The following is a 72,089-nucleotide window of genomic DNA, read 5'->3' on the forward strand; positions in this document are numbered from 1 at the left end:
TGAGTGGAGGGGGCGGGACGGAGCCGGCGGCGTTAGCAGGCAGGGAGAGGACCTGCTCTCTATTAAGCGTGAGGGGCAGCCGCTGGAGCAGCGGTGCGTCCACAGGGCCGCCCCAATCCACCGCTCGCTTCCCGTGCCGGGCTGCCCAGACGGTGACGCTAAGCCAGTCCAGGACAGCTTGTCCTGGACTGGCTTAGGTCAGCAAAAACCTACTGCTGAATTTCCATGACAAAAATTCTGCAGCTGTGTCATTCTATGTAGTGTTACCCTATCAATGGGTTCTACCTTTGCAGTAGCCACATGCAGAAGAAACCCTATTCATGGCCACATGAACATGCAGGGAAAAAAGGTTTTTCTCTAAAAATCATACAGTCATTGGCTACCACAACATTAAAACACAGCCTTAGGCCTCAAGCACATGACTGGGTGCACAGTCACTGTGCTAGCTGTATTCATTTATATGGCTCCATACACACGTCCATGTATTTTCACAGTCTTGTGTATGGGGCCGTGAGACAGGAACAAAGCTAAGTCCTATTCCTATCTGTTTTGTGGTCACTGCTGACTGACCTCAATGAATGGGGCTGTGGAGGTACGGGTAACGTATGGATGTGCCATTCAATCACGGCCCGGTGACATGCATACGGTCATATGCATGTCGCCTTATGCTGTATTCACATGCCTGCATTTGCAACTGTGTGATGTATGTGCTATTTATAGACAGCACCCCACCTTGTTTATTTGTGGGTGGCGTGCTGTCCATGGTTGGACAGATTCCACAAGGATGCCATCCGATTTGATTCATGGACCAGTAGATATGCATTGATGTTTAAAAATTAACCTGCTTCAGTTTTTATTTATTTATTTAATACTCTTGGTCTGTACATAAAAAATGGATGTCTTAATGAAACAAGACGTTAATATGAATGGTTACATATATCATCTACAAACAATGCAGATAGTATACATACTGTACGTGAATTGAGGATATGTGAATATATAGTGAGCAAGTGTTCCTACAAATGCTTGTTCCTGAAGATTCATCACATGTAATGGACCAGAACATATTTTTTTCTTCTTTGGTGTGTTCCTGTATGCTAGGGTTACATGATCATGCAATGGCCTGCTACAACACTGCAAATAATAAATGTGAATGTGGTTGTGTTGTGACATATAATGCAACATTACAGTCTTCAGTCAGTGAGGCCAGAGTTAGCGTGCATGCACACTACGTAACGCCGGGCGTGTATGAGAGCCGTACACGCCGGCATTACGGCAGACTGCCGAACACTTCCCATTCACTTCAATGGGAGCGCTCGTAAACGCCGCTGTTACAAGCGCTCCCATTGAAGTGAATGGGAAGTGTTCGGCAGTCTGCCGTAATGCCGGCGTGTACGGCTCTCATACACGCCCGGCGTTACGTAGTGTGCATGCACCCTTATTGTGTAGCTCCTAGCCTTCGCCTAAGGCCATACTGGACAGGTCTGCTGTGGGATGTCCATAGTATATACCCTGCAGCAGACCTGCTCTTGGCAGAAAGTAGCTATAGTTGTCAGGTTTCCACGGCATAGCGCCCTCTTTCCTGGCCCCCACACAGTGTAACACCCCATTTACAAACACTATAATATCCAATAGCGGCTCCTCATCCTATTTGGCTGACTTGTGCATTGTATAAAGGTGAAAAGCTGAGTCCAAACCTGCAGCATTTATTTACATGCAGTGGGTTCAGTTTTCACAGTACAAGACACTTTGCACTGCTTTTTATTTTTACGCAGTGGAGAAATGTATCAAGACTGGTATTTCCAACTTCATTCTTAATAAAGGCTCGACTAGCGCAGGGCATGCCTGAATTGTCAAGAGGCTCCAACCTCTCAATAAATCAGGAGCATGTCCATTCATCAGAACGAAAATCTATGCCAGTTTGGAAGTGGCATAGATTTCCTATACAACTCAAGCCAGTTTTCAGGTCTCAGGCCGAGGCATGCCAAACACGTTTGCAGAAAGTGGCGAGTACAGCCCTTTCATACACCACATCCACTATTTTGTGTCTCGTTGATCACTTTAAAAAAAAACAAACTGGCATAGATGGGTTGATTTCTTTAATTCTCATCCACTACACTGGTACTGTACACCGCAGCAGGTGTCCCTGGCCTATCTATCTATTGGATACAGGGGTCTAACTAGCAAACCCTGGGCCCCCCAGCAAACTTTTGACTCGGGACCCCTCCCCCACCTGGGCATAGCAACCCCCTTTCCTGGCCCCCCACACAGTATAACGCCTCATTTACAAACACTATAATGTCCCATAGCAGCCCCTCTTTACAGTATTATGAAGCACAGTGGCCTCTGCACACGATATTATGCACCCCACAAACTATTATTTTACTCTGGGGTCTTTTCAGAGTATAAATGATCAGAGGAGCCGATACACATAAAAACCAATGTTACTCATCTTTCCTGCGTACTCCCTGCTGCTTTTGGCCTTCTTTCGGCATAGACATCACTCGGGCCAGGACGGCGTTGCGCCGCATAATGACGCTGGCCTGGGCCACGTGACGTCTAGTACGTCACCAATGAGGTCCAAAGACTACTGGCAGTCATGATGGATCCCAGGAGAGGTGAGTAATACTGGTTTTTATGACTCTCACCTCCTATGGGCCTCTGAACATTATACTTTGTGGTCTTGACCCCAGAATATAATAACAGCAGTATTTGTAGGAGCTGACAGGCCTGCGGCCTCACTTACTGATCCCCACTCCTGCTCATAGCTGACTCCACTTCCCTTTCTGTCCTCCAGCAGGGTCCCAGTGACATGATATAAGACACAGAAGGGGAAACGGAGGCGGCCATGAGCAAGAGCGTGGATCAGTAAGCAAATAGGTCCCGTCACCTGCTTACTCCAGCAGGCAATGGCCAATTTACAAAAAAAAAAAAAGCATCAGGAGCCCGACGGCCCCGCTAAGGTCCCAGGCCCTGTGGCAGACGCTGCCGCTGTTCCCCCGATATTTACGCCACTGATGCTATTATACAAATCCTGACATGTGGCTTGACGTATAATCAAAAAATAACTGAAAGCGAACGTAACTCATGATTACCATGTTGATTTTGTTCACGTCATTTATTTTCGGTTATTACAATATTTGCAAAGTTCCATCTGCAGTTTATTTGAACCGAACACGTGTGAACCAAAACTGCTATCATACTCTGAAGTCTCTTCGGAACCCAGAGTATTATAAGAGGAGGTGAGCAAACAAAAACAGTATCTCCCCTGGTCTCCGACGCAACTCCCTTCTGTCTTTAGGTCTTCTGGGTGTCGTAAAGCATAGACACAAGTGTCATAATGCTGTAGATCTATGTGATGGCCGAGGTCCAATCATAAGTTTCAACGGTCCCTGATGTCAGTCAGAAGACCCCAAGAGGACAGGAAGTTGCACTGGAGCCCAGGAGAGGTGAGTATCACTTTTTTTTTTTTTTTTTTTTTTTTTATGAATGATTACCTCCCAATTATATTGTGTGGACTGAAGAGACCCCAGAATATAATAGCAGATCTGGTTCAGCCTTATTTGGTCTGAACAAAACTGCTGGGCAAATCTTGCAAGATTCCCCCAAAATATACTTCTATTGTAAAAAAGGAATGGTGTAGAAGAGGCATGAAGTAAATAATCTCCATTAATCATAATCAAGGTAATATAACCAATTAATTGAGATTTTTTTTAGGTCATAACGGCCCAGCCCTAAGATGACACCATCAAATTGTCAACAAATTGTACACTTATTTTTCCCACAAATGTGTAAACTAGTCAGCATCTAGTCCTAGCCTTAAAAACTAGCTCTGCAATTTTCTCCATCTCCTTGATCTTAGTTGGGTGTCATTTTATTAAAGCTCTGCTTTATACTGGAATTCACCTTCAATGTGGGTGCGAATCAAAACAGGATATAAGCAGTCATGACATTTAGAAAACCTCTGCACCAGGTTCTTAGAAGCAAGTGACTGCAAGAGGTGTCGCGGTGGATGATTAACTATTCTGGTTCTATTCTTGTCATATTTCATAGATTCCAGAAGTCTCTTACTATATGGCAGTGATGTAATGGTAGAAGGGAATGTGAATGGTTACAGAAAAATCACCTTGGTGAGTCATGAAAAGATGACAGCTTTCAAAGTGTAAATCCAGTTTTAACAATCTTCTGGAGACTCAGAAATGTCACCTCCTGACTTTACTAGGGAGAGACAAAGACAGCAAAATATTGGCCACATAATGTATTCTAAAAATGTTATTTCCATAACTCCTATTGACATAAAAAAGAGAGAATAAGTGATCAGCGTTCCCCATAGTGGATTGCCTAAGAGTGTAGAGTTGGGGGTCCCTATTCTAGATGTAGAACCCCCACCCATTAAACATACCTTGCAGAAATGTATTTCTCCCACCAAGATGTCAGTATGTGCTACAGAAGCAGATAGTTTCCTGGTGATAGAAATCGGGGACAAGACTGGAGGAAACATCTGCTTTGTGGCCACTCTTCTCTCTATTTAAAATATTCACTGGTATTGACACAGGTTATGGGACGGGTTCCTATTGGGGGCATTGTTAATCTGACCATACATTTTAGATAGTTGTCGGCTGAATTCTAATTTGGCCAACAATTATCCATTCTAACTCCCCCATACACATTCATGCTCTTACCTTTCCCCACTGCTTGTTTATCCAGGGAGAGCCAGGTGTTCACCATATACATTGGATGGGTTTGTTCCGAGCAGAATTGATGGAATTGGATAACTTTTACCTAAGCACCTTTGGTGAGGTACGGTCTGGGAATATTAACATGGTACATCTGAGGCATAAAAATCAGACACATAGTTTCCAACATATTTGTATCTGATTTCCATTCACTTCAGTGGGAACTGTCAGAGCAATTCCTTTCCAAGATAGGGCAAGGTGCCTGGAATCAGAGTGGAAGTGTACCCTAAAATTGGACAGTCTAACCATGTTTAAAGGGCTCTGTTTTAGGGTACATACACGCCACATTTGTTGCCATCTGTTTAGCGGGTCTTTTTAATAAACAGATACAAAGAAAGTTTTGTTGTAGTTTTGCAATAGACAAACATTGAACCCAATGCAAATGGATGCCATTCCTTTGGTTTTTAGAGGACCCATTACACGGATGTGCTGAATGGATGCAAATGCATGATATGAAAGTGCCCTTAAAGGGGTTGTCCCATGAAAAGCGTCCTATCTGTACTGCTAGTTTATGTGGATTTAAGACTTTTCCTAAACACATTGCTTTATCAAAACTGCTTTGTTTGGCCGCTATCTTAATTTATTCACTTCATTGATGACACTGCGTTTCTATGGCCACTGGGCTTATCTGCTCATTTCCCAAGTGATGTAGCTGCCTGCTCTCAGGGTTGGGAGGGAGGGGCTGACCAGCAACTGAGCTCCTCAGCTAGGGGAGGGGGGGAGGCGAGAGCTCCGGGATTACTGTGCTGTCTATTTTCAGCTTTTCCACTTATCAGCTGGTTTAATTGAATTTGGCTGATAAGGGCTGAGAAGTAATCCTTACCTCCGTATGTAATGACTCAAATCCAGCACGGCTACATCAGTTTCCACATCAGTTTCATTCATCAGTCGTAATGCATAGCAGATAGAGCAAGTGAAACCCCGCCCACCAATGTGCCCAGAAATCCAGGAAGTGAAGAGAGCACAGCGCCTTCAGGCTGCAGAACAAGAGTTATGGGAATACCCCTTTAATAGGGAACCTGTCACTCTTTATGGTGGTGGTGGTGGTGGGGGGGGGGGACTCCTGCCTTTAGGGAGAAAAAAAAATGAAGTCTCCTGGCAACCATCAGTCTAAATTTATAGTGAAAACATCAAATCCGCAGTGATAAAGAGATTTAACACTACATATACAAGTTAAACTTGCTTACCCTGAAAGTAGTCGCTTGCGATCTCCATAGTAACCACAAACAAAACCATAGACAATCTCAATTGTAATGTAAATGGTGAACAAAAGGCCAGCGCAAAATTCGGCTGTAGGCAAAACGGACAGACAGCAAGGAGGCATTGACACTGAGTGGAAAACTCGCTTTATAGGGGTTGTCCCTGCAGGACACAAGGACTTGCTTCAGGTATAACACACAGGTCACTTTAATTCTTATCTGCTGGTGACATATATCATATATCCTTAGTGCACGACACAGACTTGTTTCCAGGATATTATAAGTAGCGCCTGTCACATAAGTTACATGTTATCTGTAAGATTCCTTCACATAGTTCTGTTTTGAGTGTATACAAAACTCCTGACCACATATTAATGCATGACATGTCATATTTCTGTTAGCAATGTGTTCTCCACAAAAAAGGTCAACTGAACTTGAACAAATCTGGATCCCTTTTATTTTAAATTCCTTTGCAGGTCTGTATCTGAAACCAGGCCGAGTGTTTGCACCATCCCTTTAAAAGAGCTGTATGAGAGTATAAGCAGCACTGTTCTTGTTGCAGATCAGTGTAAATCACATCAATACTGTAATACCAGATACAGGCCAGAAGGAAGAGTGGCACTGTTTCTAGAAAAGAAGAGGACTACTTAAAGGCTAACACAAAAAAAATGTTTTATCAAAGTCTATGTAGACTGTATGTGATAAAATCGGGCTCATCAAGCAAACCGGGGAGACCTAATACAGTCACATTATGTTTTAGACAAGCAGCGTGGATCAGATAAAAATGTGGCTAAAATTGGAGTCTAAGGCTGCATTCACACTGAGTTACGTTGGCGTTTTTTGTGCTGTTTTTGTGCTGATTTTGCACATAACGCCGCGTATACGCCGCGTTTGCGCCGGTCAACGCGACCGCAAAATAGCGCGGCGCAAACGGAGCATATACGCGGCGCTATGTGCAAAATCAGCACAAAAACAGCACAAAAAACGCCAACGTAACTCAGTGTGAATGCAGCCTAAGGGGGAATTCACACGGAGTAATCTGGCGCGCGATCTGGCACGTATACGGCATGTCAGAGTTTGCACGCTCAAAAAGATCCCATTGATTTCAATGGAAGTTCCGATCGTATACGCCGCGTAATTCTGCGGCCGCAAAATTACGGGCGCAAAATTACGCAGCATATACGATCGTAACTTTCATTGAAATCAATGGGATCTTTTTGAGCGCGCAAACTGCTGACACGCGTATACGTGCCAGATTACGCTCCATTTTACTACGTGTGAATTCCCCCTAAAGTTTTGGCTCAGGGTAAGAGTATGTTCACATATTGGAAAATGAAGAGGAATTCCTCTTCATTTTCACCGGAGTTTAGGCACGACAGGATGCCGATACAGTGCACCAGCATTCCGTCGCGGCATCCCGCTCCTGATTAGGCCCGGATGAATGGGCTTAATCAGGAGGGAGTCTCGAGCAAAATTGAGCAGGACACTTTTTTTTTCTGTATCGTGCAGTGATCTCCGCCTCCCATTGAAAACAATCGGAAGCGGATTCTGGGAGGACTCTGCTCTGGATTTGGGGGCGAAATCCACCCCCTAATCCATGGAAAATTCCTCCATGTGAACACACCCTAAGTTCACACAGAATTTTTTGCAGGCAGATTTTTGAAGCAGAATCAAATTCAAAAAAACATCTCCCAACCATTTTGATTCAATGGGAATCAGGTCGATTTTTTCCTCTAGCTTCAGGATTTATATTCAGGCAGATTCTGCAAGTCCATTGAAATGAATGGATGGTAGTTAAAAAAAACAAACAAAAAAAAAACAAACAAACAAAGAAAATGCTAAGTCTAAAAGACTTGGTGTGAACATACCATCAAAAGTGAACAAACTAATAGGCAGTCTAAAAACACACCAAATTTATCATCCAGTATTGTGATTAATTTGGTGCAATTTAAGACTGACTAAATTTAGCCTAGCGATTAGTAAATGTGGGCCACTGTGCTCATGTGATTCCTAAGGCCCCGTTCCCACGGAGTAATGCGCCGCTCATTTAGACACGTAAACACGTCAGAGCGAGGCGCTTCAAAACAGATCCATTGACTTCAATGGGTGCCGGTCTTACGTGTGCTACACATTGAAATCAATGGGTTATAAAGCCTCCCATTGATTTCAATGTGTAGAGCGCATAAGACCGGCACCCATTGAAGTCAATGGGATCTGTTTTGAAGCGCCTCGCTCTGACATGTGTATACATGTCTAAATGAGAGGCGCGTTACTCCGTGGGAACGGAGCCTAAAATTCACATTCACTACAACTGCATAATTACCATTGCACTCAAAATGCAGCAAAATATGGCACATGTGAGTGTACGGTTACTCTCTTGTACTCTTAGCGCCATCTATAATGGAAACTTATGAGGGTTATTTATCAATATTGCAAATTTTTGTTGCATGTTTTCTCAATTGCGCATTCTCATCCTATTTTATTAAAAAAAACTGCACTTGCTTCATAAATCTTGCGCAAAATTCTCTTCATGGGATTATGCTTTCAAGTCTGTCTGACATGATGGGCGTTTTGCCCGGAGAGGCACAAGACGCTCACAGGCAGTCACTTTGCAAACCCATTCAAGTGAATGGGTTTGAAAACTGACTGGCGGGTTTCCGTCTCCTGTCCAGTTTCTCAGGCAGAAGACGGAAACCTGCAAAGCGGAGACCGGGTGTGAACCCGCCCTTATAATAAACCTCACCTGCTTTTCCCCACAAAATCTCTAAATGAGGAGGAGAATAATTTTGCAAAGAAAGCAGGTGCAAATAAATAATAAATCTTGTGCAAGTCCCAAAAACTCAAGAAAAAAGGGAAAATTTAAAAAAAAAAAAGAAAAAAAAAAAAGGTATAAATGGCTCAATAAATGTACCCGTGTGTGCTTAATATAATATGGCATTACTTTCCCTGCAGTGTTTGCAGCTTTGTTCTTTTATTATACTATAGGGTGTCTGTAGCCCCATTAGATAAAGGGTCAGCGGTATAACTCTAGCCTATTTTCCCATAATTTTGCCACCGCTTTTATACCGCATTATACATGTATACATGACTATACATGATTTATTTCCTAACAAAAGAAGAGATGTCACATCCAAATCATCTTTTATTTCGTAAGACAGGTGGAATATAGATTTACAAAATACAATATATTCAGTAACTAGGTCAATTTATGCAAGGCTGGAGGCAAAGGATTAAATCTAATTGAGGATCTGCATATAATGGTGCAAGAAATATATTCTAAGTCCTGAGTGTGCTACCAGACAGTGACAGCTAATGCGGCCTGCAGTATCATCTGCTCAATTGCTATTCTCTCCTAGGATACATTGTAAATGTACAATATGTATAATGTAGATTTCATTTAAATTATTACCTTGTTATGCCGAGCGCAGGCCTTATGGGAGCAGCGTCGAACAATCGGCTCTTTCCATGTTTACTTAAATGTGAGACCCCTACTTATATGATGTGTATGCCATAAACTATACAAAGTGTCTCAAACAGTAATATTGCTTTAAGTTGTACTGCAGTTCTTGGTAGTGCTACAATCAGACAATAAGGCCTTTGGATTAGAACCGGTCAAGAGTTGTTCAGAGATGAAAATACATAAAGAGGAATTTATCAATGAAAGCTTGTCTGGTTTCTTGCGTAGAAAAGTCGCAATCTTTTCCATAAGTGCCTGTTTATGTAAGAATTTGCAACTTTTTGTCAGTTAATGCCACACCTAGCACTTGGAGCTTTACAGCCTGAAAAATTTAACATTATTTGTACCACAAAACTGGCGTAAATAATGGCCGAAATTTACACCAGCTCCTAGCTGGCAGAGATTATGGCTTCTTTAGCACAAACCACCTAAGATATAACAAAATTGTTAAAAAACATATGTCTTTTAATAACAAAGCACTATGTCTAACTAGGTTGGCCTCAAAGTATAGAAGATTAGCTAAACCATTTTCTTAAACAACTGCATGTCAAGAAAGAGATCACTTTAAAAAGCTGGGTTAACATGAGGTCTTTAGAAAAATAGTGACCATGGCCTGGTGGTAATATGACAACGTTACAATGTACTGGTTACAATCCCCACTTCTAGTCCAATAGATAGAGATAGAAAGCTTTGCAGGCAGTGTGTATCCTTGGCAGATCCATTATACTATGGTATAAACAATTTGTCACTGACGCCCTGTACAACATGAGAAGAAAGCAGGAGAGTGTTTATCATTATGAAAGAACATGAACATAGGATTTCAATAGCTTAATTCTAGACGTAGCCTTTTAACCCATTCACTGTCTTGCCTACTATGCACTACAGTTTAGTAGGCACAGCATTTTCACCCTAAAACCTGTCATAGTTCCTCTCTACCCTTCTGCCTTGGGCACCAAAACTACTGTACTTGTGCGCCTCCTCCTGTAGTCTCATTCTACTCTTGCACAGGTGTATGGTCTCCTCCAATCCCTGTATGCTTTCCGGTTACGCTTCACCCCCCCCCCCTTCTTCCATTACTAATATCTGACCGTCCTGCCCTGTCTGGTTCTATATAAGTCTCTCCAATATTGCCAAGCTCCATAAACTGCTCTCTTTTGTCCTGACCAATGCTGCATATATCGCTGCAACTCCCTCTGATCCCTCTATTTTCCATGTTTAATATCATGCTGTGTTTTACTGTGTGCTAACTTTCTGTCATTGTAACTCTGTGTTTGCTTTGCGCCTTTGTTGCTTGCTTTCCCTTAGGAGTAAAAACCTATTTTTCTGCGATAATGCCACGCAGTGTTTAGTGTAGGAGTAGCCGACAGGATAGAGGAGATTATTCAAGGAGGCAATGAAAACAATGTGATATAATTCATAAATCAACAAGGCTGCATTAGAATAATAATAAGGATTAACCCATTGGAAACCTAACAAATTTAACAGCCACATAGCAGCAGAATTTTTTTTTTTCCCCCTGCAGCTGGCGTGTAAAATTCTGATTCATTTTGTCCACTCCAGATATAGTTCTGCAAAGGGGACAACACAGGCCAAAAATAACAGGTCATCTCTTCCGCCATAAAAACCTGCGCAACAGCCAGTGCACGACAAATGGCCAGATAACTATGAACAGGAAAGTCTGAGACTTGTTCAGCAAAGGACGTCGCCGTTTCTGCAAAATGAGAAAGAACAAAAAAAGTTCTAAGACTACAAAATTAAGAAAAATCTCTGCTCTAAAATATTGTCTTCTGTTTTGTACCATGGTTAACTTCCTGGGGGTGGTCATGTAAAGAGTTCTAGGGAAAGGGGTCCTGGGCTGTTTGATAATACTCAATATGGCCACAGATGGACAAATTGTTTAGATACATGGGGGGGAGTTCCTGAGATATTTGCTGATATTCTGGTTGTGTGGCATCAAAATCAATGTGTATCAAAATCAAATGCAGTTCTGTTGAGGTTTTCACATAGCCAATTTTCAGTTTTCTCCATTCTTTAACATTCACAAAGTCATATTTAAAGGGGCTCTATCAGCAAAATTATGCTGATCGAGCCCCACGTATGCGTGAATAGCCTTTAAAGAGGCCATTCAGGCATTGCTAATGTTATATTAAACTACCCCCCCTTCCCCCGTTTTAAAATAATACCCTAAAAATAGAATAAAATAATCATATCGTATCGTGCACGCTGGCCAGGCATGCGCAGTCTGACATCTTCTTTAGCCACGCCTACATCTTCTTTCTTCTTGCAGCGTTGTCCTCGGGTCTCGTCGTCCTCTTCTGGCATCATTGCTTGTAATCGCGCGCCGGCGCAGTAGCAGGGGAACTGAGCATACGGAGCATGCTCAGTTCCCCTGCTACTGTTCCCCTGCTACTCCTCGGGTTCCGTCTTCCTCGTCTTCAATCCCGAGCCGACGCAGTAGCAGGAGAACAGTAGCAGGGGAGCTGAGTATGCTACTTTTCCCCTGCTACTGCAACAGCGCGGGATTACAAGCAATGATGCCAGAAGAAGACGAGGAAGACGGGCCCCGAGGACATCGCTTCAAGAAAGAAGATGTAGGCGTGGCTAAAGATGACGTCGGACCGTGCATGCCCACCCAGCGTGCACGATATGGTATGATTATCATATTCTTTTTTTAGGGTATTATTTTTAAAACGGGGGGGGAGGTAGTTTAATATAACATCAGCAATGCCTGAATGGCCTTTTTAAAGGTCATTCATGCATATGTGGGGCTCTATCAGCATAATTTTGCTGATAGAGCCCCTTTAAAAGAAGGCTGAAGGTCCACACATGGGGGACATCATATCTGGAGAGACATTCACGCTATAATTTATATTGATGCAAACTATTATTAGACTTTGACAACATCTGCATTGGAGGATTCATTGCAGATTATGACATATTTGAGAAGAAAAATACTAATGAAAGGTAAATGGGTGCTGGAGTATATTTGTCAGACATAAGTTTCAGGAGGGTGTTATAACTTCTGCTATGAACAGACTATGACATTGGTCCAAAACATCCACTCTCTTTACTGTCATACCGGCACTTTATGCGATCTCTGTATTTGCCCCTCTGTGTACTGTCGCTGGTCCTGAGAGAGAAGAAAGGATCTTTGTTTAGTGTGAATGCTACATGACAACCAGAAACCTTAAGCTTATCTGATCTACCCTGTGATTCTTACTCAAATGAGCCACAGGCAGACATGAAAAAAGGCTTAAAAAGCACCTTACAGTAAGGGCTAGGGAATTATAAGTCCCATCATGCTTTGCTGATCACAGTCAATAGCTCAATTTTATTTGACACTTTAGTCTTATAAGGAATGTATCATCTATAGTTTTTGTCACCAATTACAACTTTTTACTAACCTGTTTTTTTCTAATCCTTTCTACTTTCTGATCGTAGATTTTATAAAATCTACTACATAACTATGAGTGGAGCCATCTTGCCCGAGTTGCTGCTCACATCAATCAGAGATATGCCTTACAGCAGTCACATGGACCATAGGGTATTGGTGTCTGGGCATTCTCTGTGATCTGTGCAGAGAAGGAAAGCAAGCGAGCTGTAACCATCACCATCTGTGAATGGTGGATCCTGTGTTATCTATATGCAGATAATACCTGTCATTTTAGTCCTGCCTATTCTGATAATGAGATGACAGAAAATTAATCTCTACAGAACAAGAAGTGCCAACCTATTATGATGCTCAGTGGCCAAAAAGAAAACTTCAGGATTGCTTTTTAATAGTGACATGCAAGATTTTTTATTTTTAAAAATACATATATATCTAACCTGTAAAGCTTGCTCCAGGCTTCCTAGTCGCTGACACAGACTCTGGATTGATGCTTGCAAAGCCTCTACTGTGGCTTTAATCTGAGGACTCAAGTGGTCTGAGGCCCTTTGGCAGGTGGTGTGTAATCCAGTTGATGTGTCTCCACTGTCTTCTTCGCTGGGACTTCTCAGCCAGACATCATTAGTTGAGTGAGGCACTGAATGAAAAGAAAACATTTTCTAAAAAAGTCATATAACCCTGCAGAAATTACTCTTAAAATCACAATTCCAATCCCCTTGAACAAAAGAATGTCACTTAGCCCTCTGGTAGGATCATAACATCCTTTGCAACCATCAATCTCTCCCTACATACTATATCACATGACCAGATGGCTCTTATCCTGTGCTACCAAACATCCAGTTGCTCTGGAATTAGTTACATCTTTCTGCATACGTGAATCTGAGGACGCCAAAAATCTATTTTTGTATACGTGTCCTATACCTCTTTTTTGCCTCTATATCACAAATGCTTAACCCTAGTAGCTGAGGCTTCAGTTATGGCATAGAAGATGACAGCGGTAGACTCATTCCATTATCAAAGCTGAATTTTCAGTTGCCTGAAAATACACTTTAATGGTGAACACACACCGAGTCTTCTCATCACACAATTACACTAATCTATACCTGGTACGTAATCTTCATCCTTTCGTCTGTCTGCACTTTTCCTCCTTGACCTAGTTTTGGTCTTTTTGTGTGTAACTTGAGATGCTTGAAATAAATGTGGATAAATCCTAGATTCATCCTCATCTTCACATTCCTAAAATGAAAGACATTAATAGGTACGTTTACAAAAATCATGCTACTGAATTTTTTTGATTAGACTAGCACCTCACCATATCCGACCCCAGCTGTTCCGCACTGTCAGCATAGTCCTTTTCAGACCCCCAGCTTTGCAGCCTCTGCTCACTTTGCACTGGGTTTGAGGTTTCACCTAAATTTAAATAAAAAAACATCAGCAATGATATATGTATACATGTTCACCATATAACAGCAATATATCCTAGATGAGAATGGACTATAGCAGCCATGCAAAAGGTGAGAACACCGAATAGGCCCAATTTGCTATAAAAATAGTCACATAGCAATGCTACACTCTAAGGCAAGTGGATCATAAAAAAATCTATTGGAAGAACTATGGCCGAGTGGTAAGCACAGTGTAATTCAAGATTAAGGTCTACGAGGAGTTAGTTGCTTATGGATTTTAGGAGAAAACAAACAAATAGATTCGGGTGTATTCAAACTACTTTTGAGATATACCATTGGCATACATATCAGGAAAGTGCTTAGTGTAGATATCAAAGGTATCCATAAGACCACATTTACCTAATGCGGGCCATATACAAAAGGTATCCATAAGCCCCTATTAACCTATTGTAAGCAAAAAAGATATGTTCACACAGAGGAATTTGAGATGGTTTTCTGCCTCAAAATCCTTTACACAATACCGCCCTATCGAAATCCACGACAGAAAGCGGACGCAGAGCATCTGTTGGACCATCAGACGCCCCCTTGGAGCCTTATGGCCATTACAAATCCTACTGTTGCCTGGAGAACAAGTTCATTGATGCTCTCCATGTCACAGTATGTAATAACATGTTTCAGTTTATGCCATGAGCACAAAGTAAGACTTGTATTTAGTAAAAACACCCCAGATCTGTAAGACACTCCCCAGTAGCTACTGCAAGTTTCACATAATCAAGATTTTCAATTTAGTTTGTAAATCTGTATATTTGGTCACATTACACACTGACCTAAAGGATCTCTTCTTTGTTCTAGGTCTTCTTCTCCAGAGGATGCATCTTGCTTTGTCTCCTTGGTTATAGCGGTATATTCTCTAGTGTCTTGAGAGTGTTGGTCCCCCATTTCTTTAATATTCTCCGATACCACCTGTTCCTTTGTATCCTCAGAGCTTTCCTCCTCTGTAATATGAGGGTATTGCAGACAATAAAGCAAGCAAAGTAAACATCAAATGGCAATCACAGAGTCAGAGCTTGGTTAAATGATATACTTGGGGCCGATAAGTAACTTCTAATGACTTCATGTCAATGTACGATGAGACACGACACAGAATCTTTATATAGTAGAATTGTATGGATAGTATTGCAGTTTGGATAGTTGCAGTTTAGAACGTAGTTGTGATTGCTACCTCTAGAAGCACTATAATCTACACCATTGCATTGGGCTAGGCGTGACCAGGGTACACATCAATATATTGTCAGGTTCTGGGGTTGCTAGGTGGGGTGGCATAGACACACAAGTCCAGTTTCTTTAGTTCAAAACAAAGGTAGAGTTTATTTTCACTCAAAAAGGTAGTGCAGCAACAAAAGGAAACAATACAAAAATTAATACCTGCTCGGCTAGGCTCTAACTAAACATAGAATAGGTTTCCTCACCTAGAATAATAGAAATCCAAAAGCCAGTAGAATCTTTCAGGACACTGCTCCAAAAATATGACCTCTCTGTCAGCTCTCCAGCCAAGCTCTGCCCCCAGTCTGCTGCTGGAGCTGACCTCTTAAGCCTCCTTGACGAGGAGACTCTCTGCAGCTGAGTTGCTGCCGGAACATCCTCAAAGTGTGGACTGGAGGGGGGTGGAATGACAGGTCGCTCTACCAACCTACCTGACATTCCTAAAAATTCAGCCCAGTAACCAGAACTTTGAAATAACACTCAGCAGACAATAGTTATCTCCTGAGAAACATTCCTTCTGGAGTTTCTCATCTCACCCACCTTAGTAGTCTGGATGAGATGTACACCCCCTCCACTACCTGACCAGTCATGGGCTTATAATATCCTATTAATATTATAAATGTGAAAGTTTGTGAGTTTGTGTGTTTGGATGTTTGCATGTTCGGATGTTTGTTCCTCAATCACGGAAAAACCGCTCCACCGATTTCGTTGAAATTTTCCACAAACATAGTTAATACACCCGATTAAACAATAGGCTACTTTTTGTTACAATAGCGCACATACTTTTTTCCCAGGACCCCCACAAAACCCAAACTCACACCACCATCTCTGCAATCTCACACACTTTGGACCATAGCAAGCCACAAAATTCATATTGCCCTCTACAGCCTCGCCCCTAACCCCACACAATATACATATACTTTACCACTTTGCCCCTCACCTTAACGATACTCCAGGAGGCTCTCTTTAACGCTCCGGAGCAGCCATGTTTGCCCCCACCACTCTGACAATCCGCGACACCGCCCACCCATGTCAATACCCCTAGGAGGTCTAATAAATGCAAAAAAAAAAAAAAGTTTAAAAAAAAAGTAAAAAAAAAATAAAAAAAAAATAAAAAGGATTAAAAATTCAAATCACCCCCCTTTCCCTAGAACACATATAAAAGTAGTTAAAAACTGTGAAACACATACATGTTAGGTATCCCCACGTCCTAAATCGCCTGCTCTACAAAGCTATACAAATATTTTTCCTGTTCGGTAAACGCCGTAGCGGGAAAAATGGTCAAAAGTGCCAAACCGCCATTTTTCACTGTTTTGATTCTGATAAAAATTTGAATAAAAAGTGATCAAAACAATAACATTTCCCGAAAATGGTAGAACTACAAAGTACATCCGGTCCTGCAAAAAAAGACGCCCTATATATCCCCGTACACACACGTATAAAAAAGTTACGGCTGTCGGAATATGGCTACTTTTCAAAAAATAATTTTTTAACACAGTTTTGGATTTTTTTTAAGGGGTCAAAATGTAAATAAAACCATATAAATTTGGTATCCCCGGAATCGTAACGAAACACAGAATACAGGGAACAGGTCATTTTGGTTGCACAGTGAACGCCGTAAAACCAAAGCCCGTAAGAAAGTCGCAGAAATGCATTTTTTCTTCAAATCCACCCCATTCTGAATTTTTTCCCTGCTTCCCAGTACATTATATAGAATAAATAATGGTGGCATCATGAAGAAAAATTTGTCCCGCAAAAATTAAGACCTCATATGGCTCTGGGAGCCGAGATATTAAAAAGTTATGGGGTTTAGAAGGAGGGGAGTCAAAAACGAAAATCAAAAAATGCCATCGGCGGGAAAGGGTTAACTTCAAATACTTCTGTCCCAAAGTCACTATGTAAAGTTTCTCACAACACTGTATATATAGCAGCTCAAATACAAAGTAACTGCAACACAAAAGTCTCACGTATTCTCTGAATTACAGCAAAAACAAGATACAAACTTACATTTCATATCCCATACCTTATACACAGTACGAAAACCTTACCCGCGCCTGTATATACCCACTGCTACAATCACCGCAGACGAAGTCGCGGGTACCAGCTAATATATATATATATATATATATATATATATATATATATACACACACACATACACAGTATATATATATATATATATATATATATATATATATATATATATATATATATACACACATACACACATATACACACACTTTGCTTTTAATTCCTCACTACTGCTCACAGGTATGCACTGAAGCAAAGTCTCAGAATGGAAAGAGATTTGTAATGCCATTGTATGTACAAAAGATTGTCTAGACTTGATATTACTGTATCAACTCTCAGCCAAGTGTTAAACTAGGCTTATATAGGTTTTTTGACTTTTTGATACCAGCTAGAATATCTGACAGCATTCACTGACAGCAAAACAAAGTACATTAGAAAAGTGAAGTGGCTTTATTTACATAAAACTGGAAAATCCCTTTAAGCAAAGTGTGTGCTTGTGTATTTGCTTTATTTATGCATTGGTAAGTTTTCATATCCCAAGCCGCAGAACTCGATCAGTCACAGTTAGACTTCCATGCATCTCTTCTACTCTGGAGCTCTCCGGTGATAAGATAAACTTTGCCCATGCTTCTCCACCAGATCTTTAACCTTTACCCTTTGTGCCCTGAACATACTGCTTTGCAGCTGCTAATAATCTGTTCATACAAGTATTTATAAATGCTCTGTATTTTGCTAGTTTTATAGCTCACCCTACCACTACCAGAATAATTTTACTATAGTGCCACTATATGGTGCCCAAATAATAAGCCAAATCGAAGAACCCTGCCTTAGGCTGGAGACGCTCACCTTGGTTTTGTTCTTTTTTCTTGTTGCAGATATTTGTGCCAAAGTCAAAAGGAGTGGGAAATATAAAGGAAGCACTTACACGTCTCTCTTCAGCTAAATGCACTTGGTTTTGGCTCAAAGAGCGTAAAAAAAAAAATCTTTAAAAACGCTGCCTGTCTCCAGTCATAAATGGGTTGCACAGTACATAAAAATTGTTTGGTAAAAGCGTTGAAAGTCACCTTTCAGCATCCCCCAACACTCTTATGCAGCTGCTTCCTGGTCCACTGTCCTTCCATCTATCTTGGCCTCCAGTGATGATGTTTCAACGTGATCATGTGACCGCTGGAGTGGACACTACTGATGTCACTACTGCAGCGAGCTGCAAAACATCTTTGCCAAAAATTTTCCATGGGGTGAGTGAACCCATACACTACTACTGTGAAGGTTGCAATCATGTAATGTTTGAAAAACATTGTTATCCTTAAAAGCTGAATGCTAGATATAGTTGCTTATGCTTGAAACTGATATAATGTTCTATGATAAGATGGCGCCTGTATCCAAGATGGGTGCAAGAAAAACAAATGCTTGGATTGCTGCCAGAAGACTGCTCCTCGAGGTTACCACGCAGGACAGGGAGTAGCTGGCTATATATGGCACTGCTTAAACTTTTTCTGTTTGATTGAGATGTACTATACCAATCAGGAATGACTGAAAACTTACGTTGTTGTTATATCATTTCCTTTCTCTTCTACTATTTAATAAATAAAGTGCGTCAGCATACATTCTTTTACTGAGTGAAGAACAAAGACCAAACACATAGAGTGGTGTGACTTCTTTACCGCCTGGCACTCAGCCTAATTAATTAGGACAAATGACAGTTACCCGGGATTATTGGTCAACTAGTCATAAACGCAACTCTGACCTTATCACTACCATGTAGTCCTCCATACTGTAATCAATTTCCAAATATATAAAATACCACCATACTCTGATAAATAACGCTGGGTGTATTTCAAGGTCCACCTACCACTGTCGGCCTTGAAAAAGGAATCTGGTGGACGCGGCATGTCAGGGATGACATCATACAGGGGACGGAAGGGCTCAAACATCTCTGGTGATGTGTCTTCCAGAGGGATTGTGTCTATAATCTGAAACAATATACAAGGTTTATGCCTTTCATAATAACACAATACATTTTAGGTTCAATTAATAGTACAACTAAAGGTCCTGTATGTCAGGTATACATGTAGAGACAGGTCAAATGCCTAGGTTTTCCTGTAAGTCATGTGTTTGGCAACAAACCCGCAATAGACTTTATATCAACCCACTAGTAAGCTGCAGAATTGTAGCTGGGCTGCCCTAGCTCTTTATGTGCATACTGTTGTCAGTATGCACAAACAGTGAGTGACTTACTGGTGCCCCTCACCAGCCTCTAACATTCATCGTGTGGGGTATATAATTTTATATGACATTACATTACATTCATGTGCTTGTCCACTCCTTTTACTAGACTCTACTAGGTGTAAACAGAGTGTATGGGGAACATCTTAAAACTGAAATGCTACTTCCCTAAGGGGTGAAGCAGTAGTCTAATGCTACATCTCTCTTTTTATTAGACTTTGTATTTCATACGGGTAACAGAAATACATTATTATATACCTTTTTTGCCACCTTTTTCATTTCTTTGATATAAGCACACATGGCATCTTCTTGACTCATAGCACCAAGTTTGCTCCAGGCATCCCTGGAAAAAAAAAAAAACAACACAAATTGCAGAAAAAAAAATAGAAAACAGTTTGATGGTCCACAGCGGGATTTGTTGCCTCTTCAATCCTGAAGTGGAAATTAAAGGTCCTGAGACCCTTTATATTATATTTTAGACAAGGGGCTTATCTTTGTACAATCTCCAGAAGCAAACAGGATATCTTAATTTGTGCTTATATTGCATATTGTTCACAACTGTTTCACTTCTGCATCTGCAATATTTTGCATACATTTGCCAAAACTAAGGTCAGTACAAACATGTATTGTCGGTCCTTAAAGGGGTTGTCTCACCATGACAAGCCTTTCCTAAAATGAAGCCTGCCAGATGGTCAGCTGGTTGCCAGTCGTACATTTTTTGCAGACTGCTGCTGAGGGAAATGTAGCATTACACAGATGGCAGCTAGTGAGATGACAGGCCAGGTTTGCAAGCTTGGGAGTCACTGATACTTATAGACTCTCAGCTCTGGATCTGCATCCACATTCTAAATCACATTCACATCTACTAGAGCAAATGTATTGCTCTATGTATTACTGCCTATGTAGGCGAACACTCTCCCTAATGTGGACGAGTGTCCCCATACCCTAGAGCAAATGTATTAAAATATAGTGTTCTTACCACTTGTATTTGCCAATAGGATCCCAGAAACCGGGGCGGGGGATATTACAAGGTCCTACTGTAGCCTGTTTGTAGTAACTGTAGAAGCAGAGCATTTCTTCATAGGATGGCCGATAAGCACCTAGAGACAATAAAAGGTCCACTTATTCAGCTATAGATGAATATACAATAACTGAGGTGGTTTTTACGAATATGCCTCATTTTGCAGCAAATTCATGCTTGTTCCTATGTATATTCTAAACGAAGGTCTCTTGTAGAAAAATGCAGTTAAAATACAATGCAGAACCCACCCCAGCAAGAATGCATTTAATTTTACATTGTCTTTTTATTTACACTTTTCTTCCCCTATTAAATAAATAGGGAAAACACTCACAATTTCACAGATACAATTAACATGTTGCTTTTTCCAAGAACACAGACATTTTGAAAATCCAAATTTTCTGCGGATCTTTTTACCATGTGGAAGAGATTAACCAGAATCTCATCCACTTTGCTGGTACTGTAAAACACACTGCATTATTTTCTGCTGTGTCTCCACAATGTGGGGCCTTAGCATGAAGGGGCTTGCCAGTTATTGTGGTTGGGGGAAGTGTGTTAAAATAAAAAGTAGACACACTCATCTACCCCCAATTCCAGTGTCTAAATCTTTCTGGTCACCGATACCTGTCTCTACTGGACAGGATGTAGCGCCGTGATTCAAGCGGCGGTCACATGTGTAAAACTGGTGACATATCAGCAGCAATGTCACTGGTCTTGCAAATGTGACCTCTGAGGACAGTGATTAGTTGCAGCGAATATCACATCCAGAACGGCGGGGACTGATCGCAAAAGCAACAAGAGACAAGTTTTTGTTTTTTTTCTTTTAATATTATATAATTTTATACCTATCCAGCTAATGGGTTTTCTGGTAAGGCTGAAGTGGAGCTTTTTTTGTTGCAGATTTTGCTGTGTTTTTTTTTGAACCAAAGTCAGGGGTGGCTTGAAAATGAATGGGAGATATAAATAACGCACTTAGACGTCTCCCGTTTGTTAAAGAGGAGCTTTCACCACATGGGGCACGTGCGGTTTAATACACCGCTAGAAAGCCGACAGTGTGCTGAATTCAGCGCACTATTGGCTTTCCTGTTCTGTGCCCCTGGTGAAGAGCGATGACGCTGAGTGGTGAGGAACGCCCCCACAGTACTTGTCTATGGATGAGCACTATCAGGAGTAGAGGAAGGCGTTCCTCACCGCTCTCACAGTACAGCGCAATAGACGCTATCGGTGCCGATACCGTAGCTCTTCACCGGCGGCACAGAACGTGAAAGCCGATAGTGCGCTGAATTCAGCGCACTGTTGGCTTTCTAGCGGTGTATTACACCACATGTGCCTTAGGAAGTGAAAGGTCCTCTTTAAAGTCACTCCTGACTGACTCAAAAAAAACATAGCAAAATCTGCAACAAAAAAATGCAGATTTTCTGCAACGTGGAGATTTAGTCTTAATGGAGGATTTCCAATTTCAACAATCCCTGCTTGTTTAGGGACTTTCTTTGGCATTAAGACAATCACAATGATGGGACCCTCAATGATCAGTTGCAATCTGTTGAAAAACCTGGCAGTGAGTGTTGAATTTACTTGAGCGCCACCACAGGGGAAATTAAGTATTACATAGTGCGTATGGTTGTCTACACAGTACAGTCAGTTTTTTCAGAAAAAGTGACACTCTTTATATTTACCAAAAAGAAGCAGAAGGCGCCCTCTTATCAAACGGGTTATGCCATGAAGTGAAAACGGGAATTACTTTTTCGATGAACAGCGCTCCCGTTGAGGTTGGAGCACCGTCCACTACCAGTTTGGCTGCACTATGGTGAAGGACCCTCCATGCTGGGGATCATTTGGGGTCTCAGAAGTCAGACCTCCAGTGATCAGGTATTTATCTATCCTATAAACAGAGGATAAATGCTTTTTGTGGCAGAACCCCTTTAAATCAGAATTCCCTAAGACTGTTTCCCGACTTGGAAAATCCCTTTAAAAAAAAAAAAATGTAGTAATTCTATGCAGATATTACTTGTATCCCTACAGAAGTCCTACAACTAGTATAATGTATTTACCTATTTGCAATGACAGGCACATGATTAAAAAAAAATACTTTTATAGAAAAACATTGCAGAAACTCCTAACATCATGCAGTGTTACATCGGGCTCAACCTACCGTTTTTTGGTAAGCTCTGAATAACGGACACAGCTGCATTAAATTGTCTCTGGTATCCAGTTTCATCTTGATCCGTCCCCATGAGTACAGAATGCAGCTCTGCACAAGCGCTGACTGCAGCGTAGAAAGCTTGTGCTTTGCTTCGTTCACAGGACAAAAGTACTGCCAGCTACTGCCGTAGTGCTGATCTACTGTACAAGGTCCTGATAACAGATGAACTCTGATCGGTCCCTGTTGGCTTGGTATGTAATAGAATGACAAAACGACCAGAATCTACAGGCAAAAAAAATCATAAGGAATAGTATTACCGCTTTAGGTTGACTATTCTTGAGTCATTTCTAAATTCCATCTATTTCTGTGAAATCTGGGTGACAACCACTAAGACTGCCAATGTATCACTCACAGGAGTTCTGAATGGAAAAGTTTAGAAACATTTCTAAGCTGAGATTGGATTCCTGCATATATAGTTAAAGGTTTATGAACTTTCTAATATTGTTGGCCTATCCTAATGCTTACATGCCAGGAGCCACATTACTCACTTACCAAACTATAGTGCCTATCCCAGCCTCCTCCCAAGTCAACAAGCTGCAAAGTGAGTGGCGGACTGTGCTGCACATTACTGCTTCACCTCCATTACATGCAGCCTAAACCAGCTGGCTTAGAAACTGTACACACTGAGTTTTTTTGCAGACTGATTCTGCCTCAAAAATGCCTCTTCTTCATTTCAACAGAAATCAGTAGCAGGGTTTTGTGATTTCAGCTAGAGGTAAAAATAAGCAACAGGACCTACTAGTATCTTCAGATACTGCTTTGAAAATTCCATTGAAATCAATGGGAGGCGGAAAAAACATGTTTTGTTTTTTTTGCAGTTTCCAGGTCCATACAGTGTGCTGTAGCACAAAAATAAAAAAAACTGTGAAAAACAAAAACATTTCAAAAGAAGTTTCCTAATTCCTGAAACAGAGTTTTTCACCCTTCAAAAAAATTCCATGTGATCATACCCTAAAGCAGGGGTAGGGAACGTACGGCTCCCCAGCTGTTGCAAAACTACAACTCCCAGCATGCATACTTGCTCTGTTGTTCTTGGAACTCCCATGGAAGTGAATGGAGCATGATGGGAGTTGTAGTTTCACAGCAGCTGGGGAGCCATAGGTTCCCTACTCCTGCCCTAAAGGAACAGTCCTCATCCTGGTGCACATTTTGGATTAAAGGACCATGGCTTCAGCTGGTTTAGACTGCATGCAGAGGAGGGGAGGTATTCACCACTGTATTCAGCTCATCTGTGTCTAGGGCACACAGATGGCTTAGAGTTGGGATGGCCTGGATCAGTGGGATAGCACTGGAAATACTGCACTGTCACGCTGTCCTAAAGGGGCCCTCACTACCATAGGACCTGGTTAAAGAGGCCCTGCCTCCAGTGCACAGTTACCTAATTAGCATAAATATAGAAAAAAACAGATTTACAGCAAAATGAAGCCATCGTTCTGCAAAATAACTGTAGCACTGTGCTCAGGGCCATGAGTACAGCAAGATACTGTGGCTTGTATCCAAACTTTTTTCCTGCTGACAGACTGTCTTTAAAGAGGACCTTTCATATCTTCATGAATTTGGGGTTTTGTATATCGCTAGAAAGTTGACAATGCGTTGTCAGCTTTTTTGGTATGTGCACCAGTGCTGGAGAGATCATTGCCATTAATTTCGGCACCAATATCTCCCCACTTTCAGAAGGACATTCCTCATAGCTCAGCGTCATCGCCCCCCTCTGAATGTACGCCAACATAGCCTTGTACTGTCCGAGGGGGCTTTCCTTACCGCCCAGTGATGATGCTGAGCTACGGGGAACACCCTTCTGACAGTGGGGAGATATCAGTGCTGAAATTAATGGCACTGATATCTCCAGCCCCAGGACACATACTTGGAAAGCCTACAGTGCAATGAATTCAGTGCACTGTCTGCTTTCTAGAGGTATATAAAACCGTACATTCATGAGGACATGAAAGGTCCTCTTTAATATCCAATTTCTTACTTATACCAGAAATACAAGAGCAACAACTTCCATGAAAGGATGAGTGTGAAAATAAAAAGGATTCCACAGACAGGTGGATTTTGAGAATTACAATAAAGAGATGTGTGCAATCGATATGTATTTAAAGACCTCCACCCTAGTGATTTTTATTCTCAAGAGCGTGAATGCACTGTTTACTACAGAAGTGAATATCTTGGGAATGCACACTGGAAAACAACCTGTACACCAGTAAAGGATATGGAGATTGCCTTCCCACAGTAATAGCAGTATTTATTAAAAAAAAAAAAAAAAATAGATAAGTACAATACATTTAATGTAATAAAAAAGATGGGGAATGCAAACATTTTTGTATTCAACCTTTATTGAAAAGTAATGGTGAAACAATGCACGTCTCAAGTCGTCTACAGCAGTCTCGGGGTGTGTTCTAGGGTGGCTGAGCATCACAGCAAGATTTTCCTCTCGCCCAATAGCCCTAATCTGAGATTCCACCCATATCCTACCAAGCCAAAGGAAGATCTGCTGTGATGCTCAGTCACCATAGAACACTCCTCCAATGTACTCACTATAGCAATCTTATCTCTATTATATTGTAAATGAAATGAATTAAATTTGCAGACCCTGTCCACAAGTTATTCACAGTCCTGCTAGATGTAATTGGAAACAGTCAGCAAGCCTGTTGTCAGACACACCAAGAAAAGAATTTTGCTGACCTCCTATAATTCAGATCAGTATTCTGTACATCAGAGAAGTCTACAAGGCTGATGTACAGGCTACACGCTCTAGAATATAACAAACACATCGCAGGCATTGAACTGACAATGCCGGGAGTTACTTATATGTAATCTGTAGATTAATAATATATAGAAATTTGTGAACATATCCTTCAAAGCAGATTCATAGAAAGCAATGGAGGAGCCATTGTGTGGTCAGCAATCCACTTGCTATTCACTGCAAGTACCTTATATGATGGAAGAAGCTGGGATCCTGTCCATTACACTCTCAACTTCCACTAGGAGCTCTGAAGACCCTGCAGATGCCTGAGGGAATCTTCCAAGCTTCAGATACGTCGGACATGGTTTTTGTAGGTTTCACACATTAGACAGCTGTCAACTAAATGCTCATTTGTCTGACATGGATGTCCAGATTGGAAAATGGTACGTGTGTCTTAAACAGAGAAAAAGCTGCTGCCAGATACCCTTGAAGCCAGCACTTCCTTGCCCCAATAACAAAAGGAATGAGTGGCTGAATGACAGACAGTCAATTGGACCATGAATGGTTAGATGGTCAGCTGGCCCTACTGAACTGAGCAGCTTCAGGTGACAAGCATCTAACGTACAGTGTCCGTATTAGAACATCATCAGATATCAGAGTCAAACATCAGATTAATGCTAGTTTATAGCTCTGATACCCGACTTCTGACATCTTATTTGTCTGATATCTGACTACTAACGCCTGAGTCTGACACCTGACTACTGATACCTAACTACAGACACCTGATTCTGATACCTGACTACTGACCCCTGATTCTAACACCTGACACCTCAATAGTCGCGTATCAGACAAATTAGATGTCAGAAGTCAGGTATCAGAGCTGTAAACTAGCATTAATCTGATGTTTGACTCTGATAAGTGAGGGTGTCCTAATATGTACACTGTACTAATGTGTATGGTCAGCTTTAGCAATCCTCAGTCCTCATGACCTATTTAACATAACATTTATTGCAGATATATATCTATAGTCACTCCCCCCCCCCCCCCCCCCCATTTTCATGATTTTCCATACAACATATACCTGATAACTATTACAATGTCCTCCAGCTATGAGGATGTACTGGCCATGGCAACTGGCATGCATGAAACTTTAAAGTGATGTTCCAGTTCTATTTTTTAGGACATAGAGAAGCAAATACTATATACATACCTATTCATTCGGCTGAGGATCCAGCAGTGTCTCTGTTCGGATCCCTGGTGTTCCTGACCTTTGACCCGCGCAGGAGCAAGTCAGACAATCAGATGCTCGGAAATTATGTCATTGCCAAATGGAGTTTCAACATGTACGCTAGGTTCTGCATGGGGACCCAAAAGACAGAGACCGTATTCACTTAAAAAGTAGTTACAAGTGGAAACCCATGGATGCCATAGACTATAGTGGGGTCCATCTAGTTTTATAAGAAAAGCAGCAGAGAGAAAAAGTCTCCTTGTAGGACTTTTCTCTTCACCAATTTTAGGCAGATTCTGAAGCGGAGTTTCGCACGCTAGTGTGAATCCAGCCTTAGCCACTGACACGCTTATGCACAGGCAAAAGATAAACAAAGACATGGGACCCGAACATAGACTCTGCTTGGTCCCTGATCAAACGGACATGCAAGTGTATAGTACTTGTTATTTTAAGCCACCATAATGCCTTAAAAACAAAAAGTGCTGGAACACCCCTACATGTTCATAAAAGTAGGATTCTGCTCCTGGGACCCTCACAGCTCTTACTACTGAAGAACTGCTGACAAAAGATTTACTGAATTTACTGAATGGTGTCCATTACATGGAGGCCCTTTAGAGATACAAATCACACTTGGATTCGGTCTCGGGTTTGGCTACTGGCTGCTGTTTTGCATTGTGGTACCTGGATGAGCAGTTTTTATACATAGAAAATACTGTAAAGGTATTCACCTGTAAAAAAAAAAAGCACAAAGAATTATGGTATTCCAACATAAAAGTGCCGCTCTACTGAGTTGTCTGAATATACCCTGAAAGGGCCAGGGCTAAAGGGTTAATACAGAAGAAATGTAAGAGATGTGATCTAAGGAATCGGCATCAGCTGCTCCACATGTTACAACAGCTAGCTCTGCAGATGTAGTGTAGGGATCCTGCTGATCCAGCACAAGTGTGCATTCATGGAGGTAGATGGGAAACTCTGGAACGCTGTCAGTATATTTTAGTGTCATACAGTATATTAATAGTAAAAACAACATGATTGCTTTTGGGGCCTGATACTGCACGTATACTAGTTTATAAAGTGTCAAATGGGATGAGTGTATTAAAAATTAGATTTACTGTTTCATAGCTATAACGAGCGTGTAACAGACCAGTGCAAAATGGCGGTGAAGCATGCCCAGTCGGTGTATAGCGCAGCGTCAGATGCCAGAAGATCAGGAGAACATGAAGAGGGGCGAATAGAATTAACAAAGGGGCGGCAAGAGTTTATGACGCGAGGGTGCTCAGAGCACAGGTTTAACATCCCCTGTGCTCCATTAATGTAATTTGCATATTGCAATAAACGGATTTTTACAGAAACGGCGAGGAGAAGAAAAAAAAAAAGGGAGGTAGGAGTAGAATAGCCTTTTTAAATGTGCCATTATGTCAAAAGATAATTTTCTAATGATAGAATACGCTTTTTAAACTAAGTACACATAGGAATAGCCTTAAGAAAGGCTATTCTTCTCTTACCATTATTATTATGATCCGTGCCACAGCCTCTGTCTTCTTCTCCTCCTCTTCTCGAAAAGGCACCGACTGCACGTGTCTGTCGGCCATTTTCCTGTAGCCAAACAGGAGAGGCCACAAGAAAATGGCCTACAGACACGCACAGTCGGCACTTTTTGAAGAAGTGAAGGGGAGCATGAGAGAAGAGATGAAGAAGACATAGGCCGTGGCTGGAGAGATTTCAAGCAGCACTGGGGAATGCTCCCAGTGCTGCGAGAAAACTCATTTGCATAAGGAAGAAAGAAGATATTTCTAAGGAACGGCGGCGAGGATCAGAATAATAAAGGTAAGAGAAGAATAGCCTTTCTTAATAGAGATGAGCGAGTACTGTTCGGATCAGCCGATCCGAACAGCACGCATGCATTGAAATGAATGGAAGCACCTGGTACATCCGCTTTGACGCCGGCCAGCCGCTTAACCCCCCGCGTGCCGGCTACGGCCATTCATTTCAATGCGTGCGTGCTGTTTGGATTGGCTGATCCGAACAGTACTCGCTCATCTCTATTTTTTAAGGCTATTCCTATGTGTACTTAGTTTAAAAAGGGTATTCTTGTGATAAAATCCCTTTAAATCAAATGTCATCATAAAAATAAATAAATAAATAATAGTACACCCAAGAAACTGGACTCACTTTTCCCCATACAAACACTTTATTTAACCCCATACAGTAAAGTGCGTTGCTATAGAATGATAGACAGTGGCAGAGTCAGAAATTTACTCAATACACGAGCTGACATCACCTGCTCTTCTCCCCCCATAGCCTAGGGAGGTAGCAAACTGTACACAGCCAAACAGCTCCTCACACAAGAGTCTGCTATTGAGTGACATGTGAGAGAGCCCCAGCATTCATCTGTACATGGGAGACACAATGAATGCAGTCGGGCGTCAGGAGGGCGCACCTCTCTGAAAAGGAGGCAATTCCCCCCCCCAGCAACTATTATTCCATTTACACCTTGTTTGGCCATGTGCTGATATGTTCCCCAATACTTCTGTTTCTGGAGAATGCTTTTCAGTCCAGGATTACAAAAATATGGCAACAGTACCACACTTTTTTCAGATTATATGCAGCATAAAGCCAGGGCTAGATGGGGACATTGGTTGCGAACAGGAGTTGCAGACAAAGACAATGCTGTGACTGCGACTTCTTTGTGTGAAGAAAAATCGAACACTGCTCAACCTTTTAGCGAACAGAAGTCACAATTGCAGCACCTTCAGGGTCACAATGCAAGGCCAACCATGCCATGTAGTCCTAGTCTAAATGGAATAGAACTGCGGTATCAGACAAAACCCATGAACCACTTTAGTACCTGGGTAACACGGTCCATGTTATGACCACATTTCTAAGAGTGACAGCATTTTGGCTGAACTGTACTCACTGCATCATGGGGCCCCAGCCTTACATAAGAAAATACCCAGGACTCAATGGCAGGCACTGACATGACTGTGAAGGAAACATCAAGATAAAAACAGGTATCTTGGGTTTGCCAAGGAGGATGTGGCCGATTCCACAAAATCCCTTTAAAGAAGCGAGATAGTTATTCATTTTCAGACCATATAAATAACAAGCTAGATAATTTTTTTTAGATGGTTTCCATTTAAAACCGCACCCAGGTCTTGGCAGAGTGAAGCTCAGGATATAAAGGACACTTGCACAATCGCTGATTGACCATCTGATTATACTATTTCTACATTTCTTCTATCCTGCCTGCATCGATCAGTGTAGTCATTACATCACAGCTCGACAGGATGAATCTACCACTTCCATTCTGTCTGTGGTTTCCTGCTTGCTTACATATGGCTGCTTTATTGTAAATCGCCATGATAGCAAATAATCCAGAGTAACTGAAGAGCAGTTCTAGATAGTAAGTCATATCTGGCACCATAAGGCCAGCCTGGTCACAATCAGGGCGCTACTGTTGTAAGGGTTAGTTATAAAATAAATAAAAAAATTAAAAAAATAAAAGGGGGGGGGGGAATCAGAAATCAACAGTACAATCAGGATAAGTAAAATCAGATTTCCACACGTAACCCACACGTAACCTCAGATCCTCCAATGACCTCCTACTCCGCTCTGCTCTCATCCGCTCCTCACACAAACGTCTCCAAGATTTCTCCCGTGCATCCCCCATACTCTGGAACTCCTTACCAAGACACATAAGACTGCCCCCACAATCACAGGCCCTGAAGACTCACCTATTCAGGAAGGCCTACAACCTCCAATAACACTATTGTCACCACACCACCATCTGAACAGTCTACCCCCTCTCCTTCTGTCTCTACCCCCTTCCCTCATAGATTGTAAGCCCTTGTGGGCAGAGCCCTCTACCCCACTGTGCCAGTCGGTCATTATATTTGTTTGTATATTTTGTGTACTGTATGTAAACTCTCAAATGTACAAAGCACCATGAAATTAATACAATAATGTACAGCACCATGGAATTGATATAATAATGCACAGCACCATGGAGTTAATGGTGCTCTAAAAATGAAAAGTAATAGACAGTGAAGATGTGTAAATGTAATAAAAACCATATAAAAAGCCTATTAGTGCCCAACAAACATACACTATGTGAGGATTGGACACATGTAAAAAAGCTAACCCCCCCCCATTTTTGATACTTCCCAGGACCAAACTGCCTTTGCACATCCTAATTGCCGCTAGGGCTCAGCTTCCGACTCCTCTATTTTTCCACACTCTGATACTTTTATAAATGACTGTTTTCAATAAATTCTCATCTATATCAAAGCAAGAATCCTTAGACCCAGACATACTTTCCCACCATTCTGTTTGACTTAGACCAAGCAAATATCTAGAAAATGATTGACAATATCCAGAAACATTGAAGCAGATTTACTAATAGTGTCTACATATTACACATAGACTTGACAATCTTAGGCTACATGCACACGACTGTAGTGGTAAATACTGATTGGCAATCTGCAGGTCATCACGGATCCACAACAAGACTTGTGTAGATTCACTACACTTGTCTGTGCCGCAAATGTCAACAAAAATAGGACATGCTTCATCATTTGTGGACCCCCTTCTACAGCTCGAACACACGATCACAAAAAATGCAGTCGTGTTAATGGGGCCATAGAAATGGATGAATCTGTACTGTTATCCACAATTGCGGATAACGACTATGGTCATGTGCATGGCAAAAAATAAATATTGTTTAAATAGGCCTGGGGAGAGGTGAATTATAATAAAAAAAAAATCATACTCACCTCTCACGGTCCGTTTGTGCTGATCCAGTATTATTTTGAAGTAAAACTCTTCCTGTGATGTCCCGTGTCCTTCGCTGGTTGGCCTCAGCAGTCACATGTGGCAGGGACTTCGGCCAAAAAACAATAGACCGGCAGGACTAGACTGCGCTGGGAGGCATGGGAGCATCGGTGACAGAGAATATGATTTTTTTTTTTTTTTTAGTATTTCCTTTCCCCTGGCCTATTTAAAAAAAAAAATAAAAATAAAAAATGTATTTGTCTGGACAACCCCTTTAAGCTGCACCAGGTTTCTCAAAGTGTCTATCACTGTTTGAGAAGTCTGGCATATTGTTAGACTATTTACTTATTGTTTTGTTTATTAATTTTGGTGCATTTCTTGGCATATGGCATCACATCCTAAACCTCACACCTTTTCATACAAGTTGTAAAAATGCCTAGCACGTTTGTAGTGACAGGGGGTCCCCCATTATCTTAAGCATAGGCCATATAATCCATATTTCTAGTTAACCCCTTTAACGCAGGGCCTCACATACTACAAACGCTGTGTTTTGCCTGCGGCAGAAACGTTGCAAAAAAAATGCGGCATTTACAGAAACCGCAAAGTGGATGAAATTTTAGCGAAGTTGTCACAGTTTCTGAAATTCAAGCGTGTCAAGTATACCTAATTAAAGCAGAAAGTCTGTTTTTTCGACACCCGGACCCCACACAGATCATCTGTTCTAACAGCCTCAGGGTGCTGGAACCTGCTAGTGGACGGATGAAGTGTGCAGCGCCATTCCTATTGAACTAACTGGAGCAACATAGTAGCACAAAGCAGAGGTTACGGTGAACTAAAGCACCATTCCTATGGATAGGTCATCAGAATGAAAATCAGATTTTCCTATACAGGGTGATAACTGAAGGAAAGGCTCTGGCAAGATTGCGGCTAACACCAACTCAAGGAAAACATTGACAGAAGGTCCAATGGGCTTTGGTGGCAACTAATGATCTGGATAAACATACTGCCAATTGTGACTGTCAAAAGTTCCACATAAACCAGAAGCTGGCCATGGGAATGACGGACACTTCTGATGTGACATGAGTCACATGACATGTCTGTACCCACGACTGCCAATCGGTATCATAAGTAAATATTCTGCGCAATAGTGAAATGTAATATTTATATACAGAGGTATTTACTCTGGCAGACGTACACTGGGCACACATGTATTATCAGGAGCGTAGTTATAGAGATATACACCTATGTGTATATTATTTGGACAGCCATTCACTTGAATGATCGCCATTTAGTGCTAGATTTTTATTGCAGTATGCAATTTGTGCTGTTCCCTTCATACAGGGTCTAAAGAACACCAATTCTGTGCACATGGACTACACTGGGGTGCCCACAAATAGTGCTAGGGTTACGACACTACTGAATTTATAGATGGATAGTTTTTCAGGCCACGCTGGTATCTACATTGTAGTTTCTGTTAGGATCCTTTGTCACAGCTTCAGGGGGGCATTCACACTTGTGCCTGTGTCCACCCGCAGGGTCTCTGTCCTATTCCACCAAGAAACTTCACACGGGATGGCTACCTGGTGGTCAGTTTCAAAGTTCATTCATTTGAATGGGTCTCCTGCACATGCGCTGCTGGCTCTGTCACTTTGGGTACGGCCAGAGCCGACAGCGCATGCTCCGCGGACTGTTCTTGTAGGAATAGTTTAAAGATAGCAGGTGGAGCATGCACTGTCAGCTATGCCTGAACCTAAATGGCAAAGCCAACAGCTCATGTGCAGGATTTCGATCCCGCTGAAGATGGCGTTGAGAAAGACAAGCACCATGATGTCTGAGGGAAAGTGTAGGAATGGCACAGGAGGCAGCACTCATGCTCTGACGAAGATGTGCTCGGAACAGAGGGGGTACACCCCCTGTGCTCCCTGAGAATGTTTCATATATCAAATAAGTGATTTATTTTTTTTAAAATGGAGCCTACAGGACTCAACCAGAGGTAGGAGTAGAATAGGCTTTCTAAAGGCTATTCCAACGTGTCAGTTTAAAATGCAAATCACCAATGATAGACTCTCTCTAAGGTTTATTCACATCACAAACTTTCACTTATTTTACAGAATCGGGGTACAACTGCAACAAGACTCACATGTGAATAAGCCATTAAGGTATATTCACACTGTGCAGTTGAGAACCACAATTAAAAACTGCATCTGAAATGTGCATGCAGTTTAGACCATGACCATACGTCAAAGATGTGCCATATTGACACCCATCTACACCATATGTCTGACCAGTCTGGTATATTTCACGTGTTCACCATCTATGTATGACCCAGACTGAACCGCTCACATACATGTCCTCTCCAGCTTTTTGCAATACGTGGGCATTTTAGGTCAGTATCACAAAGTAAACAGCATGTCATATAAACAGCATATAAACTCCAGCTTGGCACCTATGGAGACCTTCATATAAGCTATATAGTGTAAATGGCAGCTTTATTAGCTCATACCTTTTATAAGAGATAATATGTATTTTCTACATTTATTCTGCAGGACTTTAGAATGGCATTACCTAGAAAACGTCGGGCAGTGAGGCTCAGGCCCCTGCAGCTACCAGCCACGCCTCCTCCTCCTCCTACAGACACTGGGGACTCTCAGCCCACCTGTGCCGCCCATAAATCCAGATACAGCAATCACGCCAGGCCGGGGATTATGAGGTGGAAGAAGGCCAGAGGATAGAGGCGGGGAAACCTGCACTGTAGGAGGACTGTAGTGACGTGCAAGGCAGACCGTCTCTTCATCATGACTACGAGGATAAACAGGGCAGTGAGCATGTGCTGCTGCTACTCCTGTCATATAGACGTGATGTGGCTGCTAGTATCGGCCATTTTGTTGGGAAATATAGTCAGTGAATTGTGTGATAAACTTATGTATAAGTTTCAGTTCTAGGCTTTTATGTTTATGCTATTAATATTGTGTATATGTATTGATGTTTTATTACTTCCACAAGTGTGCTCACCCATCTTTCCTGGGTCCTGAATGGCAAAGCTGCCTTGCAGCGAATATATATTTATCCCACTGCTCTAGTATACAGGGATACCTCTTGGGGCAGCTGTAATGACTATGTAAAGAGTTGTCACCCAGCTTTCCCAGGTTCAGAAGGTTTTGTAACTTTTTCCCAACATGTTTGCAGAGGGGGAGGGGGGACAAGTGTGAAGTGACAGATATGGAAACCTATAGATAACACATATCTAGCCTTGACACATTGTAAACAAAAGCAGTGCAATTCTGTTGCAAATTGTTATATGGCGTGCACCAAATATATTAATTAGAGATGAGCGAACAGTGTTCTATCGAACACATGTTCGATCGGATATCAGGGTGTTCGCCATGTTCGAATCGAATCGAACACCGCGTGGTAAAGTGCGCCAAAATTCGATTCCCCTCCCACCTTCCCTGGCGCCTTTTTTGCACCAATAACAGCGCAGGGGAGGTGGGACAGGAACTACGACACTGGGGGCATTGAAAAAAATTGGAAAAAGTCATTGGCTGCCGAAATCAGGTGACCTCCATTTTAGACGAATAGTGGATTTCAAATCCGGGTCATATGAGAATGTGAACTTTGTGACTATGAGACAGGGATAGCTGTACAGGCAGGGATAGCTAGGGATAACCTTTATTTAGGGGGGAATGTTATTAAAAATAACTTTTTGGGGCTCTATCGGGTGTGTAATTGTGATTTTTGTGAGATAAACTTTTTCCCATAGGGATGCATTGGCCAGCGCTGATTGGCCGAATTCCGTACTCTGGCCAATCAGTGCTGGCCAATGCATTCTATTAGCTTGATGAAGCAGAGTGTGCACAAGGGTTCAAGCGCACCCTCGGCTCTGATGTAGCAGAGCTGAGGCTGCACAAGGGTTCAAGCGCACCCTCGGCTCTGATGTAGGAGAGCCGAGGGTGCACTTGAACCCTTGTGCACCCTCGGCTCTGCTACATCAGAGCCGAGGGCGCGCTTGAACCCTTGTGCACACTCTGCTTCATCAAGCTAATAGAATGCATTGGCCAGCGCTGATTGGCCAATGCATTCTATTAGCCCGATGAAGTAGAGCTGAATGTGTGTGCTAAGCACACACATTCAGCTCTACTTCATCGGGCTAATAGAATGCATTGGCCAGCGCTGATTGGCCAGAGTACGGAATTCGGCCATTCAGCGCTGGCTCTGCTGGAGGAGGCGGAGTCTAAGATCGCTCCACACCAGTCTCCATTCAGGTCCGACCTTAGACTCCGCCTCCTCCAGCAGAGCCAGCGCTGATTGGCCGAATTCCGTACTCTGGCCAATCAGCACTGGCTAATGCATTGTATTGGCGTGATGAAGCAGTGCTGAATGTGTGTGCTTAGCACACACATTCAGCTCTACTTCATCGGGCTAATAGAATGCATTGGCCAGCGCTGATTGGCCAGAGTACGGAATTCGGCCAATCAGCGCTGGCTCTGCTGGAGGAGGCGGAGTCTAAGATCGCTCCACACAGTCTCCATTCAGGTCCGACCTTAGACTCCGCCTCCTCCAGCAGAGCCAGCGCTGATTGGCCGAATTCCGTACTCTGGCCAATCAGCACTGGCTAATGCATTGTATTGGCGTGATGAAGCAGTGCTGAATGTGTGTGCTTAACACACATATTCAGCTCTACTTCATCGGGCTAATAGAATGCATTGGCCAATCAGCGCTGGCCAATGCATTCTATTAGCGTGAACTGAGTTTGCACAGGGGTTCTAGTGCACCCTCGGCTCTGCTACATCAGATTGCTACATCTGATGTAGCAGTGCCGAGTGTGCATCAGATGTGTAGTTGAGCAAAACTGACTCAGCACTGCTAAGTCTCTGCATTCGCATAGGAATGCATTGGCCAGCCTTCGGCCAATCAGCGCTGGCTCTGCCGGAGGAGGCGGAGTCTAAGGTCGGACCTGAATGGAGACTGGTGTGGAGCGATCTTAGACTCCGCCTCCTCCAGCAGAGCCAGCGCTGATTGGTCGAGTTCCGTACTCTGGCCAATCAGCACTGGCCAATGCATTTCTATGGGGAAAAGTTAGCTTGCGAAAATCGCAAACTGACAGGGATTTCCATGAAATAAAGTGACTTTTATGCCCCCAGACATGCTTCCCCTGCTGTCCCAGTGTCATTCCAGGGTGTTGGTATCATTTCCTGGGGTGTCATAGTGGACTTGGTGACCCTCCAGACACGAATTTGGGTTTCCCCCTTAACGAGTTTATGTTCCCCATAGACTATAATGGGGTTCGAAACCCATTCGAACACTGGAACAGTGAGCGGCTGTTCGAATCGAATTTCGAACCTCGAACATTTTAGTGTTCGCTCATCTCTAATATTAATGCCTTATGCGCCAACCTTGACATTTTAGAAGAGTGTCTTGGCTTTGAGAAGCCCTAATATTTCTTACTTTGCAGGATGGGTCAGCACTGTGTTGTGGTTGTCCGTTTATAATCAAAACCATAATGTAGATATGATCTGGGTCTAATGTGGAGCTGTGACTATCCAGCAAGACATCAAAGTGCCTTCCTTTTGCCAGTGGAGCTGATGTTAATAGTAATGGCTTTTCTATGAGGATTGGTGACATCACTGGTGTTTGAGGAAGGCTTGTCTGAATTCTCTAAATATCTGACGTGATGTCATGTTCCTGGTGAATTAATCCCCTGCATACTTGTCATGTGTCAGGTTGTCACAAGCCTCTAGAGTTCACTGGCTGCATTCTTGTAACCTCAGTCCGATTATAGTTAGTATATAGCTTTCATTGGATTGGAGCGTTAGATCTTTTTCGGGAGGTATTATGGAATGGCAAAGTGTTGGCACCTGGGTGTAAAGGAGTATTTCAATTCTAGAGTGGATACGTTCACATCTGCGTGGAAGCTCTGCTCACAGTCTCTGTCAGAAATTGCTGGATGAACAAAGTCCTGCAAGCCTAACTTTTTCATTCGGATATGATGTGTATCTTGGAATGAAAGCCAAGCTGAAATCTGTATGAAATCCTAAATGTGTGAATAGACCTGAGCAGTTCCTTCCACAGAGCTCCATGAGTGGCAGTCATAATGTCCCTAGTGCCATCCGCAAAGCTTGTTTAACAATGACAGCCACAGAATAAACTGCGGAGCGGTGCCCCTGTCAGTCGTAATGCCCACAGTGCCAGTCACAGGGCCCTCGTAACAATGACAGCTACACTATTACGATGACTGTGACATCCTGCATACGGAGTCATTCACAGTGTCACAATTCACCATTCTGCCAGGGTTTGTGGTTTCCCTAATATATATATATCAGGAATAAGTCAATTGGCTCCATGCTGTGCTGGTACTGCCATAGGACAGGCTTACATGGTGTTGCAGCATGGCTGGGATGGAGCAGGTCATCCCTACTATTGTATGTTATGTGTTGTCAAGAAGTTCAGTGCTGAGCTGTCTGTATAAAATAGATTATAATCTGCTTTATAATGCAGATATAAAATGAGCTGTTTACCAAAATACGGTAAGGAAAACCTATTTGTAAGGTTCCCAAGATGTACAATAACCAGATAGCATCATGTTGTGTACTGCAGCCTAGAGATAAGGCTCTGCCGAGAATTCTGCAGCTCCTAAGAAGCCAATATGAGAAGGCAAAGAGGGGAGCTAGACCTAGAAAGCCATATCTAAATAATCGGAAACTCCTGCCCTGCTACATCAAAAGCCACGTAGACTCTGGACTCTTATAATGGGTTAATGTTGCCTCGCATTACTGATAAGAAATGAAGAAGACAACCAACAACCTTATCTGACACTTCTAACTGGTCTTGAGGATAATGTAAAGGAAGGCTTCAGTAGTAAGGCTGGTCTTACACGACCGCAATGATTCTACGGTCCGCATGTTGCTGATCGGCAACATAGACTCCGCAGATGTCCGTGTCCTGCCGCACTCGCCCATAGAGTTCTATGGGTGAGTCCATGCAGTGCCGCAATTCACGGGCATTCCGGACATGCTCTATAAATTGCGGACCACGGTTGCTGCCCGGCCACACCATGGATAAAATATCCGGTGGTGTAAGAGGACACATTGAGTATAATGTGTCCGTAATTGAAAACCCTCAATTGTGGACTTACATTACGGTTGTGTAAAACCAGCCTAAGACTGGAGGGGACAAAGGTAGTACTGTAGCACCCAGGCCCTCATTCTTTAAGGGCCCAGAGGCCATCTAGTCATCATAGGGGGGTAGAGTGGAGACTGCAATGCATAACAGCAATGATCATGTCATACAGAGTAATCTGCCTGCAACAGATGTGATCTTTATATTGTATATGCATGTCCTGTACACCGCCATGTAGTCACATACGACAGGTGCACAGATGGCACCTCTTAGGTGCTGCACTCAGATTGTTTTTTTTCTCCAAGGCGGATAACTACAGCCAGGCAATCTGTGAGATCCATTTCTATAGGGTTCAGGATGTTATAGGGACTTACAGGAGAGAAGGGGGTCCTTCCTGCACACCTCTGTACATTTACAAGTGATAAGACCCCACAGGGCGTGATGTTCTTTGACCCACAGCTGCCATTCTGCTCATATTATAGAAGTAAATTATCAATGTACATTGCCAGCCTTTCACGCACTGCTCTGTAATTGCTTCTAAGCAACAGGGACAAACTATTATCCATAATCTTATGTACTTTCCAGTGAATGGGTTCAGTGGTGAGTCTGGTTTTTAACAGACTTTCCCTCTACCTTGTATTTTCAGTTTGACTCGACGATCATGTTATTTCTGTAGCATGTGCAGGGGGTAAGCAAATCTGGCAATGTTCTTCCAAGGTGAAACATATTATAATATCCAAATTGGTCAGCAGAAAGAAATCTAGGGTCGCATAAAAGGTATGGAAGAGTAATGAATGCATTTAGTATGTATCTACAGCCCCCTATTGGTCAAACTGATAATTACACACTCTGCCCCACAGTATAGGCTCATGCACATGTTGGCGCTGTGGGTTTGTCATTTTGTACACCAACACAGGGAGTGTATACATATCCCTAGAGGCTATGTGTTATATGCCGCTGTATGGTGCCTCAGTGAGGCATTGCCTTCTATCTCAGAAACCAAGGATACTACTGTAATACATCATGAAGTTGAGGGTGACTTGATACCATATAATTCCTTAAGGGCTTTATTACACATGTGTAATGTGTTGTCCATGAGGCCTACGAGTACAGTATAAAAATATCTATTATTCTGGTTCATGATTCATATCATCTATGTATTATGTATTCTAGAGGAACACGTGAGATATGTTTAGAATTCCATTTTTCTTGGAAGAAAGTACCTAGTAATCATCTAATACATATACATACTTGCCAACAATGTCGTGGAGGCTCCTGAAATAAGGCGAGACCTCCCAGACACCCTGAAGGTCTGGCAAATCGTCTGGGTGGCTCAGTATTAATCTCATGTCGTGTCACAAAAAGGGGCAAAGCCGATACATTTTCACACTTGCTTTACAAAAGGGGCTTGTCATGCCCAAAAATGAGCATAGTCTGATAGGAAGGGGATATCTCTGGCCCTAATAAACTGTTCCGCTTGACAGCTGCTGGCAAATGTTGGCAAATATGTGTATATGTCAAGTGTCAGTCCACACCAGGGGTTGTCAAGCTACCACCCGCGGACCACATGCAGCTCGCTGAGGACATTTTTCCAGCCCGCCGGCAGGGGAACACCTATAATGAAGCTCCTAGAACCGTGGTGGCGACCCTATAGCATGCGTGCCAGAGAGGGCACACAGAGCCCTGTCTGTTGGCACGCATGCCGTCACCTGGATCGCTCACTAATGGGGAATCCGGTACAGGATTCCCCTTTAGTGAGTGATCCCTTCTTTCAGCTGTATGTGCAACTGCACATATAGCTGAAAGCTGTCAGTGTAGGCCGTGGGCCACGTGACTGCAGCCTACACTGACTGCAGAGAGGACACCCAGCGGCTTTTCATGTGTGTGTGGAGGGGGGCTACTGTGGAGCATTTAATATTGTGTGGGGAGGGGGCTACTGTGGAGAATTAAATACTGTGTGGGTTGGAATTTGTTCATATATTTTTTTAAACAATATTTTGGCCCTCCAATGGTCTGAGGTACAGTGAACTGGCCCACTGACCCCTGGTTCACACCTTCAAAATGTGTGCATTGGATCTTGCCACAAATGTGTGAATTGTTACCTGTGGATTGTGCTGTTCCACAGAAGATTTGACCGTATATTTCATTGGAAAATTTGTAGCTGTCTTATCCATATTATACTGTGTGTCCATTGTTGAGCTCAATTTCTCTTGCTATTTGTGGATTATTTTAAAATTATTTTAAATAATTTTAAATTAAAAGTGTGTCCAAAACATCACTACCATTGCCAGAACCTGTCACCTAACTTTCCCAGCATAACCCCATTACCAGAATTGCTTGGGGTCTCAGCAGTCAGACCTCCACTGATCAACAATCATATAAATAGATTCTAAATATTTTCATGGCATAGCCCCTTTTAGTTACTTCCACCAGAATCTCTTTGATTTGAAGGTGCAGCAAAAGAAACAAAATATCGTTTATTATGAATAGTTTTTGTACCCAGGTTAAATATTTTTAAAGAGAAACAAATAAAGATTAGAATTTTAATAGCCATTTTTTTGTTTTGGATTTGCATAGCCCCTTTTAATAAGGATAGAGTCATTTATTTATGTAGGTCATTTCATGCCTGTAGTCACCAGTTACTCACTGTTTCCATTATACATGTATGGGCATGTGCCCTGACGCTGCCATAACATTTTGATGGGTGTCATGGGGACCCATGTACACTAGATGGCGCTGCTGCTGTAAGAATTGCTATATACAGTACTTGCAGTATAAACCCAGAGACATATTAGAATAGCTCCAGGCATGTGTATAATAATGTCTGCTGAAGGTAAATTGTTTATGTGACTGACAGTCACACATGTATCTGCAGGGCTGAGACTATATTATAGATTCACCATCTGACATAAGCACTTATTCATGTGGCTCTTTGCATTTGTGTACTGGAAAAACTGCATGAGCATAAACCTCCTAGTGGTCAAATAGGGTAACACCGTGGCCTGTACTGACACTACATGTAGCCTCATTTGTCTTGTTTTTTTATGTGCTTTCTTGTACTTGCCACGCAGCCGAGAACTTGTATTATCATGGGGCCTAAAGGAGTTTTTTCACTATACACATTTATAGCATATTTGTAAAGTATGTTATATCTATTAGGTAGAGTGTCATATTACAGTGTTGGCCAAAAGTATTGGCACCCCTGCAATTCTGTCAGATAATACTCATTTTCTTCCAGACAATGATTGCAATCACAAATTCTTTGGTATTATTATCTTCATTTAATTTGTCTTCAATGGAAAACCACAAAAAGAATGATCAAAAAGCCAAATTGGATATAATTCCACACCAAACATAAAAAAGAAGATGAACAAAAGTATTGGCACTGTTTGAAAAATCATGCGATGCTTCTTTAATTTGTGTAATTAACAGCACCTGTTACTTACCTGAGGCACCTAACAGGTGGTGGCAATAACTAAATCACACTTGCAGCCAGTTGAAATGGATTAAAGTTGGCTCATCCTCTGTCCTGTGTCATTGTGTGTACCACATTGAGCATGGAGAAAAGAAAGAAGACCAAAGAACTGTGTCACGAACTGAATTCACTGGGTCTTGAACCCATGACTTCCTGGCTATGTTCTGCGGCCTTAACCATTGCACTATTTGGAAACCTGTTTTGTTCTGTGCTTTACCTTGTCTGGTCTCTTCTGTTGGAGTAATTGGATTATTAAGATCACCTGTTCTGTGGCCAATCACAGTTTAGCCCGTCCTATATAAACTCACAGCTCACTCCATCCTGTGCCTGATTATTCTGGCTGTCTGCTTCCTGTTGCCCTGAACCTCACCACTACCTTGCTGCTCTTGTGTACCGAACCTTGCTAACGCCTGACTACGATTAATCTGCTCCTCCTGTATACCGAACCTTGCTAACGCCTGACTACGATTGATCTGCTCCTCCTGTGTACCGAACCTTGCTAACGCCTGACCACGGTTTCTTCTACTTCTGAGGTACTTATCCTTCATTATTTACTATTTAAGTACTGTACCATTTGCCCCACCATTTGGACTCCAAATCTGATAACCAGAATCGTTACAAACTGTCTGAGGACTTGAGAAGCAAAATTGTGAGGAAGCATGAGCAATCTCAAGGCTACAAGTCCATCTCCAAAGACCTGAATGTTCCTGTGTCTACCGTGTGCAGTGTCATCAAGAAGTTTAAAGCCCATGGCACTGTGGCTAACCTCCCTAGATGTGGACGGAAAAGAAAAATTGAAAGATTTCAACGCAAGATTGTGCGGATGGTGGATAAAGAACCTCGACTAACATCCAAACAAGTTCAAGCTGCCCTGCAGTCTGAGGGTACAACAGTGTCAACCCGTACTATCCGTCGGTGTCTGAATGAAAAGAGACTGTATGGTGGGATACCCAGGAAGACCCCACTTCTTACCCAGAGACATAAAAAAGCCAGGCTGGAGTTTGCCAAAACTTACCTGAGAAAGCCAAAAACGTTTTGGAAGAATGTTCTCTGGTCAGATGAGACAAAAGTAGAGCTTTATGGGAAAAGGCATCAACCTAGAGTTTACAGTGGAAAAAAAAAAAAGAGGCCTTCAAAGAAAAGAACACGGTCCCTACAGTCAAACATGGCGGAGGTTCCCTGATGTTTTGGGGTTACTTTGCTGCCTTTGGCACTGGACTGCTTGACCGTGTGCATGGCATTATGAAGTCTGAAGACTACCAACAAATTTTGCAGCATAATGTAGGGCCCAGTGTGAGAAAGCTGGGTCTCCCTCAGAGGTCATGGGTCTTCCAGCAGGACAATGACCCAAAACACACTTCAAAAAGCACTAGAAAATGGTTTGAGAGAAAGCACTGGAGACTTCTAAAGTGGCCAGCAATGAGTCCAGACCTGAATGCTGAGTGCTCGGCAGCAGCTCTGGGCTGTGTATGTCTGACAAATAACGGAGCTCCTCAGATAGGGGGAGGTGAAAGCTGCGGCATTTCTGATTCTGGTTTAATTGAGTGTGGCTGATGAGAGCTGAGATAAGGAGTCAGTTACCTCTGTATGTAATGCAAGCTGACTCAAATCCAGCTCTGCTACATCAGCTTCATACTGTGGTAATGCATTTACAACCAATCCCTCATTACTGACTGCAGACATAGCAGATAGCAGAGCAAGTGAAACCCTGCCCACCAATGTGCCGAAAAAAAAACAGGAAGTGAACAGAGCACAGAGCCTGCAGGTTGGTGAACAAGGGTTATGGGAATACCCCTTTAATTTTGAGTGGTACAACAGGGGTCGCAGGACAACCTTTTTGAATATGCATAAACATGTCTATAGTCACTCCTTTAATGCCATGCAATGATTATATTGTGACATTTGGGGGTATTTTAGCATCAAAGGTAAGCGGTTTTCCTGGATGTACAGAGGTGTTGGTGGTGCAGGGTGCCAAATAAACAGCAGATCAGGTAAATGCAATCCAAAATAAGTGGCTTTATTCAGCTTATACAGGAACAAAACAACAAACAACCTAGCCCACACACAGGGCAATACCTCACTTCTCGAACCCTGTCTATTCTACCAAGGGCACGATACTCTGAGGTTTCTTCTCACCAGTCTGGCTCAAAGTCCTTTCTGGAATCCAGTCCTCTTAGGACAGACCTTCTTTCTGTCTCAAACTGGTCCAGTCCACCTGCTCCTGCAGGTCAACAGCAACACTCCCTTTCTGGAGTTGGGTTCCTTTTGGATACCAGTAGAGATGAGCGAACAGTGTTCTATCGAACTCATGTTCGATCGGATATTAGGCTGTTCGGCATGTTCGAATCGAATCGAACACCGCGTGGTAAAGTGCGCCATTACTCGATTCCCCTCCCACCTTCCCTGGCGCCTTTTTTGCTCCAATAACAGCGCAGGGTAGGTGGGACAGGAACTACGACACCGGTGACGTTGAAAAAAGTAGGCAAAACCCATTGGCTGCCGAAAACATGTGACCTCTAATTTAAAAGAACAGCGCCGCCCAGCTTCGCGTCATTCTGAGCTTGCAATTCACCGGGGACGGAGGTTTCCGTCCAGTTAGCTAGGGGTTAGATTCTGGGTAGGCAGGGACAGGCTAGATAGGAAGGAGAAGACAACCAACAGCTCTTAAAAGAGCTAAATTCCAGGGAGAAGCTTGTCAGTGTAACGTGGCACTAACGGGCTCAATCGCCGCAACCCAGCTTTCCCAGGATCCTGAATGGAATACACTGTCAGTGTATTCCCGTATACCCGATATATACCCCGATACCCGTTCCAACGGTGTGCCCCCCCACCTTCACCCCAGAAATACCCTGCAAGTCCCCTAGCAATAGAATTGGGGCTATATACACCCACAATTTTTACTACTGGTATACAGTGCCATTGTCTGACTGGGAATTCAAAGAATATATTGGGAATACAAATACCCTCATTTCTTGCTACTGCCATATAGTGCCAGTTTCTGACTGGTAATTCAAAGAATATATTGTGGTTACGTGCACCCACAATTTTTACTACTGGTATACAGTGCCATTGTCTGACTGGGAATTCAAAGAATATATTGGGAATACAAATACCCTCATTTCTTGCTACTGCCATATAGTGCCAGTTTCTGACTGGTAATTCAAAGAATATATTGTGGTTACGTGCACCCACAATTTTTACTACTGGTATACAGTGCCATTGTCTGACTGGGAATTCAAAGAATATATTGGGAATACAAATACCCTCATTTCTTGCTACTGCCATATAGTGCCAGTTTCTGACTGGTAATTCAAAGAATATATTGGGGTTACGTGCACCCACAATTTTTACTACTGGTATACAGTGCCATTGTCTGACTGGGAATTCAAAGAATATATTGGGAATACAAATACCCTCATTTCTTGCTACTGCCATATAGTGCCAGTGTCTGACTGGGAATTCAAAGAATATATTGTGGTTACGTGCACCCACAATTTTTACTACTGGTATACAGTGCCATTGTCTGACTGGGAATTCAAAGAATATATTGGGGTTATAAATACCCTCATTTCTTGCTACTGCCATATAGTGCCAGTTTCTGACTGGGAATTCAAAGAATATATTGGGGTTACGTGCACCCACAATTTTTACTACTGGTATACAGTGCCATTGTCTGACTGGGAATTCAAAGAATATATTGGGGTTATAAATACCCTCATTTCTTGCTACTGCCATATAGTGCCAGTTTCTGACTGGGAATTCAAAGAATATATTGGGGTTACGTGCACCCACAATTTTTACTACTGGTATACAGTGCCATTGTCTGACTGGGAATTCAAAGAATATATTGGGGTTATAAATACCCTCATTTCTTGCTACTGCCATATAGTGCCAGTTTCTGACTGGTAATTCAAAGAATATATTGGGGTTACGTGCACCCACAATTTTTACTACTGGTATACAGTGCCATTGTCTGACTGGGAATTCAAAGAATATATTGGGGTTATAAATACCCTCATTTCTTGCTACTGCCATATAGTGCCAGTTTCTGACTGGGAATTCAAAGAATATATTGGGGTTACGTGCACCCACAATTTTTACTACTGGTATACAGTGCCATTGTCTGACTGGGAATTCAAAGAATATATTGGGGTTATAAATACCCTCATTTCTTGCTACTGCCATATAGTGCCAGTTTCTGACTGGTAATTCAAAGAATATATTGTGGTTACGTGCACCCACAATTTTTACTACTGGTATACAGTGCCATTGTCTGACTGGGAATTCAAAGAATATATTGGGGTTATAAATACCCTCATTTCTTGCTACTGCCATATAGTGCCAGTTTCTGACTGGGAATTCAAAGAATATATTGGGGTTACGTGCACCCACAATTTTTACTACTGGTATACAGTGCCAATTTCTAACTAGGAATTCAAAATGCGCAAGGCTCCCGGAAAGGGACGTGGACGAGGCCGTGGGCGAGGTCGGGGGAATGGTTCTGGGGAGCAAGGTAGCAGTGAAGCCACAGGGCGTCCCGTGCCTACTCCTGTGGGGCAGCAAGCATTGCGCCACTCCACAGTGCCAGGGTTGCTTGCCACATTAACTAAACTGCAGGGTACAAACCTTAGTAGGCCGAGAACCAGGAACAGGTCTTGCAATGGCTGTCAGAGAACGCTTACAGCACATTGTCCAGCAGCCAGTCAGACTCTGCCTCCTCTCCTCCTATTACCCAACAGTCTTGTCTTCCTTCCTCCCAAAATTCCGAAGCTTTACAGAACAATAACCCAAACTGTCCCTGCTCCCCAGAGCTGTTCTCCGCTCCTTTCATTGTCCCTCAACCTGCCTCTCCACGTCACGATTCCACGAACCTAACAGAGGAGCATCTGTGTCCAGATGCTCAAACACTAGAGTCTCCTCCATCTCCGTTCGATTTGGTGGTGGATGACCAGCAACCCACCCTCATCGACGATGATGTGACGCAGTTGCCGTCAGGGCATCCAGTTGACCGGCGCATTGTGCGGAAGGAGGAGATGAGACAGGAGTTGGAAGAGGAAGTGGTGGATGATGAGGACACTGACCCGACCTGGACAGGGGGGATGTCAAGCGGGGAAAGTAGTGTGGATGTTGAGGCAGGTGCAGCACCAAAAAGGGTAGCTAGAGGCAGAGGTCAGCAGCTTAGGCGAAGCCAGGCCACACCCGGAATCTCCCAAGATGTTCCAGTTCGTACCCAGCCCCGAAAAACTCCCACCTCGAGGGCACGTTTCTCGAAGGTGTGGAGTTTTTTCAAGGAATGCGCCGAGGACAGATATAGTGTTGTCTGCACAATTTGCCTCTCGAAATTGATTAGGGGCTCTGAGAAGAGCAACCTGTCCACCACTTCAATGCGCCGTCATTTGGAATCCAAGCACTGGAATCAGTGGCAGGCAGCAACGGCAGGACAAAGGCCGCCTGCCGTTCACGCCACTGCCTCTGCCACTGCCTCTGCCACTGCCACTGCTGACTGTGCTGGCGATGCACTCCAGAGGACGAGCCAGGACACCACTTCATCTGCCTCCGCCACTTTGTTGACTTCTACCTCATCCTCCCCTGGTCCTGTCTTATCTCCTTCTCCTGCACCATCAAAGGCACCATCAGGCGTTTCTTTACAACAACCCACCATCTCTCAGACATTGGAGCGGCGGCAGAAATACACTGCTAACCACCCACACGCGCAAGCCTTGAACGCCAACATCGCTAAACTGCTGGCCCAGGAGATGTTGGCGTTCCGGCTTGTTGAAACTCCCGCCTTCCTGGACCTGATGGCAACTGCGGCACCTCGCTATGCCGTCCCTAGCCGTCACTACTTCTCCCGGTGTGCCGTCCCCGCCTTGCACCAGCACGTGTCACTCAACATCAGGCGGGCCCTTAGTTCCGCGCTTTGCACAAAGGTCCACTTGACCACCGACGCGTGGACAAGTGCATGCGGACAGGGACGCTACATTTCACTGACGGCACACTGGGTGAATGTAGTTGAGGCTGGGACTGCTTCCCAAACTGGCCCGGTGTACCTCGTCTCCCTGCCTAACATTCCTGGCAGGGACACGAGAAGAACACCCCCCTCCTCCTCCTCCTCTTCCGCCTCCTCCTCCGCCACCGCCTCCTCCTCCGCCACCGCCTCCTCCTCCGCTGTTAGATTGACCCCAGCTACGAGTTGGAAACGTTGCAGCACTGGCGTTGGTAGACGTCAGCAGGCTGTGCTGAAGCTGATCAGCTTGGGGGACAGACAGCACACTGCCTCCGAGGTGAGGGATGCCCTCCTCGATGAGACGGCAATATGGTTTGAGCCGCTGCACCTGGGCCCAGGCATGGTCGTTTGTGATAACGGCCGGAACCTGGTAGCAGCTCTGGAGCTTGCCGGACTCCAACATGTTCCATGCCTGGCCCACGTCTTCAACCTAGTGGTGCAACGTTTCCTAAAGAGCTACCCCAATGTTCCAGAGCTACTGGTGAAAGTGCGGCGCATGTGCGCCCACTTTCGCAAGTCGACAGTAGCCGCTGCTAGCTTAAAATCTCTCCAGCAATGCCTGCATGTGCCACAACACCGGCTTTTGTGCGACGTCCCCACACGCTGGAACTCAACGTTTCAGATGTTGAATAGAGTGGTTGAGCAGCAGAGACCTTTGATGGAATACCAGCTACAAAACCCTAGGGTGCCACAAAGTCAGCTGCCTCAGTTTCACATCCATGAGTGGCCATGGATGAGAGACCTTTGTGACATCCTACGGGTCTTTGAGGAGTCCACAAGGAGGGTGAGCTCTGAGGATGCGATGGTGAGCCTTACAATCCCGCTCTTGTGTGTTCTGAGAGAATCCCTGATTGACATCAGGGATAACTCAGATCACACAGAGGAGTTAGGGATAGCATCCGATCCGTCACAGCTGGAGAGTAGGTCCACACATCTGTCCGCTTCACTGCGTTTAATGGAGGAGGAGGAGGAGGAGGAGGAGGAAGAAGAGTTGTCTGATGATGTGATGGTGATACAGGAGGCTTCCGGGCAACTTCGAATCGTCCCATTGTTGCAGCGCGGATGGGTAGACATGGAGGATGAGGAGGAAATGGAGATTGAACTTTCCGGTGGGGCCAGAGGAGTCATGCCAACTAACACTGTGGCAGACATGGCTGAGTTCATGTTGGGGTGCTTTACAACCGACAAGCGTATTGTCAAAATCATGGAGGACAACCAGTACTGGATCTTTGCTATCCTTGACCCCCGGTATAAAAACAACATCTCGTCTTTTATTCCGGTAGAGGGGAGGGCCAATCGCATCAATGCTTGCCACAGGCAATTGGTGCAGAATATGATGGAGATGTTTCCAGCATGTGACGTTGGCGGCAGGGAGGGCAGTTCCTCCAGTAGGCAACCAAGTTCTCACCGGTCCACACAAACGAGGGGCACACTGTCTAAGGTCTGGGACACCTTGATGGCACCCCCTCGCCAAAGTGCCGCCACGGAGGGTCCTAGTGTCACCAGGCGTGAGAAGTATAGGCGCATGTTGCGGGAATACCTTTCCGACCACAGCCCTGTCCTCTCCGACCCCTCTGCGCCCTACACGTATTGGGTGTCGAAGTTGGACCTGTGGCTTGAACTTGCCCTATATGCCTTGGAGGTGCTGTCCTGTCCTGCCGCCAGCGTCCTATCTGAGAGGGTGTTCAGTGCAGCCGGTGGCATCATCACTGACAAGCGCACCCGTCTGTCAGCTGAGAGTGCCGACCGGCTCACTTTGATAAAAATGAACCACCACTGGGTAGAGCCGTCATTTTTGTGCCCACCTGTGTAAAGCACCCCAACATGAAACTCCATGTCTGTACTCAACCTCTCCAATTCCTCCGCATCCTCATACTCATCCACCATAAGCGTTGCACAATTCTGCTAATACTAGGCTCCCTCCACCCTGATTTCCACCAACTCTGCTGGTTAGAGGCTCCCTCCACCATGAATTTGCCCAAACTGGGCTGTTTAGAGGCTCCCTCCACCATGAATTGGTCCAAACTGGGGTTTTTAGAGGCTCCCTCCACCATGAATTGGTCCAAACTGGGCTGTTTAGCGGCTCCCTCCACCATTAATTGGTCCAAACTGGGCTGGTTAGAGGCTCCCTCCACCATGAATTTGTCCAAACTGGGTTTTTTAGAGGCTCCCTCCACCATGAATTTGCCCAAACTGGGCTGTTTAGAGGCTCCCTCCACCATGAATTGGTCCAAACTGGGCTGGTTAGAGGCTCCCTCCACCATGAATTTCCCAAAACTTGGCTGTTTAGAGGCTCCCTCCACCATGAATTTGCCCAAACTGGGCTGTTTAGAGGCTCCCTCCACCATGAATTGGTCCAAACTGGGTTTTTTAGAGGCTCCCTCCACCATGAATTGGTCCAAACTGGGCTGTTTAGAGGCTCCCTCCACCATGAATTTGCCCAAACTGGGCTGGTTAGAGGCTCCCTCCACCATGAATTGGTCCAAACTGGGCTGGTTAGAGGCTCCCTCCACCATGAATTTGCCCAAACTGGGCTGTTTAGAGGCTCCCTCCACCATGAATTGGTCCAAACTGGGTTTTTTAGAGGCTCCCTCCACCATGAATTGGTCCAAACTGGGCTGTTTAGAGGCTCCCTCCACCATGAATTTGCCCAAACTGGGCTGGTTAGAGGCTCCCTCCACCATTAATTGGTCCAAACTGGGCTGGTTAGAGGCTCCCTCCACCATGAATTGGTCCAAACTGGGGTTTTTAGAGGCTCCCTCCACCATGAATTGGTCCAAACTTGGCTGTTTAGAGGCTCCCTCCACCATTAATTGGTCCAAACTGGGCTGGTTAGAGGCTCCCTCCACCATGAATTTGCCCACACTGGGCTGGTTAGAGGCTCCCTCCACCATGAATTTCCCAAAACTTGGCTGTTTAGAGGCTCCCTCCACCATTAATTGGTCCAAACTGGGCTGGTTAGAGGCTCCCTCCACCATGAATTGGTCCAAACTTGGCTGTTTAGAGGCTCCCTCCACCATTAATTGGTCCAAACTGGGCTGGTTAGAGGCTCCCTCCACCATGAATTTGCCCAAACTGGGCTGTTTAGAGGCTCCCTCCACCATGAATTGGTCCAAACTGGGTTTTTTAGAGGCTCCCTCCACCATGAATTTGCCCACACTGGGCTGGTTAGAGGCTCCCTCCACCATGAATTGGTCCAAACTGGGTTTTTTAGAGGCTCCCTCCACCATGAATTTGCCCACACTGGGCTGGTTAGAGGCTCCCTCCACCATGAATTTCCCAAAACTTGGCTGTTTAGAGGCTCCCTCCACCATTAATTGGTCCAAACTGGGCTGGTTAGAGGCTCCCTCCACCATGAATTGGTCCAAACTTGGCTGTTTAGAGGCTCCCTCCACCATTAATTGGTCCAAACTGGGCTGGTTAGAGGCTCCCTCCACCATGAATTTGCCCAAACTGGGCTGTTTAGAGGCTCCCTCCACCATGAATTGGTCCAAACTGGGTTTTTTAGAGGCTCCCTCCACCATGAATTGGTCCAAACTGGGCTGTTTAGAGGCTCCCTCCACCATGAATTTGCCCAAACTGGGCTGGTTAGAGGCTCCCTCCACCATGAATTGGTCCAAACTGGGCTGGTTAGAGGCTCCCTCCACCATGAATTTGCCCAAACTGGGCTGTTTAGAGGCTCCCTCCACCATGAATTGGTCCAAACTGGGTTTTTTAGAGGCTCCCTCCACCATGAATTGGTCCAAACTGGGCTGTTTAGAGGCTCCCTCCACCATGAATTTGCCCAAACTGGGCTGGTTAGAGGCTCCCTCCACCATTAATTGGTCCAAACTGGGCTGGTTAGAGGCTCCCTCCACCATGAATTGGTCCAAACTGGGGTTTTTAGAGGCTCCCTCCACCATGAATTGGTCCAAACTTGGCTGTTTAGAGGCTCCCTCCACCATTAATTGGTCCAAACTGGGCTGGTTAGAGGCTCCCTCCACCATGAATTTGCCCACACTGGGCTGGTTAGAGGCTCCCTCCACCATGAATTTCCCAAAACTTGGCTGTTTAGAGGCTCCCTCCACCATTAATTGGTCCAAACTGGGCTGGTTAGAGGCTCCCTCCACCATGAATTGGTCCAAACTTGGCTGTTTAGAGGCTCCCTCCACCATTAATTGGTCCAAACTGGGCTGGTTAGAGGCTCCCTCCACCATGAATTTGCCCAAACTGGGCTGTTTAGAGGCTCCCTCCACCATGAATTGGTCCAAACTGGGTTTTTTAGAGGCTCCCTCCACCATGAATTTGCCCACACTGGGCTGGTTAGAGGCTCCCTCCACCATGAATTGGTCCAAACTGGGTTTTTTAGAGGCTCCCTCCACCATGAATTTGCCCACACTGGGCTGGTTAGAGGCTCCCTCCACCATGAATTTCCCAAAACTTGGCTGTTTAGAGGCTCCCTCCACCATTAATTGGTCCAAACTGGGCTGGTTAGAGGCTCCCTCCACCATGAATTGGTCCAAACTTGGCTGTTTAGAGGCTCCCTCCACCATTAATTGGTCCAAACTGGGCTGGTTAGAGGCTCCCTCCACCATGAATTTGCCCAAACTGGGCTGTTTAGAGGCTCCCTCCACCATGAATTGGTCCAAACTGGGTTTTTTAGAGGCTCCCTCCACCATGAATTGGTCCAAACTGGGCTGTTTAGAGGCTCCCTCCACCATGAATTTGCCCAAACTGGGCTGGTTAGAGGCTCCCTCCACCATGAATTGGTCCAAACTGGGCTGGTTAGAGGCTCCCTCCACCATGAATTTGCCCAAACTGGGCTGTTTAGAGGCTCCCTCCACCATGAATTGGTCCAAACTGGGTTTTTTAGAGGCTCCCTCCACCATGAATTGGTCCAAACTGGGCTGTTTAGAGGCTCCCTCCACCATGAATTTGCCCAAACTGGGCTGGTTAGAGGCTCCCTCCACCATTAATTGGTCCAAACTGGGCTGGTTAGAGGCTCCCTCCACCATGAATTTGCCCAAACTGGGCTGGTTAGAGGCTCCCTCCACCATGAATTTGCCCACACTGGGCTGGTTAGAGGCTCCCTCCACCATGAATTGGTCCAAACTGGGTTTTTTAGAGGCTCCCTCCACCATGAATTTGCCCACACTGGGCTGGTTAGAGGCTCCCTCCACCATGAATTTCCCAAAACTTGGCTGTTTAGAGGCTCCCTCCACCATTAATTGGTCCAAACTGGGCTGGTTAGAGGCTCCCTCCACCATGAATTGGTCCAAACTTGGCTGTTTAGAGGCTCCCTCCACCATTAATTGGTCCAAACTGGGCTGGTTAGAGGCTCCCTCCACCATGAATTTGCCCAAACTGGGCTGTTTAGAGGCTCCCTCCACCATGAATTGGTCCAAACTGGGGTTTTTAGAGGCTCCCTCCACCATGAATTGGTCCAAACTTGGCTGTTTAGAGGCTCCCTCCACCATTAATTGGTCCAAACTGGGCTGGTTAGAGGCTCCCTCCACCATGAATTGGTCCAAACTGGGTTTTTTAGAGGCTCCCTCCACCATGAATTGGTCCAAACTGGGGTTTTTAGAGGCTCCCTCCACCATGAATTGGTCCAAACTGGGCTGTTTAGCGGCTCCCTCCACCATTAATTGGTCCAAACTGGGCTGGTTAGAGGCTCCCTCCACCATGAATTTGCCCAAACTGGGCTGGTTAGAGGCTCCCTCCACCATGAATTGGTCCAAACTGGGGTTTTTAGAGGCTCCCTCCACCATGAATTGGTCCAAACTTGGCTGTTTAGAGGCTCCCTCCACCATTAATTGGTCCAAACTGGGCTGGTTAGAGGCTCCCTCCACCATGAATTGGTCCAAACTTGGCTGTTTAGAGGCTCCCTCCACCATTAATTGGTCCAAACTGGGCTGGTTAGAGGCTCCCTCCACCATGAATTTGCCCAAACTGGGCTGTTTAGAGGCTCCCTCCACCATGAATTGGTCCAAACTGGGTTTTTTAGAGGCTCCCTCCACCATGAATTTGCCCACACTGGGCTGGTTAGAGGCTCCCTCCACCATGAATTGGTCCAAACTGGGGTTTTTAGAGGCTCCCTCCACCATGAATTTGCCCAAACTGGGGTGTTTAGAGGCTCCCTCCACCATGAATTTGCCCAAACTCTGCTGGTTAGAGGCTCAATCCACCCTGATTTTCAAAACAAATGTTGGTGCCAACCTCAACTTACTACAAGGGCCAAATTCACTGCTGGTGACAAGCTCTCCTCACTGCAAGTGCCAAATACACATGTTTCAAGGTGTTTTCCTACTGTCAGAGAGGTGGTATTGAGTGTGTAAAGTGTGTAGTTGTTAGGCAGTGATGTTGGGGTAATAGAGGGTCTTTGGTGTGTTAGATGCCCCCAGACATGCTTCCCCTGCTGTCCCAGTGTCATTCCAGAGGTGTTGGCATCATTTCCTGGGGTGTCATAGTGGACTTGGTGACCCTCCAGACACGGATTTGGGTTTCCCCCTTAACGAGTATCTGTTCCCCATAGACTATAATGGGGTTCGAAACCCGTTCGAACACACGAACATTGAGCGGCTGTTCGAATCGAATTTCGAACCTCGAACATTTTAGTGTTCGCTCATCTCTAGATACCAGTTCTCTTGGGACAGACTGCCTGTCTGTCTCCAACTGGTCCACAGTGCACCTGCTGCTGCAGGTCACTAACAACACTCCCTCCCTGGAGTTGGGCTCCTTCTGGAATCTATCCTTCTTGGGACAGACCTCCTGTCTGTCTCCAACTGGTCCAGTCCACCTGCTCCTGCAGGCCACCAGCAGCACTCTCCTGCTGTGTGCACTCTCTCTGGAGTAGAGCCCCTTTTTCTCTTATGGATGTGGTCAGAGTCCTTTTCAACCCTGTCTTTGGATGCTCTACAGCGCTCTCTAGGTTCACACCCTACATAGGTATATATATTTCTGTGTACAGGGATGTATAGGGCAAATTTTTTTTGTAGGGCCCAGGTATACTTTTTAGTTATGAATATTGTCCTGGTAACTTTTTTAATCAAATTTTTATTGAAGGCAAAACAGCAAAGAAATGGTAGTTTAGCACATTTGATTTTTTTTTTTTCCCCCACTATGGCATTCATTGTACAGGAAAAATGTCTTTATAGATTTGTAGATTGGACATTTTCATTAGGGATACCTAATGTCTATGTGTTGCACAGTATTTAAGTACTAGGGAATTGTGTATATATTTTTTTTTTCTTTCTATTAAACCCCTAGGGGTCTTGAACCACAGGTGCTCTGATCACTAATGATCTCAGACCCAGCAAAATGGTGCGCCAAATCAGCTTTGACCGAGGTCCTGGGGAAGGTGGGAGTTAATGCCCGTGGGCACTGATCAAGGACATTAGCACCAGGTCTCTGCTGTGTAATACATATACAGATACCCCACATTTGTTGTACTTTTGTAGCGGATGTCGGGAAGGAGTTAAGGCTTCTGACCCACATATCGGAAACACAGCTGCGTTTTACAATAGCAGCAAAGTGAATAAAATTTAATTCATCTCATGCACACACTGCGGGAAAAAAAAAGAGCATGTTAGTTTTAGCTGTGGAAAAACAAGCGATTTCCCTATGTATTGAATAGAGGAAGAAAAAAAGAGAAAAAAAGCAGCAAAAAGTGAAAAAATGCTGTGGAAAAAAGTGTAAGGTCTTATCCATTAAGGGTGGTTTTACATTAGTTAATTTTGCAGCTCCATTTTTACCACTAGAGGTTACAGGTTATTTAGTAATAAAATTATCCATAGCCTTATTGATACAATATTTTTTTTTCTGGAGTTGTTTGAACATTTTCTGGCATTATTTGCTTCTTTTGCATTTTTTTTTCAAAGCACAACTTGCTCTGTGTAACAGAAGCCCAATAGAAAAATATAGTATTCGGGCCAAATACATTCCTTCTTCATAAAAAGGCCATGCACACACTTGACATATTTTGCAAACTGTGTTTAATATGGTTTGCCAGCATTTTATTGAAATGTCCTTGGACCTTTGCAACCCAGTCTTGGTGCCATTGGTGATAAGATGTATAAATGCGTCTTCTTTCTGTTCCCTATTTCTTTAAACCACCTCCTGTCTCCCAAGTAGCCATTTATTTTCTGCTGTTTTTCTTCTCTTTCAGATTTGCTGTCAGTGTTCAGACAGCTGTGGATGTTGGCCTAGAGGAGGAGCAGGAGGCTGAGTTGCTGCTGCAGCTAACACTGGTTACTGTAAATGATATCCCAGGTATACTGCATACACAATGGTCCAAGACGCTTCCATCAATGAAGTGCAGCTGCCTATTATCTCTCATAGTATGACAAGAAGATGCAGCTGTGACAGTAAAAGGATTTATGGATCAAGTAGGACTATGTATCAGGTCAGAATCTACTTCAGTCCATCATGTCAGTGTTATATTGCACAAATTCAGTTACGGTGGTTACTCACGTTTTGAAAATCGCAGCTTGTCCTTTATACCAGCGGAAAAGCTAGCGTTTTCCCTATAGGTTTCATAAGTTATGAAAAACGCAGCAAAAACACAATGAAAAATGCTGCGAAAAAAAAAATGCATTTCCGCTGCGTTGTTTTCCTCTGCATTGTTGTTGAGGTGTTTTTTTAGCTGCATTTTGCTACGTGGGGCCTTATGTATTTATTTTGCTTAGAGGGCGTTCACACTACCGTCAGTGTCGGACAGGTAGTGTCCGTTGCTAGTGTCCGTTCAAAATCTTGCACGGACATTAGCAGCGGACACTAGATGTGTCCGTGACATTTTTCATTAATTTAAATGGCGATCGGGTGCGTTCTTTTGCACTCCGTGCCTGTCCTTAACTGTCTGTTCCTAAAGATGTCTGACTTTACAAGCGGACAGAAAAAACCTACATGTCGGATTTTGCACATCTGGTGTCCGCTGCTAATGTCTGTACAAGATTTTGAATGGACACTAGCAGCGGACACTACCTCTCGGACACTGACGGTAGTGTGAATGCCCCCTAACTTATATAGTGCCCTCATAGTCCGCAGCGTTTTACACACATTGTCAGTCACTGTTCCATATAGGATTGACAATCTACATTCCCTATCAGTATGTCTTTTTAGAGTGTGGGAGGAAACCGGAGTAGCCAGAGGAAACCAACACAAACTGTGGCCCCACAATGCATAAACACAACTTTTTTTGTTGCAAATTTTGGTTCGTCAATCTATGGCTGAAGACTGTATGACAGACTTGGGATATTGGACCTATTAATCCACGATGCCCAAACCCTGTTTAAAAGTGTGTAGGTATCAGAAATGAAAACATTAATCTTTTCATAGAACTTGATCATGTCAACTTGTCGAATGACATCAGTCAATGAAAGACATGACTATTTCCAGTTGCAAGCTATTTGGATTTGTACAGCTATTAGTATGTGCTGAAGCAATTTATATTGGGCACTAGCAGGGGGACCCAGATTCGCATGGGCATATTTCATATTTTGTTTGTGTAGTGGCCCCATAAGAATTGCCCAGTTTTGCACTGGTCTATTTTGTAGTTTGTGTGTGTGTCCAAAAGCATCATGTGATCATGTTCATCTCAGTTTGCATATCAGTGAAAAACCTGTGATTGGTTGTTATGGATACCATGAGTAAAGCTGTGTGAACGTGAACTTGTGTAGCAGTGTCATCAACAGCACCCTGCCCCTTTAAAGCTGACCTACAGCAGTTAAGAAAAATAGCTGGGTTGTTAAGGGAACCTGAAGTAAATCTCTGTTGTGTGATGGCATATGCTGAGCTGTGTATCTAATACCCTGATGTGTGATAGTGTGTGCTGAGCTGTGTATCTAATTTTCTATGTGTGATAGTGTATGCTTAGATGTGAATCTAATCCTCTGATGTGTGTTGAGCTGTGTATCTAATCACCTGATGTGTGATAGTGTGTGCTGAGCTGTGTATCTAATCCTCTATGTGTGATAGTGTGTGCTGAGTGGAGTATCTAATCCTCTGTGTGATACTGTGGTGAGCTGTGTATCTAATCCTCTGTGTGATAGTGTGTGCTGAGATGTGTATGTAATCTCCTGATGTGTGATAGTGTGTGCTGAGCTGTGTATATAATCCTCTGTGTGATACTGTGCTGAGCTGTGTGTCTAATCTTCTGATGTGTGATAGTGTGTGCTGAGCTGTGTATCTAATTTTCTATGTGTGATAGTGTATGCTTAGATGTGAAGCTAATCCTCTGATGTGTGTTGAGCTGTGTATCTAATCCCCTGATGTGTGATAGTGTGTGCTGAGCTGTGTATCTAATCCTCTGTGTGATAGTGTGTGCTGAGTGGAGTATCTAATCCTCTGTGTGATACTGTGGTGAGCTGTGTATCTAATCCTCTGTGAGATAGTGTGTGCTGAGATGTGTATGTAATCTCCTGATGTGTGATAGTGTGTGCTGAGCTGTGTATATAATCCTCTGTGTGATACTGTGCTGAGCTGTGTGTCTAATCTTCTGATGTGTGTTGGTGTGTGCAGAGCTGTGTATCTAATTCTCTGATGCGTGATAGTGTGGTGAGCAGTGTATCTAATTCTCTGAAGTGTGATACTATGTGCTGAGTTGTGTATCTAATCCTCTGATGTATGTATCTCAGTTTGCATATCGGTGTTGGATACACCTGGAGTAATGCTGTGTGCATGTGGAGTGATCGTATATGTGGCAGTTGAGTGAAAGACTAGCAGGTTTGTATTGGCTAATGCAGGTCATTGTTTTGGGAATACTGTATATCAGGAACTGTGCGTCCAACCGGAGTAGCCAGAGGAAACCAACACAAACTGTGGCCCCACAATGCATAAACACAACTTTTTTTGTTGCAAATTTTGGTTCGTCAATCTATGGCTGAAGACTGTATGACAGACTTGGGATATTGGACCTATTAATCCACGATGCCCAAACCCTGTTTAAAAGTGTGTAGGTATCAGAAATGAAAACATTAATCTTTTCATAGAACTTGATCATGTCAACTTGTCGAATGACATCAGTCAATGAAAGACATGGCCATTTCCAGTTGCAAGCTATTTGGATTTGTACAGCTGTTAGTATGTGCTGAAGCAATTTATATTGGGCACTAGCAGGGGGACCCAGATTCGCATGGGCATATTTCATATTTTGTTTGTGTAGTGGCCCCATAAGAATTGCCCAGTTTTGCACTGGTCTATTTTGTAGTTTGTGTGTGTGTCCAAAAGCATCATGTGATCATGTTCATCTCAGTTTGCATATCAGTGTGTTGGGGACATCAAATGGTCCTCATAAGAGTATGTTGCAGAGCTCCAAATTAAATAATTAATTAACAGGCCTAGATGGACTACAGCCATTTTTTTTAGGCCTGGAGAACTGATTAAGACACAAGATGGTGGTGTATCAAAAGAGTTCTGATTTATTGTTACAGAGAGTAGCATTTATACAGACAAAAGCAGGTTGGACTTGACATGATTGGTTATAACATAAGCTGTGGCACATGACTATTGGATAAGGTCTGCATCTCATTATTACACTCCAACTTGGGATGACCTTTAAAGAAGAATCTAAAATATTTATGTGTAAACCAACATCTTACACTAATTCTAGATGTATATCACAGCAAGAGAGATAATGATCACATGCTGGTCCACTCCGGCCTTGGGGCTAATGACCAACAGGTTATTGAACCGGTTTCTACACCCACCCTCAAAGATGAATACTCTTACCACAAAGAGATAAGGAGTTATAACCCAACCATCAACATTCCACACGCCTTACCCCTAAAGGGGTCTTTTAGACTCTAAACAGACATCCTTATGAAGCTTATATAAGAAAAAAGTTACAAGATGGCTGACAGAATACAAGATGGAAGATGTGATCTAACAAGTGAAAGACCTGCAATTAGTTGTTATGGATACCTGGAGTAAAGCTGTGTGAATGTGACCTTTTGTAACAGTGTAATCCACAGCGCCCTGCCCCTTTAAAGCTGACATAAAGCAGTGAAGAAAAATGGCTGGGTTTCTATGGAAACCTGGAGTAAAGCTCTGATGTGTGGTACTGTGTGCAGAGTCGCGTATCTAATCCAGTGTGTGGTACTGTGTGCTGATGCTCATATCTAATCCTCCGGCATGTGGTACTGTGTGGCGACGCGTATATCTAATCCTCCGGCGTGTGGAACTGTGTGCTGGCGCGGGTATCTAATCTTTCGGCGTGTGGAACTGTGTGCTGACACACGAATCTAATCCTCCAGCGTGAGGTAATTTGTGCAGACGCATATATGTAATCCTCCGATGTGTAGAACTATGTGCAGGCGCGCATATGTAATCCTCCAGCATATGGTGCTGTGTGCAGAGATGTGTTTCTAATCCTTCGGCGTGCGGTATTGTGTGCAGACGTGACCCATTTTCCAAGTCCTCTAGTTTCAGATCAATGGCCTCAAACTTCTGAGCTTAATCATTGAGGTGTGTTTTATCCTCCAGAGAATCAACAACTTCATCCATTCTATCCTCCACCTCCAATTCACTGGATCCAAGAAACTGGATTTGCTTGGGAATAAGCCGCTGCCTTACCCAGCATCCGCCATGGATTCTTGGTCAGATGTAGCGAGTGAGGGCAAGCAGAGTATGCCAAGCAGATGAGTCTTCTCTTAGCTTACGAGTCTTTGGTGTTTGAGCGCAAGTAGCCATGTTCTTAAAGTAGTAGATGGTAGGGCAGCATAGGAAGCAGGAGCAAGCTGTTGGTGTAAGTGGGGGAGCCATGATGGAAAGCTGAATTTTTAACCAGAAATTATATGCGCAGCAGGCGCACACCAATAGACAGGGATAGGCTCCATAATAGATACCAGCTTGCCACAAGTATAATATAGTATAAAATGCTCAATCCAATAGGCACAGAACTGTGTTGCCAGTGGAGCTAAGGTGAGGTACAGCAGATAGTATAGAAGCAACACGTTCAAGATGGCCGCCAGCAGCAAAACAAAAGCACACAAGTCCTTCAAAGCAAAAGACAGCACACAGCACTTCTGACATCCAGTAATAATAATAATACATGTTATTTATATAGCGCCAACATATTCCACAGCACTGTACACTTTGTAGGGTTCAAGTACAGACAAAAAGATACATTACAGAGAAATAGTCACTTCACACAATGGGACTGAGAGCCCTACTCGAAAGAGCTTACAATCTATGGGGAAGAGGGGGTGACACAAGAGGTAGCAGGGGTGGCATCAGAGGTAGCATTGCTTATAGAGTGGTCAGACAATTTTGTAATAGAGATTTTGTAATAGATATAATCCAGTATAAAAGAGGTCAATAGGAGCTCAATCCAGAAAGTCCCCAGGTTAGAGCATGCCCCACAGGAGGAGCACAGGTGTATAGAAGCAATGGCCGCCTGCCTCACTCGTGCCGGTGAACGTAGCCTAAGTGGTATTGACACAAAATGAATACCTCAATATAGTATGTCCCCTGCCTTACACATCTTGAAAACCTCTTGTTTTGAGCTTTAGAAATGAAATCCACAGCAGTCAGGGACTGGCCTAGACTATTGCTATAGCTCATGCCAGTTTTCTAATGTGTGTTATCGTAAATGTGATGCCCCCTGGCCTACCAAAATTCTGTGAAATTTGGTGAGTAACGTACAAATTGGATATAGTCACACTTTTTGAGCAACTTTTTCTTCATGCATTATATCCCAGTTTTCTGATATCAGCCCCATTGTACATTTCTTAGCAAAAGAGTATTTGTATCTTAAAAAGAGTCTGTCAGCAGTAAATTGGTTATAAACCTAATATACTGGACTCACTATAACGTTTTAGTATCTATCCTTTCTTATGAGGTGGTGGAATCTTCTGGCCTCGCACCCCTCATATCTCCACCACTGTATGCTTCTGGATATATTACATTTAGAAGCGAGTAATAATTGGTATCTAAGGTGTGAATAGGTGCTGACAATTCTCACTGCCCCCTTTCCATGCGGAGCACAGAGATCCAATCCCATGAGTCCATGACACTGTCCGAGGATAATTGTGTTTCTATAGAGCTGTCCAGTCAGCACATTCCCTGTAAGTCAATGTGTGAAACACTACAGAGACTTTACAGTCCGTTTCTAAGTCAGGTCTCCGAAATGGACAAAGGGAAGAAAGACAGACTGTGGTGGAGGAGAAAGGCCAAATCTGCAAGGTGGGTCAGACTGAAGTGACAGTGATAGTGCCAATACTCAGTCACACAGTGTATTATACTCTGTGGAAAGCATGGTGGTTATAGTGTGAATGGGAAATGTGCTACAGCTAGGGGAACTGAACTTGTGGGCACTAAAATGGCCACTTATATACCAATTTTGGTGGCTAGAGGAAGCAAGCACTACTCCTACCTATTATTCAGAAAGGCTTTGAGTGCTAACTCTTATGAATGGAAAAATACTCTCTAAGATTAATGGCTGCTATTACTCCCTCTTGGTTTGTTAGTAGGATGAGTAAAACAGCATTATAATTAATTAATTTATTTATTTTAAATACATGTGTTTATTCAGCAAGCAAAATGAAAAAATAAAAGAAATGGAATAGATGCATTGTACAGCACGATAAAAACTTAGTACAAGATCATATATAACTCATGTGGATATATAAAAACATATACAGTGAAACTTCACCAGAAGACCACCACATCTTAAAAAGGACCTTTCATGTCCTCGGGCACATGCAGTTTTATATACCACTGGGAAGCCGACAGTGTGCTGAATTCGACTTTCCCAATATGTGCACCGGGGGAAGAACTATCGGCGCCATAACCAATAGCTCTTCACTGTCAGAAGGATGTTCCTGACAGTCTAGCAGGGAACGCCCCTCCTGACAGTACTGTCTGTAGCTTTGTAGTGTCAGACGGGGTGCTCCTTACTGACCAGCCGTGACGCTGCGCGGTGAGGAAGGCCACCCTCCTCCTGACAGTACTCACCCATCGACTAGTACTGGGGGGTATTCCTCACCGATCAGCATCACGGCTGGACGGTAAGGAACACCAAAGCTACAGATAGTACTGTCAGGAGGGGCGTTCCCAGCTGGACTGTCAGGAACACCCTTCTGACATTCTGAATTCAGCAACTTTCTAGCGGTATATAAAACCACATGCGTCTGAGGAAATGAAAGGTTCTCTTTAAAGACCAGTTTTGTCCGGGACCAATTGTTCTCCATTTATACTATGTAGAATTTGCCTCTCTATCAGTAGAACACGCCATTATCCAACCAAAGACAACTATTAGAGCAAATTTTATATTTATATATATATATATATATTTATTTTTTTTATGAGAGGACCACGCATATAAAAGACCATTTTTCTGTGCAAATTTGCATAGTCATCTTATAGTGGTTTCACTGTACAATAAATCAAAGCAACAAAGGCATTCAGTATCATGTGTATAATTCACACAGAGTGAGACATCTGATCAGATAAAATAAATGGAGGGAAGTTATCAATCTGTCAGTTTTCTACAATAGAGGGATGATATTGTGGCACACATTCGAAGGAAGGCCCTACGCCACAACTCCTGGTCTGTGCCTGGCTCCCCATATTGTGCGAATGTGGGTGAAGTGGGAATGCCTCGGCCGACATATTTAAGTGTAAACTGAATTTTATTGAAATTTTCAAAATAAAGAAACAGAATCACAGTACATTACAAAATAACAAAATGAAGACTAACCGAAAGCAAGTTCAATAACAGGAAAACAGCAAAACAGTGCCCTGGACGGGCTAAACGAGGCAAATGTGCCAGCAGAACACAAATCAGAACAAATCAAAAAGAACATCTGCAGACACAACACGGCCCCAAGAGCGATACCAGAACAACACAGGACTAGGGGAAGACAAGACACCACGAGGACAGGAAACGAAAGGAGGGAAGGAGAACAACATCTAACTTAGAAGAGAGGAACAGAACGAGACAGAAGAAGAAAAGTGGGACGAAAGACACTCAAAGACTCCAAAAGGGAAACCACCAGAAAAAAGGGTTAAGGAAAAAGCGAAGAGAACTCCGTCGAATCTTGAAACACAATCCACGGCCGCCAGAGGGTCTCGAATTTAGACGAATCCACAAGGTCCTCCGCTACAATAGCCTCCATCCTTCTAATGAGGAGGAATTCCTGGAGCCACTCCAACAGGGAGGGAACCACCGAGCTACGCCAATGGCGTGGAATGACCGTCCTGGCGGCCGTCAGAAAATGGCGTAGTAAGTCACCTTTGACCCTAGAAATCTTACCAGGGATAAGAGAGAGGAGGGCCAGTTGAGGGGAGGGGGACACAGAGCGACCACTGACCTTAGAGTACAGGGAAAAGACAGATGACCAAAACTCCTGAATCTTTCCGCAGTCCCACCAGATATGACGGCTGACATATTTGTTATCACTTTTGCCAGTTTTCTGGCATGAATTCTAATGCTAATGTATGCAAGTTCTTTCTGGTGTAGACCTCCATTCAGACCTTGTGTGCGACTGATTTCTTCATAAACCAGCCTCACACCTATCGGGCCTTTGTTAAGACTGGCGTACAAAACACCAGTCTTAATAAATCTGCCCCAGTGTGTTTCACTGAAAACTACAACCACATTTAAAACGCTGACGTAAATGGTTGCGTGTCGTTTCAACTTTGATGTGATTTTTAACCAGACCATAGCCGTATATATGTAAATACACGCTCAGTGTATTTGTAAGGTAAATGTCCCAAGTGTGGAAAAAAAATGGAATAACAGTTCAGTGTTACAGGATTTGTTTTAGTTTTCTTGCCTTTTATATCTAAAGAAAACTTTTTTTTTTTTTTTTTTTTGTAAAAAGCAGATTTTACAGATTTCATTCTCTTATTGTTGCAGCCTGGAAAACGGAAATTGGGACTGGTCCGTATTTTCACACTTTTCTGCATGGATTAGTGTCACACAATGTGGTGAGTTTCTGTAATCTCTAAATGCATTGAAATGGTTATTCAGCTTTCAGATAACTGTACAGTGTATAGCTTTGTTACCCACACCCAATTAGTGTCTTAGTTTTTGATTATTTACAGATGTATTATATTTATTGACACATTAAAGGAGTGCTTTTGAATGGTCACTAACTTTTCAGAAAAATGAGTCTCATTTTATAGAGCATGTGACCAACATATAATGTGCTTAAGGTAAAAATGTAGTGCTTTCTGGCTGAAAAAACTCTCTAAAGTTCCTGCTACTAGCTGTATCCGTTCTAGCTAAATTTCTGTCCACTTCCTGCTACTATTGATGCAAGTTGGGTTCACAGTGAGTAGAGGAGGAAGAACTAGGCCCTTCACACAGTTCGGAAAATGTATTAAGACTTGCGCATTGTACTCCAGTCTTAATAAATTGTGCAGGGACTGCTTAAATTTATGAAGAAAAAAGAAAGAGAGACATCGAGTGCAAGTTTCACGGTCTGCACCAAGAGTGGTCCTCTGGACTGTGTAAGAGTGAGTCAACTCTCCAGACACCACCTCCCCTCCCCTCTGGCTCACTCTTCCTGCTCGGCCTGACACCTAGGAACTGCCTGTTGGACTTATCTCATGGATTTCATCAAACAAAGAAATGAGAAAAGAGAGGACTTAATTATAAGATACACCAGGCAGGAGCTGGCTGAGGGTCACAACTCCATGGAGCCTATGGCCAAATCCAGTCTGCAACCCAATCAACCGAAAATTTCCAGCACTAATCTCAGCAACCTATTCTGTAAACTGGAAAAACATTTGACTGATGAAAACATACATGCTCTGGACTATAAGTTTTTATTGATTTATTTACAGAGAATCTGATTCCTAGAGGCCTACGCCTCCAGTTTGAATCCCCCTTCCAGAATGATTGTACCTATTCTGAGGAGTGGGATTCACACCTTCACCAATGCAGTTCTGGCTTGTTGGAAAAGCTAGCCCATAAACAGTAAAAATTAGCCACTGAATTGGATAACCAGATTGTAGAGTTTACACGAGATGTAGAAATACACACCCACCACCCTGACTATGTCTGGATGAATAGAATCCTCCATACACGTCTCCTCAACATAGAAAGAGGGATGTTGGAATACAACACACGCAAGCTCAACAGGGACAGGGCGGATTATAAAAATAATAATGTTGTTTTGGGCCCGCAAGCCTAAAGACTCCACACCATCACGCCCTAAGTGGCCAGGTCATCTGTCCGGCACATCCCTCCCACCAAGGTTCATTCGCATTCCAGCACCCGAGACCGACTCATCTTTGGGAGATCAGTCAACACCCCTGACCGATCACACCCCACCCACTTCTGGAAATTCCAGAGCTGCTGCCCAGCAGGTTTGGACCAGCTCCAAGATTTCACTTCTACACACCATCCCAATACAAAAGGAGACGCGCTAGAGGCTGTAGAGGAGGAAGGAGCTCTAAACCTAGAAAGACAAGTAAGTCCAGACAGAAAGAAAAACAACCCAATCCTGCAGTGTCTACAATCTGTCAGAATACTGTCTGAGTTCAGCTGAAACTAGCCTCCTGTCCCGAGGCCTTTCTTTCTGGCCAGCACAAAGACCAAACCAAGTTGATTTATTCATAGACCTCAATACCTTCATACAACGCCTCACACTCAAGAGACATTTTTCCATAGTTGGAACTGTGTCCCAGGACAGGTTTGGACCCCAAGAAGTCACCACTGTTGCTGAGTCCAACTCTTTAGCCACCATAGTTAATCGGTCAGATACGGGCAATACCCCTGTTATCACGAGCACAGGCCCAGTGGAGGTGCTTCCCATTAACTTCCCTCCTAAAACCCAAGTCCAACTTTTATCCCACCCAACTTAGGGGCAGCAATTTGGAAATATTCTACTCTCTAGTAGCAGCAGAGCTGAGGCAAATGAATTTGGTCTAACTTCCACTCACAAACAGTCTCACCCCCAGTGAAAGACGGGTATTAAGGGCACTCAAGGACAACTATGAGATTGTAATTAGACATGCAGATAAAGGGGTTGGGGTGGTTGTCCAAGACCGTCACGCATATATTGGGGCACTAACCGTATATTATCTGATACACAATATTACTTACCATTGAAATCCAATCCCTCGGCTGCCCATCTAGTAGAGTACAGTAAACTCATAGTGAGGCACGAATTATAGGGGTCCTAACTGAGATGGAATTTGCTTTCCTAAATGTAAAAAACCTGACCATAGCCCTCTTTTACCATCTTCCAAAACTACATAAAGACGCCAGGTAGGCCCATCATTTCTGGGGTCAACTCGTTTACCATAAATCTGTCTTAATAAATCAATGTCATTCTACAAAGATATGTTATCACACTATGCTCTTATCTAAGAGATTCCACCAGCCTAATAGAGGATCTCCTGCAGTTGAGATGGAAATCAACATTCAGATGGGCCACTTTAGGTGTAAATGCACTATATAGTAACATCTCGCATAATCTAAGGGTCTTTGCTGTCAGCAGCTTTCTTACATCAGACCTTACGCTTCCACCAAAACAAGGATTTGTCCTTCATGTCGTATCTTTCATTCTCCGCCATAACACCTTTGAATTCGATTCACAAGTATATTTGCAAAAGAAAGAGACTGCTATGGGTACCCACATGGCACCCAGCTACGCCAATCTATTCATGGGTGCGTTTGAGGAAACTTTCATTTACTCTAAATGCTTAGTCTGCCAATATTGTATACTACAAACGCTATATAAATGATTTGATATTCTTTTCGAAGGGTCCCTGGAAACATTTGAGTCATTTTGTAACTATCTAAATGGAATACACCTATGGAATACAACTCTCAGGGAAATCCGACCCAAAATCCATTGAATATTTGGATTTACTTCTAGTGGGTGAAAACGATCGCATATACACTAAAACCTACTTTAAAAGTGTTGAAAGTTTACACTATTCTAAATGGAAACAAAACATTCCCTTCGGACAGTTCTGCCGGATCAGATGGAACTGAACAGAAGACGAAGACTATAGGACCCACAGTTCTATTCTAGTAAATCGCTTTAATGAGAAAAACTACCCTAAACACATTCAGGCAGCCAAGTCAAAAGCAGGAGCGTTGTCCCAAGCAGACTGTTTAAGGCCGAAGCAAAGGCCACCAAAGATTATCAGTGTAATTTTATCACCACCTACAGTTCCTCTCACGGAAAGATACGTGAAATTTTGGGCAAACATTGGCAGATAGTGCTAAACGAATAAGATTCTGTTTGCTCAAACAGGAGTCACTTTCAGGAGGGCCAGGTCATTTAAAAATTATTTAGCTCCCAGTAGACTTAGATCTGTGAATAACAAGATTACAACTATAGCTGGCACCACTCTAGGTAGCTTCAGGTGTGGCGGCAGAAGATGCAGGTGCTGAGTCAATAAGCCACCAGCTCACCTGCATATCTGGTTTTGCGACTCAAGGTATTTGACCTTCAATTCCACCTTGACTGTTCTTCCTCATGGGTTGTCTATGTGCTGGAGTGCCCTTGTGGTCTCCAGTACGTGGGCTACACAATCAGGCCCCTCAGGGAGCGAATTGGTATGCATAGATCTAACGTGACCAATGGTTTTATTAAACATAGTGTCTCACGTGATGCCCTAATCTACCATAATAAAAGCTTTAAAGTTGTACCCATAGATACAATTCCCCCTGCAGTTCCGGATAGGATGGGAACTCTCAACAGACGTGAGATGTATTGGATCTATAGGCTTAACACTTTACATCCTACAGGCCTTAATATAGAATGATGCATGATCCCACTAGATTTACAAAGAGGCTGTGACCTCTTCATAAATTTGTCTGCCATCCCTGCACCAGAATGGATCAGGGTTTGCGGCAAACTTTTGGTGTAAGAAAGGTCCTTGCACCAAACATACACCTCAATATCATCCCTCAAAAGAGATTGCTGAATAAAAAGGAGAGGGTCTGATCCTCCGCACATCTGCAAATTGCTTTCTCTGTGCACTGGAATGAACATTCTGCACATTTAACAGCTAACAATGTAAGAAAAGTCTTCTATGTAGTTGTATGTACTTCTGGCTGCTTGTGTGGTTACAGATGGGATATTATTCACAGGCAGGAAGCATTTTCTGACTATGCTTATAGTATATATAATATAGTATACATAGTTCAACTTTTCAAGAAAACTCATGTACCCTTTAAGGACAGGTACCCCTATGAATAGGGGAGAAGTGTTCTGAACAGTACAACCCCTTTAAGCTGTCATGAAAGATGCACATACATAGTGTGGTGACCAGAATGTGAACAAATCAACATTGGTAACTTTGTATCTACATATAAAGGTAGCCTTAGGGGCAGTTGTTTTTGAAGAGGCACTGTGGCGATTGTTTTTATTCATTATGTATCTAGTTCCCAATATATATAATTCAGCCAGTTTTACCTTTTTAGTTGTTACTTTATTTTTAAATCCTTTTCTTTTGCTAGATCATGTGACTTTCACTGTGCCCTGATAAAATCTACCTGGTATAACTCATAGACTCTTGCCTTCCTGTATGATGGACTAATCCACACAGGCTCTACACAGGGGGAGACAGAAACCTCTGTCACCGATGATGTATAATATAGTAATATATATTATAATGACAGGCCCTCAGTAGGTATATATAGTATGATACATCATTGGATTGACATCAGAGTGCAGAAAACAAGAAATATAAATGTCAAGATGGTGCCTGATCAAGCGCTGGGGAGATTGTAGGTATATGATGGTATTGTACATGAAAGCAGCCTGGAACGTGACAGTCAGGTGATGGATGCAGGGATAGAAAAAAGGGTTTTTGCTTCTTTAACTCTCTCATGACTGAAATTCTTTATTTTAAAGTATACTTATAGGTAAAGGTTGCTGCTTTACCTGGCCTTGTTGTTCTCCTGTTCCTGATCTGAAAGTGCCCGGCTCCTGACTGTTTCGGCTATCTCTGCTGTCCTTCCGTCAACATTCAGTGTTTGATATAGCAGCAGGAAGAGTGGGGCAAGTTTAGATTTAGAAAAGAGAAACCATCCAGGTTATAAGGGAGTACAGATTTTATGGGCCATTGATATGGAATAAAGCACACACAAGGCAGTCTGCAGATGGACATTGTGTATGACTGTAAAGAGAAATGAGGGACCCTACAATAGTCTCTGTAGGAGAACAAAAAAATATGTCTCACAGGCTATGTATCAATGTAGAGAAATGAGAGCACCCACAGCAAACTCCATAGGTACTACTCAGCAAAGTGGAGAAGAGGTGAAACTGTGCTAATACATGAGAGCTAGTGAAGGCAGTAGCATTCTGGGCACACAGATCTATAACATCCAGAATGTATTACTGTGAGCTTTGTATGACTGTAGAGCTGGATGAATAATAACAATTACTCGAGCATTATACCTCGATTAACGTCAGTGGCGATTATTTAGGTTACGCACCTTTTAAACTACGCACATTTTACAGTGTGATTAAGTGTTGGACCAGTGGTTTTGTTAGGACCAAACATGGCCAAATACAAACTACTATTATACTATAAGGTTTCTTCATACCCCAGATTAGTATAAGTGGAAAGCCAGGGGAGATGATAAAAAAAAACCAAAAAAAAAAACTGTGTTACTCACCTGTCCTACGCGAACGGCTGCCTGCTGTCTTTGATGCATCTGGATGATGTTATTGACCAGCTGATGTCATATTGCATCACAGTGCTTTCGTCTATGCGCCACAACACTGAGGCCCAATCATTGGTCCTAGAAATCAACCAGAAACGTCAAAGACAATAGCCAGAGCGCAAGGGAAGTCATTAACAGTGTTTTTGTTTTTGTTTTGTTTTGGTTTTTTTGTAATGTTTACTATCCCCTGCTGCCCTGTGCCTATTATATTCTGGGGCCTGGAGAGACCTCACAGTACAATAATCACTGTTTTGGTTCACTGAAGAACTCCTAGAAGTTACAAGCCACCGCCGGAAGAAGAGGATGAAGAGGACGCTGCTGACGAAGATGGAGGCGGCGCTGGAGAGAGTTGTCTCTCAGTATTGGGGATGCCCCCAGTGCTGCGAGAAAGCTAATTTGCATATCGAGAGATACTGGGATTGTAGGCGAACGGCAGCGCGGAGAGAACGACGAAAGGTAGGAGAAGAATAGCATTTCTTAAGGCTATTCTGATGAGGTACCTAGAAAAAATTGTGTGTGAGTGATAGGATCCCTTTAAGAAATGTGACCATTTATGTTTTCATGTTGGCAAGACTCTGCAAATTGTGGTATTTTATCTGTTGACTGGAGAGACATAGCTTAAAGCTGTAGGACACCAGTGTAAACCAGGACCCTCCTTATCTTTCTACTGGTGTGCATGTACTATGTGCAGTACTATTGCGGGCAGTAATCACTATAATTGTGAACTAATCCTTTGTATAGCAAGTGCTCAGGTTACGGATATTACATTATCCGAAGATGCCAAACCTCTGCACTATTGTTCCCATATGGAGCAGTCTTTGGTTTCCTTTGGGAAACTAGGACCATTTTTTGCATGAAACCCCTGTAGCTGCGCCCCAGTTTATAAGGTATGCCTTAGTTGTTTTGCTTCCTAATACTAAATACATAAAATCTGGAAATTCCTAAAAGTAACTCCCAACATCTGCATTTGTATTTATTTTGCAAGTGCACAGAACTACATGCCAAAGAGTGGACCATACATGAAGGACTATTCTTTAAACAGGTCTTTGAGGGGGTCAGGTTATTGCCTCTCCTATAAACAGTACTACAGTTTTTGCCTGGTCAGTGCCTTGCCCTGCTCAGTCATTTCTCTCCCTGCGTGAGGACGGAAGGGTGAGAGTAAACCTCTTCACATACATCTGTTCTTAGACCTTTTACAGGGAACGGCAGAGAGGACGATGCTAAGGCTGAACATCTGAAAAATAAATTATATGGATTGTGTTTCC

At 43.5% G+C, this 72,089-nt stretch overlaps 1 protein-coding gene across 2 annotated transcripts; it reads right to left on the reverse strand.

Annotated features, from left to right (window-relative positions):
* Positions 1-9,086: 9,086 nt before the first annotated feature.
* Positions 9,087-34,340, reverse strand: ACBD4 (acyl-CoA binding domain containing 4). Of its 2 annotated transcripts, XM_075277146.1 has the most exons (12): positions 34,174-34,340; positions 26,821-26,965; positions 22,874-23,146; positions 20,683-20,803; positions 19,962-20,046; positions 19,330-19,450; positions 15,011-15,178; positions 14,093-14,190; positions 13,884-14,016; positions 13,221-13,417; positions 12,472-12,522; positions 9,087-11,103 (listed from the first exon to the last, which is right to left on the reverse strand). In XM_075277146.1, exons 3-12 carry the CDS (start codon positions 22,953-22,955, stop codon positions 10,996-10,998), a joined length of 1,164 nt encoding a protein of 387 aa, XP_075133247.1. In that variant the 5' UTR covers positions 22,956-23,146; positions 26,821-26,965; positions 34,174-34,340; the 3' UTR covers positions 9,087-10,995. The 2 variants fall into 2 exon arrangements, with proteins under 2 accessions (XP_075133247.1, XP_075133248.1); XM_075277147.1 differs by lacking the exon at positions 26,821-26,965.
* Between the last annotated feature and the right edge of the window lie 37,749 nt (positions 34,341-72,089).

The sequence above is a fragment of the Leptodactylus fuscus genome, chromosome 6, assembly GCF_031893055.1.
Source record: "Leptodactylus fuscus isolate aLepFus1 chromosome 6, aLepFus1.hap2, whole genome shotgun sequence".
Lineage (NCBI taxonomy): Eukaryota > Metazoa > Chordata > Amphibia > Anura > Leptodactylidae > Leptodactylus > Leptodactylus fuscus.

What these genes read in the sequence shown, in the direction of transcription:
- ACBD4 (XM_075277147.1), bottom strand. Translation starts at nt 22,955, where the DNA reads ATGGGGACGGATCAAGATGAAACTGGATACCAGAGACAATTTAATGCA. An exon ending in TCAGAGCTTACCAAAAAACG is followed by an intron (nt 20,804 to 22,873) that starts GTAGGTTGAGCC and finishes TATTGTCTCTAG; the next exon opens with GTGCTTATCGGCCATCCTAT. An exon ending in CCTATTGGCAAATACAAGTG is followed by an intron (nt 20,047 to 20,682) that starts GTAAGAACACTA and finishes TTTTTTTTCCAG; the next exon opens with GGATGCCTGGAGCAAACTTG.